Genomic DNA, 70,283 nt, shown 5'->3' on the forward strand with positions numbered 1-70,283 from the left:
CCACATTCATGCAGAGAGACACTGACAGCACATATGAATCCTCAGTCCAAAAAAGTGTAGGGCTTGTTCGGGTCGAGGACCCAGAAACAGGGCACTAATTATCTCAGTCAGTGCGTATCACTCTGTGTCGTGCTGGGGTGCGTGAGGCCTGACAGCTGTGTTGTTGTTGTTGTTGTTGTTGTTGTTGTTGTTGTTGTATATTTCCTGTAGTGACATCTGCAGTTCTGTTCTTCTGGGAGCAGACTTCTTGGTTCTGGGTGAATGAGGATTGATCTGGCTATTCTGCAGCTCTGTGTGAAGGTGAAGATTTTGTCCTGAGTCATAAACACTCACAACAAAGTCTTACACAAAGAAACCAGACGGAGGTGTGTCAGAGGAACAGTGATCACATGCTTTACCACATACACACACCCTCTGTTTGGGTGGTGTTTGCTATTTGATGCTCAGGGCTACAGAGGGTTCTGTTCATTGCTTTTTTTTGTGGAATGAAAAACGAGCATTTCACTGTTCCTGGTATTTAAAATCACATCTCAGAGCAAGCACACTGCTTCTTAAAACATCAGATTTATCCTTTTACTAATGGTGTTGAACACCTCTTTGTCGCTTCTTTGGTGGGATGAAAAGCTACCATTCACACCTGATCCTGGTATTTTAAACAACACTTAAAACACATACACTGCGTCCTAAAACATAAGGAGTAATTAAGGCTGGTAATAATCGAGAACGCTGCATAGGCTCCTCTCTATAACTTTGTGGAGTGGAGTGAAAACCACCATCTACTGCATTTTAAATCTCATTATAAAGCCAATGAATGAATGAAGTACATTATGTCTCAAAACACAGAGAGTAATGAAGAATAGAGCGAGACACTCGAGACATACAGAATTAATTAACTGAGCAAACGACATCAAAAACAACTTAAAAATGAAAGTACAAAAATAAAAATAAATATAGAAGAACACAGGAAACATGCTAGGAAGACAATAAATACAGAACAGCAGAAAAAGGAAAGCAGCGACATAAGAGTACAATTACACAAAATTTACAAAAAATTGTAATTAAAAAATGATTACGAAAAACAAAAATTGAAAAAAAAACTAATTGAAAACAATGAATTATTCAGATCATTTTAAAAGTCTAAACTCCATCTGTTTTGTTTTGTTGTTTTTTTTTAATACCAATAAGCAGTGTATTCTAAGGATTAGGGTCTTGACAAACGAGGATCTGTTGCCTTTAATCTGCAGTCTGGAGGTTGGGGTAAAATTCTCTCTCTCTCTCTCTCTCTCTCCTTGTCTCTCTGCCAATCACCTTAAGACCCAACAGCTCTGAAACATCTTCTCAGACAAAGTCCAATCCAGGCTTTAAAAATTAAACATTAAAAACAGAATTTTAAAACGTACTCCAAAGAAAACAGGGAACCACTGGAGGGATGTAAATATAGGTGTATTAGGATCTTTTTTTCTTTTTTTTTTTTTACCTGACATAAGTAAGACTCCTGAAGTTGAGACTGGACAGGATGGCTAAAAGAGGCCAGTTTGGAGAGTTATAGTAATCTCAACAAGTGAAAAAGTTCAACTCGTAATTTATGAAACACCATTAGAGCTCACTGTCGCAATAAGTGACTTTAAGGTAATAATTAGTTTTGCCAAATGCATGATCAGAGATGAGGCTTCCACGGATAAAAGTTGCATTTCCTGACCACACTGTCTGTGCGTGTTTGTGTGCATGTGTTTCCATGGAGAGAGGCCCTCTGGGAACACAGGTGTAAAAACAAGCGCATTGACCTTTGGTGGAGTGCTGCTAGGTGACAGGGGTGTAGGGTGTTGGAGGACGTTGAGCAGTGATGGAGGCCCAGGCTGTGGATCTGAAGGACTCCACACACAGCTCAGTGTGGCATGTCAGTGACTCAGTGACTAGCATTAAGCACTAATGGTTCAGATTTGCTGATAAAACAAGGCTTCCTCCAGGGTGGTCTTTACCGACTTAAGAAATGCGTTCTTCTGTAGAAGCTTGGGCTTTGTATCCTCCTCTGCACTCTTTTACTCACTCTCTCTTTCTGACACACACACACACACAGCCTATGGCATTCTTAACCACTGAGACACTTAAAACAGGCCGTGTTGCGTCTTGAATTGTGCCAAAACCTTAAAGCTTTGATGGTTGTAACTCTGACATTCCCAGTTGAGCAAACAATAAACTGAACAAACACTTGCCAATCAGGTAAATAACGCTTGGCAATCAGGTAAATAATGCTTGAAGAATGACAGAAATGCTGATGCTACATCCCCCAAACTGTTCAAACACAGACTAGTAGTTTCATGTTGTGTGTGAGGTGAAGTTTTGATTCAACATTAATAATAAAGTCATAGATTAATGTACAACAAACTCAGAACATGACTGCTTCGTAGCACATATTCATATTTGATGAGATACATGTCATTACCTCATTTCAAAATGACACAGAGACTGCCACAGCACTGTGTGTTGAGACATAGGGTTTTAAGGGTCTGCGTGTTGAGACATAGGGTTTAAGGGTCTGTGTGTTGAGAAATAGGGTTTTAGGGTTCTGTGTGTTGAGACATAGGGTTTAAGGTTCTGTGTGTTGAGACATAGGGTTATAAAAATGAGGAAAAATCACTATTGCATACTGTGTGGAATAATCCGGCATCTCAAATCCTCTCCTTCATATCCTTCCAGTGCTGGTTTACTCTGGGTCTGCAGTGTACCACTTTCAGGTTCTCCAGAGCCACCTCCAGATCCATCACTTAACTTCTCCCAGAAAAGTCTATTCACATAAAGGCCAACCGCCTAGCCAGGAATGTGTCGTCTAATTAAGCATAGAGAGTTTTTTCCGGGGAGAACAGGAAGTCTAGTGTTAGAATAACAATGTGACAGGACACGAAAAGAGCACCGTCTTATTAACAGGGCTGATTCTTGGGAAAAAGACAACACTGGAATGAGTGCCAGCAGCTTTTCATGGGCCTTCCACTCAGGAGAACCACACAGAACCAGAAGATACTCTGGTCTCTCAAGCCCTTATAGCCTTCAAACAAATCACTCTGTGAACAGTTTGGAGTCACAGACTTAAAGTTTTCACACGGTTGCGTTTCAAATTCAGATAACAATCAGCGTTCATTGATTGAATCTTGTGGTCTAAAAGAAGACACTGAAGAGGCCTCTGTTAATCCTAAAGCAGCCTGACATTTAAAATCACATTTCTCCATAGTTTAAATTTTTTGCTTTAATTTTAGCTGTGTTTGAGATAGGTTTAAAAGCATAAGCTGCGGCAGTCTTCACATCCTTAACACTAAAACTCTAAAAAAAATGCAGATGATTCCCACTCTCCAAAATTCAACTGTAACCTTATCAAGATAGATCTGCAGGTGTGTTGCATTGACGGGACTATGTGGGGAATTATGAGAGAGTTTTTTGGTCTGTCAGCCATTCATCAGTCAAATATGTCACAGTGTTCATGTGCCTGAGACAACACTTTTGTCTTTTAATTCTCCTCTTTTGTTGAGGCATCATTTTTCAGACAATAAATGTTTGAGAGCTTTAGTCTTTAACAGGTTATTCTGAGGCGAGTGTGTGTGACCAAACAAACTAACAAGTGTGACATGAATGCTGTTTTTAAAAAAACAGACTCAGGACTGACTAGGCTGCTGAATGTGTGTGTGTGTGTGCATGTGTGTGTGTGTGCGTGTGTGTGTGAAGGAAGAAGAGGGAAGGCCTCTGAGGCTGTGATTGGCCCACAGTGTGTTCTCAAATGTCGCTATAATTCAACGTTCAACATTCCTCTACGGTCAGAGACTTCTGGGATACGATTCTATTGTGCCACCATCTGGCTGACACACACACACACACACACACACACACACACACACACACACACACACACACACCCTAAATATAATAATCAAGAGAGTGAAAATCTTTTGATCCCAATCTAAATATTCTGGAAGACAACTCACCCCGTTGACATTTTTTCCTTCTTCCAAAATAAATTTGCCTGGCAATATTTACCTATGCTGGCATTTCTCTTGTTTGTCAATTTTCTTTATGAGGCTGCTGTGTCTCATGGAGGGATGTGCCTGTTCGCCGTGCATTTGCCAGGGTAAACGTCTGATATTTGCCTGAGAGAAAAAGTGCACACACAATGCAAACTCATACCTGTCACACCACAAGCAGAGGGGGGAAAATCATTATTCTTCATTAGAATCCCTCGCATTCCTTTGTTTTCCATCTCAGCATCTCACTGCTGTCAATCAATTCTCCAGCCAATAAGTGAAAAGGATACACTGAGTTCGGTAGAGACGGAAAGCTCCATTCATGAACATGCCGAAGCACATCCTGCTCCCAGTGTCACGTCAAAACAAGCTTTATAGTCTCTTTAATAACATGGACTACTGCACTGTGTATCCTGTATCTTATTTTATGTATAATAAAACACAAACCAATGGATACTTTTAATTTGTTTCACATACACATACAGCTCACATCATGTAGGTTTTCTGGGACATACATAACCGCTCCTGTAAAAATGTGACAGGCATATGTTTAAAGCTACTGTCTAAACTTCACTGCTTCTCATGAAACCCATACTTCCTCACTATCTGCTTTGTGTGTATACGCGTGGGTCTGGGTGTGTATAGGTATGTGTATTCATGAGTTTGTCTCTGAGAGATTGTGTGTGTGTGTGTGGGTCTGGGTGTGTATGGGTATGTGTATTCATGAGTTTGTCTCTGAGAGATTGTGTGTGTGTGTGGGGGGGGGGGGGGGGTCTGGGTGTGAAAGTATGTGTATTCATGAGTTTGTCTCTGAGAGATTGTGTGTGTGTGTGTGTGTGTGTGTGTGTCTGTCTGTGTGTGTGTCCGTGTGGGTACATATGAGACTGTGTCACATTATCTGAAAACCCCAGGGTTGAGACATAAGAGAGAGAGAGAGAGAGAGACAGAGGCTCACTGAATTTGTGAACTTGAGTGCAGGTTCATTTGCTACAGTGGGATGACTCTATAAGTCAAAGAGTCACAGGGTCAGTGGGATGACTCTATAAGTCAAAGAGTCATAGAGTCAATGGAATGACTTTACAAGTCAGAGTCACAGAGTCAATGGGATGACTCTCTGAGTCAAAGAGTCGTAGGGTCAATGGGATGACTCTATAAGTCAAAGTGCATTTACGAGTCCATACCACCTGTGCCTGTCATCTCCTCTCCTGTGATGTCTCTTTCACCAAACCTGCTCTCTCTTTCTCCCCTTCCTCCCTGGGCAAGGGAAGTCAAATCAGAGCTTTGGATATCTGATTGATTACACAAAAAAAGTTGGTGGGGAGATGTAAAAGGGAAAGTTTTTTTTTCCCCCCATTTTAAAAACAGATAGAAAAGAAGGCGGGGAACTGCCAAGAGCATTCATCTGATCTGTACGCAGCCTCAACAAAGCACATTCCTAGACAGCCATTTCGGTTCATCTCAGTATGCCGTTTCCCTGGACAACATTTTGTCTTCTCTCCTGACAGCTAAAACTGTTATTCCAGCCCTCCAGAGTCTCCCAGATTAAATCAATATATAATATTACTCAGGTCAACATATAGCCTTGTCTGGCTCCCCCTTAACTACGCCAGCCCCATTAGTCATGTTGTGGCAAAACATGCGCTCTATTATTCTAGAGATTTCTGCTGCCTGGGACACATTTAGACATTGTGTATTGTTGTGTCGTTGTGTTACTGCCAACATAATCCAGGGAACTGTGATCAAAATGTTTTATGACAGCAGATCCTAAAAAAAGCAGGGTGACAGACACTTTAGATATGGACAAGTACAGAATTTGCCTGCAAACAGATAGTAAAACTGATGTTAGCCACGGTAATCCAGGACAGTCTAGTGATACCCCATTCCCAAAGTCACAGACCTGGCACCACAAGTCCTGTATGTTAAAAAGACCATGTGAAATGGTTTCTGCTAATTGAAGAGTGGGCTCTCCATTTTTTTGTGAGGCAAGCCTGCCATCTAGAGGTGAAACCCAGAAGTGTGGTGCGGTGCAGTTAGAAAGGCACAACAGAGCTGATGCTGAGTCTTTTGAATTTTACTTGATTTGAAAAAGAAATTGAATTGAGTAATTGTAGTTCATATATTTGACAAACAGAAGAGAATGCTTGTAGATTACTTTGGCAAGTTTAAGACAAACCCTGGAGATTCATCCTCTCAGTTCAAATAAAACACTTTTACCATAATGTTCCCCTTACCAACAAATATAAATAAAAAAACAGCATGGCTTTTTCACAAGCAGGACAACAGTTTATACAGATTATCATAATCGCCACTATTAAAGACTGTACGTAATTAAAAGACCTCCTGATGTCCTCTTGGACAAGATGACAGATTTGAATCTTTGGCGGTAAAAGAGAGGACCCTGGGACAGAGCAACATCAGCATTACAACCCCACCAGTGATGAACAGACCACAACTCCATTCTGCCTTACATTCTGATTACTGTCCGGATACTGAAAGAAAAAAAAAAAGAGAGAGAGAGAGAGAGAGAGAGAGAGAGAGAGAGAATGATTGATTTCATTAAGTCGCCCTAGTCAACCAGCTACCAAGAGACTCTAGGTCTGACTCTGGACTGTTTCTTAGACAATGATTACATTTAATCCAGAGCCTCTCCCTCATTTACCTGCATCTAATTCACAACGGCATCCGTTTCCCTGACGACCACGGCCTTTATATTACTTTTATAACTCAATGTCTTTGCTCATAAACATGCATCTTATATTACTGTTATAATTCATTAATTTCTTTTTTCATAAACATGTGTCTTGTATTATTGTTAGAATTCATTCATGCCTTTTCTCATAAACATGCATCTTGCATTATTGTTGTAATTCACTGATGCCTTTTCTTCCCATGTATTAACATCTTTTTCTAAATACATGAACGTGAACTCAAACCTCTGCCCACTGGTCATCAGCTGAAAGGCCTCATTGACTTGTTCTAGTGTCAATGTGTGTGTTATTAGCTGATCAATGGGCAGCTTTCCACTCATGTATTTCTCCACAAGTCTGGGTACACTCTCCACGCTCTTCCAGCCTGCCAACGCAAAGCACCCACACACACAAAAAGACAGATGTCAAATGACCAGTACAAAGACTACACACACTGTAGAAACAGAGAAGCAGAAGTTTAAAAAGAATGATCAGTTCCAACTATTTACTTAATTAAATACTCAGTTACTTATAAATAGTGGTAACAACATGTGGAGGAGCCAGTTACTTCAAATACACTAAAAGGCAAAGACTGAATGTTACATTATGCCTTTTGAAATGTTTGTCCTTTTTACAATGTCTTTTGAATCATCCTTATGGTATTACATGCTTGAGGAGTCAAGACTAAATCTAGTCAATTTAAACCACTAAGTCTTTACAGCAAATGATGAACTTAATGCTATGCTCTGTTTATGATGTTTAATGGAGAACCAGCATTCTACCCCATGATTCATCCCTTTTCTCATTTCCAACATTAAGAGCTGTGTGGGGAACTGGGAGCAAACTGGGACAGTATTCTCCTTTAAACTGTGTTGTATTTCACAGCGTTTATCTCTCTCTCTCACCACCAAAGTAAGTTCCTTTCAAGGTCCGTCCCATGAGGATGTCATCAGGGGAGACACTCATGTCTGCCTTGTCTGTCCATCCCACAATCACACAGGTACCAAACGCAGGGCGACACGACTCCAGTGCCGCCCTCTGTAGGGGTGAGATGGATCATGTGACCACATCTGATTTTAGTGACTTCATCAACAGCAACAGTACAGCTGTAAACATTACGCTTGCTGGCTATGGGCAGTTACACAATTTTGGCTAAAAGCAGCAAGTCATTGGTAGGGTCTGTGTTTTTAGCTTATCAGGACTATGCAGTTGTAAGATGTAGACCACATTTAACAGGTTTATTTTTTTATCTGTATTCCTTTTACTATTTGGAAACAGGATCACTAATAATCACTAAGGAAGAAAAGGGAATGTTTTCTAGCCCTGTTTTTAATGTGAATAAAATTTATGCATCGAAAGATTTATAGAGCTATTAAGAGCAAGTTAGCAGTGTTTTTCAGCTAGTCAGTAGTATTTATTCATATTCAATGGATAATCAAAGATGGGTGTGTCACTCTTTTTGAATAACTGGCAGCATTAGCACAGGTTACTCCATCTCACTAACATTATTTTGTACCTACTCCTAGCATGACCTTCTGGAACTATAAACGGGATTGTTCTGCAGAAGAGGGAAATACAAACAGTTATTTGGAACACTTTCAGTTTAGCTCAACTTTAGCTCTCTCTGGCCCTGTTTACACCTTGCATTAAGATCCGATTTTGGTGATCTGATCACAAGTGGACGGCTCTAAAGTACATCCGTTTACACCTGGCTTTAATATCCGATTTCCCATGTGTCTCGAGTGACCACTTGCGATCAGACCTCACTTCCCCGCTCTATATGCAAATAAACACGCACATCATTTTTGTTTGCAGAGACCAAATGCTTTGTTGTTTTTGACCGGTTTCGTATGAAATATGTGACGGCACGAAATCTGGAACATTTTCAAAGGAAATACATCAAATTATGTCGACAGTTACTAATGTAAACTATCACGTTTGGAGCCACCAAACTGTGAAACGGCTGTTAAAGATACTACATACTTTTAAAAAGTAAGGTACGAAAGAATGCAAATCCTGTTTTGTGTTGTATCTAATCCCTTTACAATACATTTGGCGAACCCAGCCCGGTAATAGAGATAAGCGATTCCTTGCCCGTATACCTCGGCTCAACTGACTGTAGACGACACAAAAATACAACATGTAGCCTATATTAAATTTCTATACGAACATAATTATTGTTGTAAATTTGTTTTGTGGCATACTAGCGATTTGGTATCATGTGTTGTTCAGGGGTCAAATTCCATTTCAGAAGTGTTTTGTTAAACCCGTAGACTCGTAACGTGATTTATTTACCTCGACGATTGAGTAGGCAGTCGTTCAATGTGGTCGAGTTCGCATACACTGCTAAAAAATGTGGTCATATGCGGTCCAGACCACCTCCGAATGTGGTCTGAGCTGTCGGATCTCGATGCGACCTCCATGTGGATTTTGGGTACATTTACACCTGTACCTAGAGCTGTCCACTTGTGATCTGATCACCAAAATCGGAGTTTAATGCAAGGTGTAAACAGGACCTCTCTTTCTGTCATGCTTCGAAAGAATTCAGCCTACAGACCAGTCCTGGCAGCCAATAAACTTGTGCCTATTTAACAGGACACAGGCTCTGTAATATGTTCTTTCATAACTCTATAGTGAGATACAGTCCATCTGACCATGTTCTGATTGCTCTACTGTGTTTCAGTTGTGTACTTTAATGTGTTTCATGAGCTATTAAACTGCTTCCTAAAAGGAAAATGAGGCTGCATGCAAATGTAACCATGAACAACTGCAGAGAACATTTTGGTCCTGACCCTACCATGACGTCCACGTTTCCCACACATTCAAAGGAGTAGTCCACTCCTCCACCTGTAAGTTCCACCAGGACCTCCTGAATGGGTTTACTGTAGTCTATGGGGTTCACATACTCAGTGGCCCCTGAGCTCTTAGCGATCTCAGACTTGTCCTGGTTGATATCGACTGCAATGATCCTTTTGGCGCCAGCGGTCTTGCAACCGAAGACAGTAGCAAGGCCCACTGCTCCCAAACCGAAAACGGCACATGTAGAACCAGGTTCCACCTATGAGAATAAAGATAGTAAAAGAAAAGAACAAAATGGTATAAAAGAGGTTTAAATATGTTTTATCTATTACCATTCCAAAACATAAAATGGGTCTGTACGTGGGTCATTTGATTCACCATGACAAAACTTGCATTTAGAAGATTCGTCAGGAAGTTTTTCTTTTTTGATATTGTTGACTCAGTAATACCTCACTCTGACCATTTTAGTTTCCTACTGACACAGTGCATCTTGACACAGTATTAGAGGTGTTCTAATACCAACAGTGTACCACTCGACACGAATAATAAATAACACGAGTGTTATGTTTTTTAAGAAATGTGAAGATACTAACACCAGTAACCATGGTCTAATGTATACCGGGAGCCAAAGTGGTCAACATCAAAGTAAACATAAAAGCCCTGGCTGAGGGTAATCCTAAATTCACAAAAATTCTCATAAATTCTCTCTTACCTCCATCGGCACTAATAATGTATAGCTATGCCAATCAAAGATCCCCAAAAGAAACACTGGGGAGGTGTGTAAGCTGGTTAAAAAAAAGATGTCTGGATCCATAATATGTCCTGGCTCCAATCCTAGTCAGCACAGTTACAACATGTATAGCAGATTAATGTCACTAAACTAATGATGCTCACATTATGTTCACATAAGACTCCAAATTACTAAGTACCAAGTGTGAAAGCAGCCTTAAACCAACTTTTACTACACTGTGATTAATAAACCCACTGTTGATCCAAGTGATTTGTCCAACTACAGGCATATTTGAAGTGTTGCTTTTATGTGTATGGTGTCCCTCAAGGCTTGGGTCACTGCTCTTCCCATTGTATGAACTGACTCTTTGTGGTATTATCTGTAGACAGAGTATCAGTTTCCACTGTTATGCTGATGACACAAAGCTGTATGTATCAGTTGAAGATGAAGATTCTCAGTTCAAGATAGAAGATTGTTTGCATGACATCAGAGACTGGATGACTTGCAACTTCTTCCTACTAAACCGTAGGAAGACAAGGGTACCATTACTTTGTTCTAAGACTGATAAAAGTAAGATAACTGACGATACACTGAACCTTGAAGGTTCCTCTGTTTAAACTTGCATAAAAGTCAAAGACTGGCGTTCTACTGTTTATTCTGATACTTCACTTGATGGCACAAGCCTTCTTCCACTTAAGGAGCATTGGCAAGTTTTAGGAAACTGCTCTCCCTTAAGTAAGCAGAAAAGCTAGTTTCCTGAATGTTCCGTAGTCTAGTTTCCTGGCTGTTGCTCATTGTCCTTAAACATACTTTTGTTTGTTCAGTTAATATAGCTGCCAGAGTTCTCACAAGAACAAGAAAACCTGAGCACATTACCCCTTTACTGTCCACTCTACATTGACTTCCTCTTAAGTTCCACATTCAGCATAAAACATCGCTGCTCATTTAAAGATCCAAATGGTCTTGCTCCCCAGTGCTTGAGTGATCTAATAGTTGCTTATAATCTTCCCGTCATACATCACTCACACAATGGTGGTTATCGGAATGTTTGTAGGATTTCAGAAGCTACAGAAGACAGTTGAACATTCTCTGATAGTGCTTCCCAGCCCTGGAATAGCCTTCTAACCAAATGCCTGCACGGAAATGTGCCACAAGTGCACACCTTCACTTGAATGATCAATAGCTTGAAATCCTTCACTAGCTGTTCCAGTTTAGTTTCAGAAAGTCAGATTAACTGACCAGTTAACGGTCTGTGTGGTCACTGTCTTTGGGTGTACTGAGAGTCAGTATACCATCACAGTGAGTCCCACACACTGATTAATGGTTGGGTAAAACTCTGATTAATGGTTAGGTAAATTTCTGATTAATTGTTGGGTGAATCTCTGCACTTCACTCCAAGCGTGGCATGCTTGATAGAAACTGTTACATAAGTTCTTTTGAACACATATTTAAGCATCCGTTGCAGTATCAAAAGCCAGAAATAAGTGTGACGGAGCCGTCTTAGGCAAGGAGGCAGCAGGTGTCAAGATTGTGATTTGTGACGAACACCCGGTGAATTTATTTTTGTGCCAATAATAAAAATGAAAAGAATGAAAAAAAACCAAACAAAACAAACAAACCAAAACGTATTTACACTATTTACACTATTCACAGTAGAAAACAAACAAGACATAAATTCTTCAATAATTTTCTTTCACTAAATACACTCCTATAAACTTCCACAATAACCAACCAACAACATCCCACCCCGTCTAAAACAAAATGGAGGGCTTTTATAGTTAAAAACAGGATGTGACGCCCGCGGACCTCCTACGGAGTTCGCGGGACTTTTGTTTTAAAATACCTGAGGCTGTGACGTGCCAGTTTCTTTGGCGTCACTGCCACAACCTCACCTCCAGGAAGCATCACCCAGGTAAAGCTCTTACAATTAACAAACAATAAACATTTATACATAGACAACATAACCTAACGTAGCACTTTTAACGGTAAACGGAGGATAATGGAATATGTGAATGGATTCGTTGGCCAACTTTATCGGAAATGTTATAGAATGTTATAGAACGCTAACATTAGTCTCTTTCTCTCTTATTTACAGATCAATCAACAAAGACATTGGACATCACACACACGACAAAATCACAATAACAACAATCAATAAATATTTAACTTTAACTCAGTCCATGTTGTGTGGTGAATGTGTATGTTTGTGCGGTGAATGTATATGAACAGTTCGTGCCTGCAAACAGTCCATACGTGACGGAGAGTTGATCCGTCACAATAAGGCAAAAGCTGATTTAAATGGCCTCAAGTCACATCAAGCTCCAGATGTTCCTTCAGATTGTGAGAACATGTTTTTTCAAAGCTTGGGCAGAGATGTGGTTTTATCATGCAGTAGTAATTTTACAGGCATTTAGAGAGCATTCAGTATCCTCTAATCCTGGTGAAATATCGGATGTTCTACCAACACTGGAACATCTGCCATGAGAAAGTAGTCTGGGAAATGTGTTTTTACTACTATATGTTTATTTTATATTTTTCTTTATCTATTGTTGGTTGCTTGCCCAGAATGTTCTTTCTTTTGCTGTTTCATCTGCATCTGCCAACAAAGCAAGCTAAGACCCCTGGAGTTTATTGCCTCTGTGTGTCAAAATAAATCCATTATACCCAGGCAATTATCATACATAACTAAGAGTACGCTGTAGAAATTACATAGTCTCTGAGGGAATGCCCTGAGAGAGGCATTGGTATGTCAATATAAACAAAAGTCTTCTTTAAACATTCTTTTAGTCCTAAACACTTGACCTTTGCATGAAAACCACTAGGTATACCAGTAACAGAAGGGCAACAATCAGTAGTTATAGGTTTTACAAGAAAGAAATTCTAGAAGCCAAAAGATTTCATCCTAGTGAATTCACAGTTCTGAATCATCTAATGAATTAAGTAACTTCTGCACCTTGCCAGTGTTAAGAGGAGCTCCATATCCCGTGGCAACGCCACAGCCCAACAGACAGACTCTGTCCAGTGGTGCCTCTGCACATATCTTGGTGACGTTGTCATCACCCACCACCGTATACTCAGAGAAAGTGCTCATGCCCATGAACTGATACATCTGCTGGCCCCTGCAAGATATCCTGCTTGTGCCATCAGCAAGAACTCCAAGCTCCAAGTTCTCCCTGACAGATACAGAAAAGAGGAATATTCCATCATTAGGACCCTGTGAATGAATAAATGAATGAATTTATTAACCAGTGCATGTAATTTGATGTCACTGACGTTGGTTCTAGCATCTTTTGGACAAAGTGATTGTAACCAGCCATTCATTTTAGAAATAACTGTGGAGATGCTGAAACAAAAGCAGCGTTTTTTAACCTAAGCAAGACCTTAGTCAATGTTGTAGCTTCAATGATCAAGCAAGTAGATCTATTGGCAGGTATGAGGATTGATGATAAAGTCAAGTACGGGATCTTGGTCCTCACCAGTTCTTTGTGCACAGGTTTGTCTTTGGGCTACGGCAGCACTCACATTCTCCACACTGTGGTAGGAAAAGAGGGATGACTTTGTCTCCTGCAGCGACACAGACACACACAGCAGGTATGTCCACACAGAGACGTTTGCTGGGCTTTGTTTTCCACTATCACACAGTAACATTTCAGGGCAGCCGTGGTCTAAAGGTTAGAAAACCGGGCTTGTGACCGGAGGGTTGCCGGTTCAATTCCCAGGCATCCACGGCTGTGTGCCCTTGAGCAAGGGCACTTAACCCTGATGCTCCCCGTGCGCAGAGGAATGCTGGATGGGTTAAATGCAGAGACAAATTCACTGCTCACTGTTCACTGTGTGTGCTCTCACAGAGACTTAAAAAACATAGAGTTTTTCATTCGCAGCTAGAGGGCAAAATGGACATTGCTGTACTGCAGGTTGTTTCAGCATGTGACCCAAAAAACTAATTGCAAAGCAGAAGTGAGAAAAAAAAAAGTAAGAGCAGAAAGCCTATATACACCTTTGAAATGTGAGCCCAGTTCCAACAACAGAAACTGGTGTCGGAATGAAATGGTGTGAACTGGCATTTTTTACCTGGGGAAACCTTGGTGACCCCTGGACCCACACTCTCCACCACTCCAGCCCCCTCATGTCCCAGTACCAGCGGCAAGGCCCGAGGCTTCTTCTTCTTACTGGTCTCACAGAGGTATGCCAAGTCTGTGTGGCACACCCCAGTGGCTACAATCTGCCGCAGGGCAAATGCCATGTGATGATGTCACTGACTGCGTCTACGTTCTCACTGCTATGAGTCCAAAGCTTACGGTGTAAAATTCACCTCTGTACAGTGTCTGTCAGCTTACTACCGCATAGACAGTTAGCATACACACTTGCTGCACTTAACTTACATTAACTTACAAATGTAAATGGAAAGTCATTCAACAGATATGATCAACATTAAATGAGGACTGAGTTTATCACCAAGTTGTGAACCCTCAAGCTCTTTCTAACTGCTGATTAATAAAGACCCATTAGGTATTTAAAGAAAAAAAACAGACTGTTACCTTAATGCGTATTTCATGAGCTTTAGGTGGAGCTACCTCCACCTCCTCAATGGACAGGGGCTTCCCAGCCACCCAGGCGACTGCTGCTTTGCACCTGATCACCTGGAGAAAGGTAAGTTTAACAGCTCCCAATTCACAGCGGTTCAGCATTTCAAGTTTCTTTTTAGTTACAACATGAGGACACTGCTATTGAAAGTAACACTAAGTGGGATCTCTTTGCAAACAGGCATGTGGGGAAAAGTTTTCATTAGTGTACCAATCATATGTTTGGTCAAGATTAAATAATTCTCAGCTTTTGCTTTGCAAAACAAACTCATCCACTGACTCATGTCTTCATGTCACATCAAACTGCACTGAGTAGGATTTCCACTAGCCAAACAACTTGAGCCAAAACTGAATATTGTGCAGGGGAATAGCTAAATAACAGCCACACTGTGCAGTCCAGGTTTTTGACTTAAATTGTGCAGGTGTATGAAAAATGCCGCTCTGTGTAACTCCCTTCTGATTCAACAATTAACAGCTTAGATGAGATGATCAGTGCACTACACCAAACAAGTAAGCTTGATCTTACATGTAACAAATCTCCAGGGAAAGCCAAAGGTTTGAAAAATACAGTTTGTCTGTAAAATATCTTTATGGTGTTTCAGTGCATGTAGCTTTGTTTAAAGGGATAATGACCAGAATGTACACACCATGCACATGTGTTCTTTTTTTCTCTCTCTCCCCCTTTCTCTCTCTCACACACACAAACACCTCACCTTGCCTTCAGTTCCCATCATCCACAGTGAAGGCTACAAGTTCCTTTGCTTGCCTATGAAAATAACATAACACCTCTATAAGTGTGTAAAGAAAATAATGTGGGACAGGCGATCAAAGAAGGACTGTACTCTTGAAAAATACCAGTTCTCTGTCCAGGCTACTGTAGAGTTGGGAGGACAGCTGACCTCACTAAACCTATAATACGCAGAAAGCAAAGTCCAACTGGTTGATACACCATATGTTTGGCTGTGGTACGTGTTTGTTTACCCTGTCCTTAGGGTCCACTTCATGGGCTGCGAAAAACTCATTGAGGAGCTTGTTTTACACTGTATGTTGATAGGATGGATCTGAATTACAGATTCCTCACAAGAATGTCCTCTGAACTGCTGCCACAGTAAAAAAAAAAAAAAAAAGGCGGGAAACTTCACATGTGAAATAAAACTGAACACATGTCAAATAAACTGAATGTAATACATTTAACATAAAGCTTCAGCTGCTGTTAAACTAATTTGAAGCCAAAAGGTTACATTTAAAGAATCGGTTATATTGAATGACAGAACAAGTTGTTTGTTTAATAATTATGCATTATTGAAAACCCTGCAACATAACTGCATTTGAAGTCACTCTTAGATTACTTTGTTACATTCCAGTTTGGAAACAAAATGGAATGTAAATAATTGCAAGTTCTACAAATTCTCTCTTTCTTTCCATTAAATTTAGTATAAATCGCGAGCTCTTTTACGAAATTAAGCTCACGACTTAATAAAATCGTGTGCACGATTTAAAAATAAAGTGTGACCAAATTAATAAATCGTGGGCACGTTTTAAAAGCAAACAAAAAAAACAAAAAGCACCACCTCCCGGGCGCCGCAAAATTTCAAAACACTCAGTTTTCCAAATTAATTTCACACCAATAATTGTCTATTCTGCGCAGACTGTCTCTATTAGAAAAAGTTACCTGTCGCTGTTACCTGAAGTTACGCTTCACTCCGCAGACGTTTACAAAACGTTTGTGCAATTGGGACCATACGCAGGTTTTACGACAATCGGGATCTTCCGACGGTACAATTTACGGCAGAAAGCCATGTGCCTCCAACGACAACATCGTGTGCGGGAATCACAGTCGATTGAACCGGTCATTTCTCTAGGATAACCCCGAGTTAGTCCAAGTTTAAGGTATTTCAGTGTTTGTTTTACCGGTTTGTTGCCTAAATATATATACAGTCTACTTCTCCTTAAGCCTTTAACCTGTGTGTCTTTCCAATAGTTTGGTTAGAAATGCAATGAAATAGCGTCATGTGGCTAGGTTCTAGCTACAATGTCTATAAGTGCGTTTTTCGTCGCCAGTGTTGGTTTTATGTGTGATTTTCCCGAGAAAGGGATGTGTAATCACGCGTAGCCAAAATATTTCATAATTCACGCGCAGCTGTCCCTTTTGCATACCATTTTTAATTCGTTAATCGGTCACTGTTAGTCTAATGCTGTAGCTGTGTTGGCTCGCTAATCAGTGGACTGCCTTGCAGTCTGGTTTCAGGCGTTTACGATATGCAGGGAGATTTTTGCATTTCGTGGCCTCAGCGGGGTTTCATATGTTCCTCTAAAAATCCAGATTAGGTGTCTGCAGATGGCGACTGCCTCAGATTATTTAGATTGATTTAAATGGAGTCCATCTTGGACCAGAAGTAAACCAAGTCATGAATTCCACGTAGCGTAGGTAATTGTCTCCTGGCTAAACTCTGGTTCGTGATCTTGACTCTTACTGGTCTCATCTCAGAGTTTCTTTTGGAAACTCAATTTAAAATGGCGTTGGGTTTATTCTAGGTCCAATTTAAGACGAGCAACATTGCTCTATGACTGGAAGGCAAAGATATGCACAAAGGTTTTACTATTTCATAATTGTTGTTTGTTTGTTTTTCAGGTCTTAACCCAAATATGTCCTTTCGTGGAGGCGGGGGTAGGGGAGGTCGCGGTGGTGGATCTTATCGAGGAGGTGGAGGCAGAGGAGGTGGAGGAAGAGGAGGTGGCCGAGGAGGCTTCCACAGACAGCAAGACTTTGGCCCTCCAGAGCATGTAGTCGGTACGGTCACAGCATTCATTGAATTTGACACTGTAATGCTGACCTGCACTTTAAGATATTATAGTAATGTAGTTTTAGTTTTTCATGAATTGGGGTTCAGGGTTCTGATTCTAGAAAGGGTAGTAGTGGGTAAGTTTTAGGCCTTGAGGTTGCAGCCGCTTTGAGCCGTTGAGTTAGAAACATAGTGTGGCATAGTTTGGTTGTTCAGTGAGCACAGCCAGCAGAGAACCTGAATATACCATCATAGTGTCTCTGAAACACACTGGATAATTTTTTATTCTCATTTCTCCACAGAACTGGGAGAGTTCATGCACCCTTGTGAGGATGACATTGTGTGTAAATGTGTAACTCAAGAGAACAAAGTGCCTTATTTCAACGCCCCAGTCTACCTGGAAAACAAGGAACAGATCGGGAAAGTAGACGAGATCTTTGGTCAGCTGCGTGACTTTGTATCCTTTCCTCCATGATCTGGACTGTAAGTGTGCCTGTTGAGTCTGAGGGAGATTTGTTACGGATGGTTAGATCTGTCAGAGCGTTACATCAGGCTCACCTCTGATGTCTGATTGGCCAATCTCACCTGTCTGTTGTTTGTCCTTAATAAAGATGACAGTATTTTTCAGTCAAACTTTCAGAAAACATGAAGGCGTCTTCATTTAAGAAACTGCAGAAGGTAAGTCTGCTGCTTCAGGTTCTGAAGTTGTCAGAGTGTTCTCTCTGTGACCGTGGTATTTTAGCAGATGTGACTATGAGGTTATTTGCTTAAAGTCCGTGCAGTGCAGTGATTTGTTCTGTGGTGTTAGATGTTTGCATGGGTAGAACTTTTGGAGCAGTAAATTGGACTGCTGTCGGTAGAGTGAAATTTTCAGAGTGGATTCGCCAGATCAGTGGGATATGTCAGTAAAAAGAATCCAGGATTTTAGCCTAAATTCAAATGCATTTCATGTGCCCATTGATTATATAAGCTAAACAACACTAACTAAACTACTTTTACAATACAGCCACTAACTAAACTAATTTTACATTTCTAAAGATAAGTCAAAGTACTGCTGTCTTATTGATGAGAATTATCATTGTTTCCTTAACTATGGTGACACATTTTGGTAAGGGTAGTGCTGTCATTTGGTTAAATGTGGCATTGTTGTTCAGGGTAAATGTGGTATTTTCATTTTGGTAAATGTGGCATTGTGATTTGGGTAAATACAGCATTGTCATGTGGGTAAGGTCAACGTTGTCATTTGGGTAACTGCTGTTGTGGATGCTCCAACAGTTTTACATCGATCCCATGAAGCTGTTGCCCCTCCAGAGGTTTCTGCCCAGACCGCCTGGAGAGAAGGGACCTCCACGGGGGGGCAGAGGAGGAGGAAGAGGTGGAGGTAGAGGAGGTGGCCGTGGAGGTAAGGACACCCATTTCGAAACAATGAGCAATGACATATTCAATGAAAGTAAAGGTGTAATTTTTAATGAGGATCCAGTTCTCATGCTTGAAAAACCCAGTGGTAAGCTGTGCGGGTGGGAGGAGCAGACATAGCTGTGAGACCTACTGACTGTAACGGTGGGTTTGCAGGTGGATTCCGTGGGGGCCGCGGGGGTGGTGGAGGTCGTGGGGGTGGTTTTGGAGGAGGTCGAGGAGGAGGAGGGTTCAGAGGAGGAAGGGGTGGAGGTGGAGGCCGTGGATTCAGAGGTGAGTCGGAACTTTTCAGAATTTCAGTTGAAATGCTTCTCATTTCCTTAGTTAAGACCTGGTTCTGTCCATTCACATAATGTCTAAATCCTCCAGGTTTACAATATAGTGCAACTAAGTGCAAATTTCTCAGTTAACTCTTCTGAATATGGGGGAATTATCATTTTTCTTGTTGTGTTCATTCCAGGTGGAAGATGAAGACGTTGGCACCGTATGGCATCTTCTCCTTTGTCTGCCTCAGCGTAAGCTTCTGGTGGGAAGTAACAGAGAGGCAGCTTTTGAGATGTGGATCAGTGGGACTTACATGTACCTGTTGGATGCCTTTTTTGTACGCTTATCTGATTTTATTATTATTTTGTAGTGAATATGAAGTTCTTTGAAATATTTTTACTTTATATGATGCTCATATCTGGTATCAAATGCCACTGATGTATTTCTGCAGTGAGGTTTCTGTTTTTTTTGGTTTGTTTTTCTTTTCTGAGTTCCTATTTGTTTGTTGATTTCTGTTCTGGAATTTGATTTTTCAGTCTCTGTCAGCAAGACTGCTGGCTAATGGTCTTTTTATATGACATGCAGAAACATGATTAAATGATCTGTGAAGAGCCCATTGATATTTATTGAGTACTTTGCTATAATAGAGAAGTTTTTTGGTCGCTGTGATTTGGACCATATGTGCGATAAAGTTAGGACTTCCAGTGACTTTCATGAAACAGGTCAAATCAGGATAAAGCATCAATTTACTACAAAGAGTTTTATTTGTACAAACTGTATTTGTATCCTTGGACAGCATCAGACTGACGATTTAAAAGAAAACGAATAAAAGACCACATTTCATCTTTATGCTTTTTTCCATTTGTTTGTAATGTCTACAATTGAGAACTACCCAGCTTTTTCTGCCCCGTAATAACAACTGCAGTCACAAACTTATCGACCACCGACTCCTAAGTCTGCTCCTGGAAGGCCAAAGTCCTGCTGGGTTTCATAGCAACCAACCATTCTGATGTCTTGATTGGTTGAGGAGTGATTGCACCTGTTTACCAGGTAAGACTTGACCCCTAATTTTTGGGGGAGCCTGTGAAAACAACAGGATCCCTGTCCTGTATAACAAGGATTTTTGGGACCTCGCCCTGAATACAGCTAAAACATGTTGAAAATTGTTGATGTGTTTCAATACAACGATCCCTCTGTGCAAGCCTGTTTGTCTTTAGAGGTGTGTCTCAAGGTTGTGCAACCAGAACAGATATGTCCCTCACACCTGGCGCCTTAAGAATACATTATTTACCTGTATAACCAAACTCTCAGTGAAGAGATCCACCCCTTCTCCTGATTGGCTAAAGTTTGTCATCTGTAAGCTCACTGGGTAGTTATGAACAACAGCCTTGCTAGCGTGATGAAAAAAACATCAAAAGTTTGCATTATAAGGGTGAAGTTTGATCCTAAGCGTCTACTTCCTGTGTCGGGCGGAGGATAGAACATGGACACCGCCGGGAAAGTAAGTAAAAATCAACTTGTGTTGTAAAAAGAGGAAAGGTTGCCACACTTTAATATCGTTAACCTTGTTCTCTTCACGTTCAGGGGAATGTGTCAGATATACTGGGCTGAGTGGAAATGTGTTTGACTACAAAAATTGATCACATTGTCAATTAAAAACATTAACAGCATTAACATTGTCCTTCAGTGTTTTGTAGAAACACCATACAGAACCATTGTAAGTCATGCATAAACCAAACTGTTATTTTACTTCTGTCAATAATCTTAATTACCTTAATAAGGAGTTCGTACAATGGACACTGGCTCATTCATGTTTTTTGATTTGTAGGAGTTTTAAATATTGTGAGGAACTGAGTCTCCTATTAAATACAAATATTCACACTCAATTGGCTTGATGTAATTATTGTACCAGTTTCATGATACTACATGAATAAGCTGCGTAGGAGACAAAGTCAGTCAGGAACAACCATCCGGATAACGCACAAAGACATATTCATTGTTACGGTTAACAGAATTACCTAGGACATGCAGATTATCAGAGAGTCCCATTCTAGTTTATTAGTAAAGACAGTGTATAGCAGTTACACTGTTCTGTTCCTGAGTTCTGTCCACACATGGACAGGGGCTATGGTCTGTATGTCATACATGGACAGGGGCTATGGTCTGTATCTCATGTCTATGGATGAAGGTTCAGAGACATCTACTACTATAATCTCCTGTTCTGCTGATCTGGCACAAGTCTTGAGGAAACAAATTCTACCATGCACAGCAGATCTAAGAATGACCATATTAATGCCAAATTCTTGCCAAATGAGTAATAGGTAGCTGTTTCTGCAGATCTGTTTTTAATGACATGACTGGAATGTGTACCTGGGCCTCAGACAGATAAAGCGCAAGAGAGTTATGATAGGACTCTGCAGTAAAGATTTCAGTCCTTGTCAAATCATTTCTTTGTTTGTTTGTTTTTTTGTTGTTTGTTTTTGTTTGGTTTTTAGCAATTACATAACAAAATTTGAACAAAACAAGCAAATACTTAAATGCACGGGTAGCACAATACTAATTGAAGCAAAGGCAAAATAAATAATACTACCAAGATGGAAATTTATACACATTTTTGTGTAATTCCTGGATTTATTATCTGTCTGTAGGCATTTGCAATAGGTGAATATAAGTTCAGTATTCTGTATTCATTCCATACTTTATGCTTTTACTAATGAGGAAATATAGCCCTGTCCAGTGTGTGATGTCAACAGGATAAAGGCTGTACACAGTCCATTTCACAGAGGTACGTGTTTGTACTCCATAAGCAGAGCAAAGCTGTAATCTGAGATAATAACAGGTTCCTGGCTGCCCTGGCTGGATTTCTCTCTCTCTGTTGGATATTAACCCATACAGACTGGCCTTAGAAAGTGTCTCTGCTACTCACAGTTACTGACAGAGAACTAAACCTTTGAACGACAGGTACAACAACAATACTGTGTGTCTTCTGCAGGTTATCAAGTGTAAGGCAGCAGTCGCCTGGGAGGCTGGGAAGCCTCTGTCCATTGAAGAGGTGGAGGTAGCTCCACCTAAAGCCCATGAAGTACGCATTAAGGTAACTATCTTCATGTTTGATGTGTAACAGGCAAACACAGCACAGTGATTCAGAGGATAAAGTCCAAAACTCTAAAAAGCTGCACATCATAGTTTTCCATGGGCAAGTTCTCTCCACAAATCTCTTTTGTCTGTGTAAACCCCAATGTTCACCTTACGTCAGCCTCATGACCTTTAAACTGTAAACTAAACACAGGAGCTCAAGTGTTCAGTGATGAAAAATGGAGGAGTCTGCGATCAGTCCCCAAAAACAATAAGCACCTTGTCTATTTGTCCCCCAGATCTTGATTCTAGAAAACTCAGCTAAAATAAAACACAATAATAATAATAATAATAATAATAATAATAATAATAATAATAATAATAGCTTTTTTACAATTCACAACATCAAAAAGTCTTTTGAGCGCATATCATACCCCTGTTCAAGCACCACAGAATTGTATGAAATTGTATTGAACTGTATGAAAATGGGAAACGGGGAACTCCAGTCCAGTGAAGATAGTGATAATGGCCTTTATGTGTTTTCTCTAGGTCCATGCTACAGGAGTGTGTCACACAGATTCATACACTCTGAGTGGGAAAGACCCTGAGGGAGTTTTCCCTGTCATCCTGGGACATGAAGGAGCTGGGACGGTTGAGAGTGTGGGAGAGGGGGTCACCAAGTTCAAACTAGGTTGGGCAAAAATTTGTTCTTCTAATTCTGTACTGCTGTCATAATCTTGTTATGATCATTTTGTTACATTAAGCATTGTAGTTAAATAAGTAGATAGGCTTGACATGTCTAAGAAACCTTAAATTCTGAGATGCTTTGATTTCCATTTCCAAGGTGACACGGTCATTCCACTCTATGTACCCCAGTGTGGAGAGTGCAAGTTCTGTAAAAACCCCAAAACCAACCTCTGTCAGAAGATCAGGTAACTACTGAGTGCTAATGTTTGTGTCAGTTAGTATTGGTTTGTTCTGAACATAAAAGTTCATCCTGAATCCATGTCAATGTGAAAATGTAAGTCGCTTTGGCTAAAAGTGTCTGCCAAATAACAAAATTGTAATTGTAAAATGTTTGATCAACTGGAAGAGGAATTGAAACTGAGGCATTGTCTGCTCTCAGTTAAACTGATCTGGACCTGTGGCATTTGGCTTTTCCTTCAGGGTGACCCAGGGCCAGGGACTGATGCCTGATAAAACATCCAGGTTCTCCTGTAAGGGAAAGCAGCTCTTCCACTTCATGGGGACCAGCACCTTCTCTGAGTACACGGTGGTGGCTGAAATCTCTCTGGCCAAGGTGGATGCGAAAGCACCCCTGGACAGAGTGTGTCTGCTGGGCTGTGGCATCTCCACTGGATATGGAGCTGCTCTCAACACAGCTGGGGTAAACTGTTCAAGCTTGGCCTTTGAAATTCTTAACAGGAACTTTTAAACAGGATACATCTGGTGACTCTGGTTTAAGGAGCTTTTCGTGGCTCTATCAAATATCCTATTTACCAGAATAGAAAATAGAAAATACAATTTCTTGAAGCTTATACCTGTTATATGCCACCAAGGGTAAACGTGTTCATAACAAAATGATAACTCAACAGATAAGGAAATTGTTCTTTGAACACTCTGGAATGGACAAAACTACATGTATGTTCATCCACATTCTCTAATTCATGTCCAAGGTGGAATCTGGTTCTACTTGTGCTGTTTTTGGATTGGGGGCAGTGGGCTTGGCTGTCATCATGGGTTGCAAAGTTGCTGGAGCAACCAGGATAATCGGTGTGGACCTTAACAATGACAAATTTGAGATTGCCAAAATATTTGGGGCCACTGAATTTGTGAACCCCAAAGATCACAAAAAACCCATTCAGGAGGTTCTTGTGGAACTGACAGATGGAGGGCTGGACTACTCCTTTGAGTGTGTTGGTAATGTTGGCATCATGGTGAGTTTTGGAGTCAGGTTGTAAAAGACATTGTTTTTTCTCTCATCTGAAGGTATGTGTTTAAAAACAGAGACATCCCAGAGGTCCTGTAAAATAAAACTTGTTATAACATTCCCAGAGAGCAGCTCTGGAGGCGTGTCACAAGGGCTGGGGCACCAGTGTCATTGTGGGCGTGGCTGCAGCCGGGGAGGAGATCTCCACACGCCCATTCCAACTAGTCACTGGGCGCACGTGGAAGGGCTCTGCATTTGGAGGTAAATTTCAGACATAATCTGCAAGACCAGTAGTTCTTCACCCATAATTCCTCAGGCACTGCACACATCTGATACAGCTGAATGCCAGCACACCTGAGTGAGAGAGCCAACTAACCATGTGAAATTCAATCAGGTATGCCTCAGGCCGATTTCAGAATTCTTATAGAATGAAGTCTTCATGGAATTGGAGGGTGGGAGTGGGTGGACTTACTGTCCTAGACCAGTGGTCCTCAATCCCACTCCTGGGGGACCCTTGCTCTGCATGTTTTCCATCTTCTCCTGCTCTACCTAGCTGACTGAACTCATCAGTGGTGCTTTTGATTGGCTGAGCAGACCTGATTTAATCAAGAGCATGTTAATCACACTAATCAAGTATGTTCTGAGCAAGGATAGATAGAGGATATGCAGAGCAGGGGTCCCCCAGGCGCAGGATTGAGAACCACTATCTTAGACAAAGCTGTGCCATCTTCAGTTCATCCTGTTTGTATGCATTCTGTGAAAACATGTGGTCTACACTCAGAGATCATGCTTTGTAATGCCTTCTTTCACAGGCTGGAAGAGTGTGGAGAGTGTTCCTAAGTTAGTGGGCGATTACATGGCCAAGAAGCTGTTGGTGGATGAGTTTGTGACCCATACACTGCCCTTCACCCAAATCAATGAGGCTTTTGACCTCATGCATTCTGGAAAATGGCAAGCAGTTTTATATCATGCTCCTAATAATGACAAGATTGATAAAATAACTACTTTGTTTAATAAATTCAATAATTAATAATACTTTCCTCTTTTTTTTTTTAACTCTCTCTTCTAGCATTCGTGCTGTTCTGCAGTTCTGAAGTACCGACCAGATTAAAAATTAAAATGCCACTCCGTGAACCTACATTTTGCAGCATAAGGATGCTTTGTTTGCTACCACGTTCCACACGTACCTCTTGGATTGGTGTACAGTGCTGACTACACTCTCTGTGGAATCACAAATAGAAATATTAAAGCTTTAAAAGAACAGAATGGTGTTTGTGCTGTTTTCTCGTTTGCACGAGCGTTGAAGTTTTTAGTGGTTTTCCCAGATGCTTTGGCAAGAGAGCGAGTTTTACGTAATTATTCAGGTGTTGCCTACCATGCCCACCTTTGCTCCTAGATCACATCGGTAACAAAACTTTGAATTCGCCTATGCGTTACTTTACATTTTCTTTCAAAGGTTTAACTCAATCACGTTCAGTGGAAAAGATTATGACACATTTTATGAAAATCATATTTCCCCTACTGCACCGGCGTCACTAAACAAACAAACAAGTTTCTCGTGCAACTTTTGTATGAAAGACACAATGTTAGCTGTTCGGCTATTTGAACACTCATTCATTAGTCAGTTGTTCTTTTTTAATTCGGTTAAAATCCGCTGTTCCTCTGTGATTCGTGTTCATTATCATTCGCATATTTTGTTCACAAATCACAGAACGCTGTTCCACAGCGTCGCTGAGAAAAACGACACTTGTCTTCCACATAAAGGGCTTGACTGGGCCTACTTCTCTGATTGGTGGAGAGTGTGATTCTTTAACTCTTCACGCCATATTCCTCCTTCCCTCCCTTCTGGTTAAAGACAGCATGGACACAGTCGGAAAAGTAAGTTATCTAACTTATTCTTACAAAAGGCTTTAAAAGACAACGTTTCATGTTCACAGTTTCGCATTAAAAATAGTTGATACGAGGGGGTGAGTTGCTATAATTCGCGGCAGACAAAACTGTACTTTCCACGGATTGCATTGCATGCAGAATCGCGTACTGTCGGACCTAACAAAGATACATTATGCCTTGTCGGGTGTCGAATTTTCGGTACTTAACCCGCTTGCTGGAGGACTGACCATGATGTAATGACACAGGAATTAAGCCCAAAAGAGCCGTGCTAAAAGCTAAAAGTAAACGCGGGGACGTAAACGTTCGCATTCGAGCTAGGATAAACAATAGTTCCGCCATGCACAAAGAATATCTTTTATACCTGAAATCGGAATAGAGAAACTGTTTAGTGTCAAAGCTATCCACCGTCTACTGCGTCCGAATAGAAGACCATAACTGGAGAGGCGAATGGCCGTGTAGTACTAATTTACTCTCGACCGCAGAGGTTGTCATCTGGTGTCAACATGTCCAGGTTCACAACTCCATCATAAGTGATAAATTTAACGCGAGATTTCAAACCATGCTTAATTTAAACCAGACTGTCGATCGTTTACGTAGCTTTGTGTGTACAAATAATACTAGTTAATAACACGAGCATATTGAAATATTCCGTTTTACGCAGGTTCTCAAGTGTAAGGCAGCGGTCGCCTGGGAGGCTGGGAAGCCTCTGTCCATCGAGGAGGTGGAGGTAGCTCCACCTAAAGCCCACGAAGTACGCATTAAGGTAAGTCTTTCAGTAGGCAGACATCTGCCAGTGAATTTGGTTACTCATTAGGTTTTGCGGAAAAACTGCATCCATGTGAGAGTGACTGCAAAGTTACCTGTATTGGATGGTGTGCTCGCCAACAATCTTTAGGAAAAACAAACAACAGAAAATGAAGCACTTGTTAATTCTGAGGTTTTTTAGTGAGTGTATTGCTGTTTAGTATGTTTTTCTGCATCATTGGAGTGCAATAAGAGTATATGCACATTTCTCAATTGTGTGTCTTTCATGTGTGTAGTCTCTCATACAGCTATTACTTTGAACACACATCCTAACAGGCTTGGTCTGTGGACGTGATCTGGGAACAGGACAGGACAGTTTCTCCCTACACTGGGATTTATACCAGATCAGCTGATTTATACCAGACCAGCTGCTAACACCCTTATCTGGAATCTTTCCAGCATATCTGTAGTAAAATGAAATTAAGGAAACCAGTTCTCACACCAGGGTTGAGGACTATGGTCTGGCATCAAATTTGAGTACAAGTGGGGAATGTATTAGCTCTTGTCCTCATTCAGTAGTCTCCCACGTTGAGACGAGTGAAGCTAAAGCAAACTCTTCCAGCTGTCCTAAGGTCTAGGAGCAGAGCACTGGTTCAACTCTTCTCTCACTCTGTCACACACCTGGTTGTTCGTTACTGCCACTGAGCAGTGTGGCACGGGCTGACATGCTCACCTGTTGGAACACTCCTGGTTGTTGCTGGCAAGGATGGCAATTGTACACAGCTGACATTTGATCTGTGGACTGCAGATGTGCCACTCTTCCTGACCCATGTTGTGTGGGCACATGCATGTACTTGTTATAGCACTCTAACCTGGTTCAGCTCTCAGGAGCCTCCTCAAATGGACCCTCAAATCAAACTTTGAATGTAGTTTATGTAATGTATGTATTAACAAACCACAAACCTAACACTGGTACAATTCTGAAAAAGAAACACAGGTTGTAAATTGCATGTTAACAGAGTGTGAAATTTGGTGAGCTGAAGTTGCAATAAGATGTTTAAAGTAATGTTTGGTATGCACATTGCTTTAGCTTGTTGAGCATGGACATGAATGCATTTGCAAAATGCTAGAGTATCGGACTGACATCCGACTCTCTGCATGAAAATGATCCAGTGTAAACTTGCTTGTTTTGCATTATGTTTAGCTCGAATGTCTTTAATCAGACCAATCTAATGCAGGTCAGAGTGTGTCTCTGATGAATCATTCGAAATAGTCCTCCTCATGTGTTGCAGACTGGCTAATGGGTTTATCTATGTATGACTGTGCATGGCTCAGCTTTGTGCTATGTGTTTTCTCCAGGTCCATGCTACAGGAGTATGTCACACAGATTCATACACTCTGAGTGGGAAAGACCCTGAGGGAGTTTTCCCTGTCATCCTGGGACATGAAGGAGCTGGGACGGTTGAGAGTGTGGGAGAGGGGGTCACCAAGTTCAAACCAGGTTGGGCAAAAATTTGGATAAGAAGATGACTGGATGTTCCTCAGACATATACATGGTTTATTATGTATGTGAATGTGTGTGCATATGTAATTTCTATTTTAATATCTGGAATAATGCATTTTTGCAAAAAGCCCCAAAAATTGAAACTGTAATGTAGGTTTCTAATTAACTTGAAACAGTATCTTCTCCTGCATGCCAAAGATATGAGCTTAATTTTCTCTGCAGCCTGTTAATTATAGTGAATATGTCTCTCTCCTCCCTCCCAAGGTGACACGGCCATTCCACTGTATGTACCCCAGTGTGGGGAGTGCAAGTTCTGTAAAAACCCCAAAACTAACCTCTGTCAGAAGATCAGGTAACCACAAAATCTCTATTCCTCATTTTGTCTTGTCCTCTGTAAACCACAGATGGATTCTCTGTTGGTAGAGTGAACCCCTAGTTCCCTGTTATCTGTTTGAAATGTGGTCGGGGTTGGTCAGTATAAAAACAGCAGCAGTGTAACATCACCAAATGTACTCAGCAGTTTTCTCTTGGAAAAAACAAACAAACCAAAAAAACCAAAAAACGGTCTTATCTCTGCTTCAGTTGCTTACTTTCCTGAGTGCAACTGAAATCTGATATTTTTTTTTCCCTTTCAGTTTATAGATAAATCGGGCCATTTATGAATACAGTGTTAAAAAGCAGAGAAGACAAAAGTGTTACTGTCGGCCACTTTGCATGTTAGAAAAGTGAAATAAGGACATTGTGTTCACAGTGAACATGGATCAGGATGCAGTTTTAAACCGCATTCCAATTCACAGGCATTGACTGAATGTGTTTAGCTGGCTGGATGCAGAGTTCAGCGATGAATTAGGGATGTCAGTATTACCAGAGACACATGGTGAGAGACTCTATAACCAGAGAGACACACGGTGCGCTCTGTCACAGGAGGTCCTGGATATTTTGGCATATGCTAATATGGATGTAACTGGGGTTTTCCCGTCCCTGGCCTTGGAACCCACTAGACTGGATTATTTTGGTGGAAGCCAACGTTAACTGAATGTGTTCAGATAATCACAGGGCTTGGCCAGTGAGTGGGTTAAATTACCTCTGTGTGTGTGTGTGTGTATGTGTGTGTGCGCGCGCGCGTGAGTGTGCTCAGCTGTGTGAAGGTCTAGAGTTATGGAACACCTCACTAGATCAGTCTGTAATATGTAGTCTGGAGATTTCTGGGTTATCGTTCATATCCCTAATTTATAATCTCCCTATGTCTGTGAATTTTCTTATTTTATGTTTATGTCCTGTCCCTGTCCTGTCTCTGTGTCACTCCCTGACCTTTGGCACACCTTATTCACTGTATTTTCCAGTTATTACAACCTACATGAATAAAACTGATGGTTTTACACCCTACATGAATAACACTGATGGTAATAGCTTGATGTAGAAAACCTGTTTTAGAAAACTGATGAAGTAATGAAACTCTGTTGAAAGATGAGTCATAAAGGGAGAAATGAGTCTCCATTAAGGTCAAAGGACATTGACATCCACTGGTATTAATGCCTGTGTTTACATACACCTTAACATTAACTGGTCTGCTGTTTGGGAAGAAGTCATATGTAAATACCAAAATCACAGTTAATAATCACAGTAAACACAGTTATAGTAAAGCATATGGAGTACTCCGGTCTTACATTGAAAATATACGCTTACAATCACTTACATTTTACATAAAAATCAATTACATTTCTTTGTTTTCGGGTTACCTACAGAATGATCCCACATTCTTTGATTTGTGCTGAGTAATCAGTTATTATTCTGGAATTTCCATGTTAACAGGGAAGTTGTAACAAGCTTAATGGACTGTAGTTGTAATCTCCGTATTGACTTTGATTGCCTTCAGGGAATGTAAAAGTCGTTAGTGAAGGTTTTAGCTCCCATCTGGAGAAGACTCTTTCTTAAGAATCTTTGAGTGTGCTTTGCTGTGTTGTGTTCATAGGCATTAACCAGTTTGGTCATGATGTTTCAGTGCTACGTCCTCTCTCTCCCTCAGGGTGACCCAGGGCCAGGGACTGATGCCTGATAAAACATCCAGGTTCTCCTGTAAGGGAAAGCAGCTCTTCCACTTCATGGGGACCAGCACCTTCTCTGAGTACACGGTGGTGGCTGAAATCTCTCTGGCCAAGGTGGATGCGAAAGCACCCCTGGACAGAGTGTGTCTGCTGGGCTGTGGCATCTCCACTGGATATGGAGCTGCTCTCAACACTGCTAAGGTCAGAGAAGATTTCAAAACGGCTGTAGTAGGGCTGCAACAATGACTGCATCACTGCCATATCGTGGTACATGTCACCGCCATTACCATCATAGCAGCAAACCCCCCCCCCCCCCCCCCCCCACCTGAGAGTGCTGCCATCCTCATGTAGCTTTTGGCTTGGTCTGTGGCCTTGTATACACGTATCCGGATATTTTCAAAAACTCGCTTGTTTCTAACAGTTTTCACATCCACAGTACACACGTTTTTTTTTTTTTTCCTTAATCTCTCTTCATGAGAATGAGAAAACGATTATAAAATGCCCAGACCTCTGCACTGAGCATATGTATATATAATATTTAGCAAGCGCATCACGTCATTGTAACCTTATGGTCGACTGACCAATCAAATCATTCGAGAGGACTGACACTGAGGAGAAGCGGTTTGCGAGTTTGGTGTTGAAAACTAGTGGGCAGTTGCCACTGTCAACAAATAACATTATGGAGGAAAACACTCAGTGAATGATTACCTCTGTCTATACCCATGTTTATTAATTACATGTAAATATTGCATTCAAATGAATGACATGTAACATGTAACTATAATTGGCCATGTCGCTAGTGATTGCAACGAATCCCCAGGACTGCACATCATGGCAACATTAGCAGAGAAGATAGACAGGCCATGCAGAAATAGTCTTTTTAATTATGTTTATTTTTAACTCTTCAGCTCATCAATTTCAGTATATTTGGGTTCCACACAGCGAAACACCTCACAAATTTCGCCCTACAACTTGGGGGCAGCCATGGTCTAGAGAACCGGGCTTGTGACTGGAGGGTTGCCGGTTCAATTCCTAGGCCCAACATCCATGGCTGTGTGCCCTTGAGCAAGGCACTTAACCCTGATGCTCCCCGGGCGCAGAGGAATGCTGCCCACTGCTCCTGCGTCTGTTGTGTGTACCGGTGTGTTGGATTGGTTAAATGCAGAGGACAAATTCACTACTCACTGTTCACAGTGTGTGTGCAATCACTGGAACTTAAACTTAAACTCTGGCTCTGAGAGCGTGGTCGCAAAAACAGTGAGCAAGTCACCTAGCTCAAAAGTTCGAGTGCTTAAATGAAGGTCTACAGTGGTCTATTTGCCCCGACCAGTATGAGGCGCCATTGTGGACACAACTCGTGCGAAAAATGCGAGAGAGAGCGAACCCTTTTTGCTTGGGAGAGATCGAGTTACCAGGCGAGAGAGGGCCAGGTAGCCCGCAAGAGCAATTGAAACCCTGCAAGAGGGGTTGAAGCCCTGTAGTGGCAGGTCCAGTGGTCAGCGCGTGTGAATGAAAGTTGCTTGCGATAGAGATCCAATGAGCAATCTGTTGTTGCTGTTGTCCATAGACCCAATCCCACAATGCCCCACCCAAGCTGTTAACCCGGCTTCATTGAAAAGGAATGAGAAAGTTTCGCTTTGCTCAATTCGCTTCGTGCCAGTGGACACGCACCGTAACGCGGGACAAGTCAAATGAATGAGTAATTAAACACAGGGAGGTTTGTTTGCGGTATTATGGCAAACCGCAAAGGTGGCATTCTTTGAATACTGCGGTAAGGAAATTTCCATACCGCAACAGCCCTAGCCTGTACTGAAGTTTATTGACACAAACACAGATTATGGATGTTAAACTTCATCAAGACAAATGTAAATGTTTTTACAGGAGTATCTTTAATATAACTGTACTGCAATGCTTTTTGCAGTTTGTATAGCCAGCCATGCATGTCCAGGACTTCATTCACTTTAATCAGAAATATTAGTTTCTTTCTTATAATTGAACTCTCTGTTAATATCCAGCCATTGTCTTGATTTGCACTTGGGGGTGGTGTAAAACCCCAAATGACTTTATGCATTCTCTTGGATGCTCTTAAGTCACACATTGCAAAAATGTATATTCTCTTCACACTCTGCCACCTGTCAGGTGGAGCCTGGTTCTACATGTGCCGTGTTTGGTTTGGGAGCTGTTGGACTTGCCGTCATCATGGGCTGCAAGGCTGCTGGTGCCACAAGGATCATCGGCATTGATGTCAATCAGGACAAGTTTGAGATTGCCAAGAAGTTTGGGGCCACCGAGTTTGTGAACCCCAACGACCATAAGAAACCCATTCAGGAGGTCCTGGTTGAGCTGACGGATGGTGGGGTGGACTACTCCTTTGAGTGCATTGGCAATGTTGGCATCATGGTGAGTCATGTGGAAAAACCCTCCCTGGCTGATGGTAGTGGGTAAAGATGTTTATCAGAATGGATCATGAATATTTTAACGGGAAACACCTCTCTTTTTTCCAACTGAAATGAATAACTTCATTTTTGAGATGTTATTCTGGAATCTGTATCTTGGAATCTATATTATGGAAACTATGCCTTAATGGAAGGAATCACTCTGATATGATGGTTTGGGAAGGTTTATACATTACTTTACAGCGCAGCATTGCCTTAATGTGCCTAAGAACAAAACTTTTGTAATGGCTGTTGTTGTTGTTTTCCCCAGAGAGCGGCACTGGAAGCGTGTCACAAAGGCTGGGGCACCAGCGTCATCATAGGGGTGGCAGGAGCCGGCCAGGAGATCTCCACACGCCCGTTCCAACTGGTCACTGGACGCACCTGGAAGGGCACTGCTTTTGGGGGTGAGGTTAAGGAGTGATGTAACGGGGCAAGGATGTGCGACTGTTCTTTTGATGAATGTCTTTTGGTTTATGAGGTAGTACAACACCCTAGCTATTCACCGAAAGCTGTGGGCAAGGAGAGAGTAACTTTTAAGTTAAATTGTACTAGACTGGGATATTACAGAGGAAGACTACAGTTAGAGTTCAGGGTGTTTCATCACCATTCAGTGAATGTAAGCTGTGTAAAAATGAAATTGTTGTGTTATAAATGTTGAAGTGTCAATCTGTTTCCCTTTGCCTTCTTTCCCAGGTTGGAAGAGTGTGGAGAGTGTGCCTAAATTAGTGGAAGATTACATGGCCAAGAAGTTAATGGTGGATGAGTTTGTGACCCATAACCTACCCTTCGCTCAAATCAACGAGGCCTTTGACCTGATGCACTCTGGGAAATGGTATAGAGATTCTTTTTAATGTGTTCTTCATGGACTATGTGTCTTTTAATTGCATTAATGACCACGTCCTATTTTGTGTAATGCTGAATTGCTCTCATATTTGTTTCATTTTTTGTGAAGCAGAACTTGAGATTATTATGGGCAGTCGTTAGCTGCTCTGCCATAAATTTAGTGGTGGACTAAGATTAATCCTGGCCCACAAGACATAGCCTTTGTGCATTCAGTCAAGCTTTTTTATGAAAGCTTCTCTAAATTAACCACAGTTAAAAAATACACGTTACAATGTTAAAAAGGTCATGGATGACAACGTCATCCAGCTAATTCTGCTCTCCTGCTTTATGAAACGTTTGCTTTTCTCCTCTGTTCTATCAGAATAAGCCTGTCATCTATGTGTCCTGTTTTTCTTCTCTATTTCTCCCCCTCAGCATCCGTGCCGTCCTTCAGCTCTGAAGAACAAGTTGGTGAATCAGAGCCATTCGCCTTTACTTCCCCTCCTTCTGCCACACACCAATCAGAGACAATTTAGTACTTAATCTCTGTGCACTTAGTGTCATATGACTCAGTGGTTAGTCTTTACTCTTGTGTTAATTTTCACTTAGAGAGCACATATTTTGAATGGTAATCAACTGAATAAAACTTGACTAAAAAACTACTTCAAATGATGAAGTTTCCTTATATACACTAGCCCTTCCAGTCTTGGATGGTTTTGTTTTTACTCAGCACTGATACTCATGATTCATCTCATTAACTGTTTATGAAGCTCTAGACTGCCTTAATGAAGAGATACAGAAAAACAAGCGTAACTGGGGCCCTGGGGGGGGCTAACGATGAGATGTTACAGCACAGTAATGGGGCTAAATATTTAGAGCAAGTATGTTAAGGCTGGCATTAGCAGATAGTGAAGCTGCCAATGTGAAGTTATGATTTGTTTGTAGATACAAGAAACTGCCAAAGAAAAGGAGATACTGGAATGAAAATGTGGAGTGTACTGTAAGCAGGTTTGTCTGCACAACTGTGTGTGGTCCGACCAAAAGATAATCAAGCAATTAACATCCCGTCCTATACAGCCACGTTTATAAAACGGGTGGTTGTTAAACCACAGTTAGTGGGTAGCTTTGGTGAATACTGTTAAACTACACTGCCTGGCCAAAAACAAAGTCGCACACTAATATTTAATTGGACTACCTTTAGCTTTGATTACGGCACGCATTGTTTCGACGGCCTTATGCAACATCATTTATTTCCCATCCAGAGTTGCATTAATTTTTGGTCGAGATCTTGTTGACGACAGGAAAGTCTAATCTCTCTGTGAAGTCTTCTCCAGCACATCCAAAGACATGGGGTTAAGGTCAGGACTCCGTGGTGGTCAATTCATGTGTGAGAATGATTCCTCATGCTCCCTGAACCACAATTTGAGCTCGATGAATCCTGGCATTGTCGTCCTGGAATATGCCCGTGCTATCAGGGAAGAAAAAAATCCACTGATGGGATAACCTGCTCATTCAGTACATTCAGGTACTCAGCTGACTTCATTTTATTGTCACCTAACATTGCTGAGCCTATACTTCATCAATTGAAGCAACCCCAGATCATCACTGCCTCCAGGCGTTCCAAATCCAAATGCCGAGTTTTTTTGGCCAGGCAGTGTATCTTAGACATGACAAAGAGTGGATAAAGTGACGTTGACATGGAGATTTAAATAAAACGTTATGAACCTGACCGTACGTGCATCATACATATAAAAACATAATCACAGCCTGATTTACTCTTGACCTGTAACGTTCGTGCATTGCCGTGATCTATTGGAGAGTGCAAATTAGAGCGGCAACTAACTAGGTGACTGATGGTGCTTTTTAGAAGAGCTAACATCAGGGTTCGCTTCGACACGTTTACTTCCGGTAAATTTTGATACAAATTACCCCCACGACATGAGAACTCACGTTTGGGCTGCTTCCTGATTTGGCATATGTTGGTCGCGAAAAAAGGGCGGCACGGTGGTTAGCAAGAAGGTCCTGGGTTCGATTCCCGGCCCGGGTTTCTACAGGGAGCTCCGGTTCCCTCCCTCCCACAGTCCAAAAGACATGTAAGTCAGGTGAATTGGAGATACTTAATTGCCCTGCGATGGACTGGCGTCGTGTCCAGAGTGTTTCCCCCGCCAATGAGCTCTGGGCCCCAGCCCCTAATTAGAATTAGGGTAAGTGGTTTGGAAAATGAGTGAATGGACACGTGAGTACGAGTCGACATGTGCCTTTGAATGACAGCGTGTACCGAAAACACCAATAACAAAAATAGCACAGAGTTGAAAACAAACGTTGCGTATTTATTCTTTGTTCGTCTCTGAGGTGTCCAAACAACTTCTTCAAAGATCCTTCTTCAATGAATACAGACAGATGAGATGAGTGGGTGGGTGGGTAAGTTGTGGTAGCCATTGATAAGACATGTGTATTTTAGGCATGCGCAGAAAGAATTTCTGAAGTTGGAAGTTGTCACATTGAGAGGCGCAGCCCAATCAGATTGTATTTTCACTCCTCAGGCTTGGCTTTCAGATTGTCAGAAGATGGCGACCGCAGAACCGGTGAGTGAATCGCAGCGCTGAAACATTTGTGATTTTCCCCATGTGTCGTAGTATTTTAACCACATTTGAAAGCACACTTCAGCATGACAGCCGATACACTGAAAAAGGCGCCAAGGGCGTCGTTGTGGAGTAGGGTCTGTGCAACCTGTCGTCAAATGAATGGAGTAAGGGTTGTGTTTTCGAAGGCTTCTTTTGCCTTGGGTGCTAATCGGTAGTAAATGTAGGTGGAGATACGGCAGCAGTTAATAACACGGCGTCTTTACAATCAAACCTCCTCTACGGTTTTTCGTTAAGCTAACTAGATGTTTAGCTTCATTAGCTCGTAAATGTTCGTCTCAGCTGCGTCTCGTTTTGCTCGTTAATCGCTTGGCTTGGATGTGTAGCTAGCAAACGTAACAGCACACTGTGTCCTGTCATCGTAATGTTTGGCCATGTGTCAGGAACGTGTTGTCAGTTGAGTCTTTCAGAAGTGTATTGTTAGTTTTGTTATCGTGCTTTGTGGTTTTTGGTCATCAGAGTAAAGTGTGCTTATACCTTTCCTTTTTTTTTTTTATCTCGATGTCCTGTAGACTTCTACTTTAAGGTCGCGTTCTTCAAAAGTGGCTGACAGCAAACTGGATAATGAAATAACCGAAAAACAAAACTTTTAACGAAGTTAGCAAATGTGAACACACCAACAGTAAGCAGATAAGTGCGACTGCAACAATCATTTGAATTGTAAAGACTGTTTAGAGATGTCACTAAATCGATTAAGATCGTGTCCATATGGCTCTTTCACATTAGAGCGACTCCAGCCAAGCACTGTAGCTAATGATTCGTGGAAATCCGAAGTAGGCGGTCAGTCAATTGAGGACCACGTTGTCAGATGCATATTCTGATTTGCTACGTGTTTTTAAGTCCAAATGGTTTAAGATGACACATTCTGCTGTTTTAGGAAACCGCATCAAATCCAAGTAATTCTGAAGAAGAGAGAACTGAAGCATCAGGACAGGAAATTGTGAGTCCTGAAGATTACATTAAGCATCCGTTACAGAACAGGTAAACCATCACCACAAAAATACGCACTCGAGTATCAAGATAGCGGCACGTACCTGTCCATACACTTAAAATGATTGTGGTTCTTTTGTTTAATAACTCTCAACACTACTTTAGATTCAGATCTTTTTTGTGTGTCTTGTGGTTTCATTTGATTGGTTTAACCTTTTTTCTGCGCCAAGAGCATAGAACAATACAAATGCATGAGTATTGTGAAAATGTCAGTAAATAGTTTGCGTTTCAGGGTGTGAGTTGTGTTGCACTGAAACATGCAGCAGAGGCTTTTGTATCAGGGGTACATTCTGAGCTGTGCGCATTTTGCAGCCTGTGTTTCTCTCCTGTGATGTTTGTTCCCATGGAAACCTTGGTGGCTGTGTGTTTGTGTGTTTACAGATGGGCTCTTTGGTTCTTTAAAAATGACAAAAGCAAGACCTGGCAGGCTAACCTGCGCCTAATCTCCAAGTTTGACACCGTTGAAGACTTCTGGGCGTAAGGATTTAAAAAAAATGGCACATTGATTATGTTCTTAAATGGTTTAAAATGTTTTTATTTATTCCAGTCCTGCACACAGCAAGATGTTAGTCTATATTCTGGGTTTTTTTTCAGCATTGCTACCACTGTAGACAAAGTTTGCTTTTGTGTCAGGAACACCTGCCAAACAAAACAGTAAAAAAGAACTTTGTCTGCTGATCTTCCCTCAGGCTCTACAACCACATCCAGTTGTCCAGCAACTTAATGTCAGGGTGCGATTACTCACTGTTCAAGGTAAGAGAAAATGTTCTTTTTAATTAGTCAGAAATCCTGAACCAATAAGCCAGAATTGTGCAGTCTCGCCTATTAGAGGGTTTAGTCCAAAGCAATGCTTCTCCGTCTCCTGACAGTTAAGAGGAGAGGACGTATGAATGAGACAAATAAAAACCTGTTCATTCAATAAAAACCCATTCATTTAGTAAAAACCCGTTCATTCAGATCAGCTGTGGCCTTTGGCTCACAGTGTGGTTCTTAATGTGAACCAGCATCACTGACAATACATGTCCATTAGTCTGGTTACAGAGTGGAAGGACCTTTGTATGATCTCTCTCTTTGTCTCTCTCTCTCTCACACACACACACACACACACACACACACACTCATGCTCACAGACTAAATTGTGTCGAGGTGGAATAAAAAGTGTTCAGCACACATAGCTGTATACCACTGGGATTAACAGAACTGAATTCTGTTACGTTTGTTGAGAATTACATGAGCACCTGTCACAGGGTTAAATGGCTTTTTTTGCGGCATGTGCAACGTCTGTGGTTAACGGAGAGACTGGCGGCTTGGAGAGCTCTGTGTTTCACATTCACAAGGCAGTGTAGCAAAATGAATCATTTAACCACTCAGATGAATAGACAATGGTTTGTAATTGTGCTTAATCAAACAGTGGTTAATCACTGCCACCCAAACCTGAGTGTGTTTAAAAATGAGAGAAAGAGGATTTGTCTGCCATAATTAGGGTGGAGTTATCTTTTTTCCAAATTCAGAGGTGCAGTCTGTAACCCTCCTTAAAGGTTGTCACATCAATCAGGGCATCAAACTTTATAACTCAAAACCATTTTCATTTACACTCGATGCCTGTCTGTCTGCCTCATGGTCATTCATAATACTGTTCTCAATCAGTGCCTGTCTGTCTGCCTCACGGTCATTCCTAATGTGTATTCGCAAAATAAGACACCAGCCAGTGGGCACCTGCTAAACCACAGAGAGAAAATGAAATGAAGCTTTTTGTATTTCATTGATCGACATTCTGTCTCAGGAAGTTTGTAAGATTAGCTTTAGATGAGGTGTGTGTGCCTGTGTGTGTGTGAGTGCGTACATGCTTGTGCAGGGTAGAAGACCCAGGTCTTTAACCTTTGACCTTGGCGTTGACCTCAGTGCTTTTTGGGGGCGGGGCAGGATGGGATTGAGCCCATGTGGGAGGACGAGAGGAACAAACGCGGCGGTCGCTGGCTCATCACACTCTCCAAACAGCAGCGGAGAGCTGACCTAGACCGCTTCTGGCTGGAGACGGTGAGGCACACACACACACACACACACACACACATACACATACGCACACACACACAGACCCTGCAGCTCCTGGATATGTCTGTATCTGATCTGAACGTTTGTGCTGCGTATGTTGTAGCTCCTGTGCCTGGTAGGTGAGGCTTTTGATGACCACAGTGATGACGTGTGCGGGGCAGTCGTCAATGTGCGAACAAAAGGAGACAAAATCGCCATATGGACAACAGACTACGAAAACAAAGAGGCTGTTACTCACATAGGGTAAGACAGAATTACTCTTTATGATCTGAGCTATACTGTACTGTCAAAGAACTGTTCACTGCCAAATTTCAGCGTGGTAAGCAAATCCGTTAAATAGGTAAGCGATTCAAAGCTATACCACTCACCTATTGTAAACAAAAAAAGATCTTTAACAAAAAATGTCTTTATTTTACAAAATCTGCATATGATTAACACAATATCAGTGTAGCCTAGTACTACACTGGTACAAGTGTAAATTTATGGGGTGGAGCTGGTCCCATCTTGTCCTGCCATATTGGGATAAGGGAATCTGTATGTTCAGCAGGAGTGAATGGGGCTGATGGAGGTGATTCCTGGGTGAGCTTGGCATGTGTTGTGTTGTGTGTGTTATTTTGTCCCCAGGCGTGTGTATAAAGAGAGGTTAGGTGTGCCACCTAAAGTCATCATTGGGTATCAGTCACACGCCGACACAGCCACGAAGAGCGGCTCCACCACCAAGAACAAGTTTGTCGTCTGAGAAACCTCTCCACACACACAGTGAGTCTGTCTCCTATACCTCTTCACACACACGCACACACACAGTGAGTCTGTCTCCTTTACCTCTATATACACACACACACACACACACATACATACATACACATACTTGTACTTCTGTCTTTGTGAGGACACTTGTTGACAGTGTATTCCCTAGCCCCTTATCCTAACCTTAACCGTCACAACTAAATGCCTAATCCCAATCTTTACCCTAACACTAAACCAAATTCCAACCTGAACCCTAAAACCAAGTCTTAACCCGCAAAGAATGCGGACAAATGTCCTCAACCAAAATGTTCTCACTTTCCCAAATGTCCTCACTCCCAAGGTCTAAAACTCAAACTGATCCTCACAAGGATAGCTGTACACGTGCACACACACACAAACGCAAGGTGTCTGTCTCCTTTCCCTCTCCACACTCACTTACACTCATATACACACACACACACACACACACACACACAGACATAAGCCCCTTTCATACATGCACTGTAACCCCTAAATTAATCTAGACTCTAACCGGAGGGGCTGTATGTGTGATCGCAAATGTCCGAATCAGTCGCATCGGATCCTAAACAGACTTTATTCTTCCAGCCCCTAGTACAAAGTCCGTTGTATGTTCGATTGAGTCCATGTGCGAATAGAGCGGATTCTAGTCTGGAGAATGCACAGCAAGCAATTGGGCGTGTTGATGCCGTTTCTAACATGTGACTGGCGTGAAATCGGAACAATAGAAACATCCGAGGGTGAAGAAGACGGGTCATTTACACGAAGACACCAAAACAAAAGTCGGTAGCCTTGTTCGCCATTTTCGATGGATTGTAAACAAAACACTGCGATTTTGGCAGTGCACTTTTTGCATCATGTCCTGCCTCCTGCACGCTCTACCCATGTGCCACCCCCCGCCTAAACAAAACGTAGTATTTTGAGTAGGTGAGAACGCGTCTGATGCTCGCACTCCTGTTGTCTGCTACATGTGTGAACCGGCAGCAACTTCGGACAAAATGCGAACCTGATTCTGTGGACATGGTCTGTAGTGCATATGTGAAAATGGCTATGCACACAAACGCATGCATACAGACACACACACACACAGATGCATGCACAGAAACACACATGCACAGACACACGCACACACACAGACATGCACAGACACACGCATGCATACGCACACCTGCGCGCATACAGACACCTGCGCGCTCACGCACTCAGAAGCACGCACACATACGCGCAGACATGCACACACGCACACACGCACTCAGATGCGTGCACATACGCACAGACATACACACATGCATACCCACCCGTGCACACACATGCATACCCACACACACAGTTAACTCAGCATTGTTCTCTTCACTGGGTTTCTGTTATCTGTTACTATGGTAGGTTTGTGTGATATGACCTTTAAACAATATCAGGATGTTTTGTGATAACTTTCATACTGTCGTCTATACTGTTTTAATTCAACCTTAATTTTTATTTTCATTTATCATTTGCAGCCAGAAATAAATATTAACATATTTTTCAAATTTTTACAAAATGAGAAAAAAATCAAACACACAGTGTCAGATCTTTCAGTGTACAATGTAAACATAAACGGTAACAAAGTAATTTGATCCTCAAATGAGGTAAACTGTACTCTTTCCGACAAGCCTCTGATTCTAAATTCAGCACGAAAACTGAATGTAATCCTTTTTGGTCACTGATTGTTCATGTAAACATAACAAAAACAGACATTTCTATGTCTGATCAAATAAGGCTTTATGGATCCAACTGGCATCCATGACAGTTTCAGAGTCTTTGACCAGAAAACAAGCAGATCCACTGATTCTGGTTTACATGCTGACCTGTAACAGGTTATGATTATAATGACTCCAGTGCTGAAGACCCTCTCAGATACTCTCTCAGTCCACTGCGGGACCAGGGAGGAACAGATCTATTTATACGATGTGTGGCTATTAAATAATGAAACTAATGCTGCAGTTCAGTTGTACTCACTCACTCACTTGTTATCTAAGCCGCTTATCCTAAGTAGGGTCACAGGGCGTCCTGGAGCCTATCCCAGCATTCACTGGGCGAAAGGCAGGGAAACACCCTGGACAGGTGCCAGTCCTTCGAAGGGCAGACACATGGACAAAAACATTCACATGTAGGGGCAATTTAGTATCTCCAACTCGCCTGACTTGCATGTCTTTGGACTGTAGCAGGAAACTGGAGCTCCCACACCAACACGGAGAACATGTAAACGGTCACTTTTCCGTCTTTTGAAATCACAATGTTTTTGCAGTGTCTTTTTTAAAAGAATGATTGTGGTTTCTTTTGAGGTGCACCTTCTGTAGCCAGGTCACCTCTACAGGACTTAAGTGGGAATGTGTTTAGGACTGAATTCTCCTCAGCCTCAGTGGTGCTTGGTGTATTCTCGGCCCAGGTTCTTTCTCTGTGCTGTTATTGTTTTTTTTGTCATGATTATGCATCATCATGTCCCAACACAACTCCAAACCACAGTATGCACAAGTGAGTTTTTGTGCTGTACGGTCAGGAGGTGATGCTGATGCTCCGAAATGAATAGCATCCGGATCTCAAGCTGGCTGTCGTGGCAACACTTTGGTTTATTTCTGTTTTCCTGTGGTTCTCATTCAGGAGCTGAGACAGCGGAAGGCAATCCTTGTCCGGACACAAACCAAAGCTCCGTCACAAGAGGGATGGATTCATCAAACACACAGAGGAAAACAAATCAAAGAGGGGAAAAACATGCAAATTCGTAATGTTCATATAAGCTACTTAATGCAGAGAAGTTTCCTCATGTAAAAGATAGGAGAAAAAAAAGTGAATAGGAACTGACAAGTGTATATAACTGTACATTATAAACCCGAGAACCATGTTTATCCATGTTTTTATATATATATATATATATATATATATATATATATATATATATATATACACACACACACACACACACATACACAAACAGTGAAGTTTATATATAAACTTCATTGTACTAATGAAATTACCGATTGGTTGCTGGTAGGTGGGGTGGGGGGCTCTTCACTGTAGGGTTTCTGAATGTGTTCAGTTTCGTTTGTTTGTTTGTTTGTTTTATATGTTTAGCGGCTTTGCTGTGGCAACAGCAAAGTTCAGGCTAATTTATTTTATTTTGTGTACTCTAACAGCGTGTGGCTTTGCTTTTCTTTTTGAATTTTAGTACTTTATTTTTAATGGGCTTGGATGTAAAGGCCACAACTGACATTGAGCTTTTCTCATCATAACCGAATGTTCACCTCTTCATAATTATGTAATTAGACTCTCTTGTTTTGCTGTTCACAGCAGTTTTTCTAAGTCCACCTCTGTTCAAAAGGCTATTGTATATTTGCGTATGGATTATTTGCATTTGTTTTATTGTTTTGGACATTCCCAGCAGTCAGTGCATGGAGATGCGTCGTTGGAAAAGAAGTGTTTTGGAGCTTGGCTTGCGGAGATGAGCTGAAGGCGATGTGACAACAGATCTTTCCCCTCTTGTGAAAATGGTGTACAGAGGACGACTGTAAATAAACGTGTACAGTGCTTTTGTCTTTATACCCTGTGATCCATTTCTCTATCAGTCTATTTTAAATAAATGACTGTCAAAAAAACCTGTCTATTTTAAATAAAGTACTGTCTCTTGAAAAGAACCTCAACAAAGTCCTCAGAAGTATGGTTAAAAAAAAAAGTGTGATATTTAGGATTTCCCCACATACATGCTACATGTCTGTGTGTGTGTCCAGTGTTCATGTGGCCTGCCGTTCACACTCACAGCTCACTGAGTGGACACTGGAGAAACATAGCAACAGAACTTTGTGTTTTTAGAACAGGACTGGGTTACTGGGTTTATGGCTTTGTCCACTGTCCCATGGTGTTGAGAGAAATCAGTATTATGAAGCAGTGTGTGCTGGATGTGCTACAGTCAATGGGGCCAGAGAGGTCCAGCATAAAGAATTATTCCCTGATTACCCATGTGTCACAAATCCTCATGGAGTTGTTATGTAAGCAGCGAATAATGTGAATAAGATAGAGAGAGGGTGATGAACTCTGGTTGTGTTTTTTTTTTTATTTTGTTTAAGCATGAGGACCACAACAAGCTCAGACAGCATGGGGTGAAGAGTCGGGTAGATGAAATGTTGCCTCAGGGGGATAAAAGTCTTCCTGTAGAGCAGTGAGCAGGTGACAGAACTAAGTGAACAGTGACTGGCCACTTCGTTAAAAAGTATGGGACATAAATAAATAAGTAATGCTTTTTCTTGTTTTGTTTTTTTGTTTTTTAATGCATTGGGTTTAACCTGACGGAACAGACTGTGTGATCAAACAGTCCACTGTAATGATTACAGACAAGAAGATATCAGAAAGACAAGAGGGCATAAGAACTACCATTACAGCTTTTTTCACTTACATGCTAAAACTGTTTCCTTGAACCTTAATTCTAAAACCATTACATCAGCTTACAAAGGATAACAGACACCAGATCTCTAAACACTATGTGTCACCTGTTTTCAGACAAGTGGCTGAACCCTCAGGCCTTTTGAAGTTTCAAGTTTATTTAGAGCCCAATATCACTGTTTACAGTCTCAAAGGGCAAAATCAAAACAGGATGGCACCCCCTGACTTAATCCTCATGGCGGGCAAGAAAAAACTCCCCTAAAACCTAAAAGGGAAATGGGAAAATGGGAGAAATCTTGAGAAGGACCACAGAGAGAGGAGACCCCTCCTTGGCCAGACACGTGTGCAATTGGTGCCGACCCACTGGGCAGTTACAATTGCAAGTAAATTGGAGCATGAACAAAGGAGATGGCGATGCTGACAAGAGGCTGACGGGGATAAAAGATGATAACACCAGGATGGATCAGTCCAGAGGGCGGCAGGAGTCAGGATCACTGGTATCTCAGGAGTAGCACATGTGGCGAGTAGCATGTGTGGCTCGAGAGAAAGAAAGAGAGAGAGAGACATTATTAGATGTTAATTTCCACATAATGGTTAAGGGAAAATATACATTGTGTGCCGAGTGCAGACAGAGACTCCAGCAAGACTAGCTATTACAGCATAGTTAAAAGGGAGAGCTAGAAGGTAATACAGACATGATGGCACTCCACCCACTCCACCGTCAGCAAACCTGAGTGAACATGTCAGAGTGGGGGGGCGACAGTATCCAAACATCCCAGTTCACCAAACATTCTATGCCCGAGAACCCTCCAGATCTGCTCCTTTGCCTAGTAAAGAGCTGTTAGCAAAAGACTTGGCTAAACAGGTAAGTTTTCAACCTTGACTTAAACATAGAGACTGTGTCTGAGTCTCGAACATTAATTGGGAGGCTGTTCCATAACTGGGGGTCTCTGTAAGAGAAGGCTCTTCCCCCTGTTGTAGCCATCACAACTCGAGGTACCAACAAATAGCCTGCACCTTTTGATCTAAGTAGGCGTGGTGGATCATAAAAGACCAGGAGTTTGCGCAGGTACTGTGGTGCAAGACCATTTAGTGCTCTATAGGTTAACAGTAAGATTTTATAATCAATGCGAGATTTGACTGGGAGCCAGTGCAGAGTGGATAGGATAGGAGTGATGTGATCATATCTTTTGGTTCTAGTAAGAACTCTGGCTGCTGCATTCTGAACTAACTGTAGCTTATATATACACCTATTAGCACATCCAGACAGTAAGGCATTATAATAGTCTAACCTAGAGGTAATGAAAGCATGAACCAATTTTTCAGCATCTTGAAATGACGATGCATTTCTTATCCTGTTAATATTTCTAAGATGAAAGAAGGCTATCCTGGTAATATTATCTACATGAGCTTCAAAGAGTGGGGTCAATAATTACCCCAAGGTCTTTTACTACTGCACATGATGAAAGAGAAAGGCCATCCAGAGTTACTATGTGATCGGAAAGCTTACTCCTAGCTGAATATAATCCTAGTACAAGTACTTCTGTCTTTTCAGAGTTAAGTGAGAGGAAGTTAGTAAGCATCCAGTGCCTAATATCCTTTAGACATTCCTCAATTTTGTTAAGCTGGTGTCTCTCGTCTGGCTTCGCTGAGACATACAACTGTGTGTCATCAGCATAGCAGTGGAATCTAATACCGTGTTTACAAATATTACCTAGAGGTATTTTATATATATAAAGAAAAAAGCAGTGGGTCTAAAACACAACCTTGTGGGACTCCAAACTTTACCTCAGTATGTGCAGAGAAGTCACCATTTACATTAAGAAACTGATAACGATCAGTCAAGTAGGACCTAAGCCGTAAGAGGGCCGTTCCCTTAACTCCAACAACTTTTTCTAGTCTATCAAGGAGAATAGTATGATCAATGGTGTCAAAGGCTGCACTGAGGTCAAGCAACACAAGCAAGGAGACACAACCCTGATCAGAGGCCAGTAATAGGTCATTTGCAACTTTAACCAGTGCTGTCTCTGTGCTGTGATGAGGCCTAAATCCTGACTGATACATTTCATGAATGTTATTCCTATGTAGGTATGAGCATAACTGCTGTGCTACAGCCTTTTCTAGGATCTTGGAGATAAAGGGGAGGTTAGATATTGGCCTGTAGTTGGACAACGAACAGGGGTCAAGGTCAGGTTTTTTAATTGGGGGTTTGATAACTGCTAGTTTAAAAGATTTAGGTAAGATTTAGGCCAGTGCTAAGGGAGAAACTGATTATTTTTAGGAGAGGTTCAATGACTACTGGTAGTATCTGCTTAAGGAAACGTGTAGGTAAGGGATCTAATACACAAGTTGGTGATTTTGATGAAGAAATTAGTGAGGTTAATTCGGTCGCTTGACGGGGAGTAAAACATTCTAATCGCTGATCTGATATAGTTATATTGTTATCTACAGTGTTAGTGATCAAATTATCTGGTTTTAAATTTATAGTCTGAATTGTTTGCCTGATATTTTCAATTTTGCTATTGAAAAAAAAAAAAACATGAAGGCGTTGCCACTGTATATTGATGGTGTGCCTGTTTCCGAAGGTGCTCTTATTCCCAGTTAGTTTTGATACAATATTAAATAAAAATCTGGGATTATTTTTGTTGTCTTCTATTAGGGTGGAAAGATACATTGATCTAGCGGCACTAAGAGCTTTTCTATAGCTCAGGAGGCTCTCCTTCCATGCTAACTGGAATACTACCAATTTAGTTTGGTGCCATTTACGTTCTAATTTTCGAGTGGTAAATTTTAAGGTGCGTGTGTGCTCATTATACCAGGGAGCTAGTTTTTTCTCTCTGATTATTTTCCTTTTAAGTGGGGCCACATTATCTAAGGTGTTGCGGAATGTTGACTCTAAAGATTCAGTTGCCTGATCAAGTTCTGTGGGGTGTGACTGTGATCCAATCAAGGTTGATAACTCTGGGAGATTATTGATAAAGTTCTGCGTAGTAGCTAGCGTAAACGTACGTTTATTATGATAGCGTGGCGAGGTGCATATATTATTACTAAGAAACATTTTGAATGAGATAAGATAATGATCTGAGATAGCTTCAGATTGTGGAAATGTGACTATATTTCCTACATTTAATCCGAGTGTTAGTATAAGATCGAGGGTGTGGCCACCATTATGAGTGGGCCCTATGACCATCTGATTAATTCCTACCGAATCTAGAATGGTCACGAACGCTGTTCTCAGAGGATCCTGTGGGTTATCAAAATGAATGTTAAAGTCTCCGACAATTAGAGCTTTGTCTAAAGAAATAACGAGGTTTGAGATGAAATCTGGAAATTCACAGAGGAATTCAGAGTACGGCCCAGGGGGTCTATAAATAATAATTAGTGTGATATTTTTTGTGGCTACATATGTTATGTTTGTATAAAGAACTTCAAACGCATTGCATTTATGTAAAGGTTTTTGTATGATGCCTAGATTATCATTATGAATAACTGCAACGCGAGGCTGGTGTATATAACTGTATCCGAGAGGACTAGCTTCACTTAATGCGACATACTCATTTGGTTTGATCCACGTTTCTGTTAAACACAGTACATTAAACTCCTGATCAGTAATAATTTCATTGACAATAAGCGCTTTAGGTGTGAGAGATCTAATATTTAACAGTCCTAGCTTTAGATCAAAGGTGCTGGCGGTACATTCAGTATGATTTAAATCTATGTTAAATAGGTTACTAGGACAAATTCTCTGAGTGTTTCTACATTTTCGTATAGGTCGGGGAGCAGACACAGTCTCAATATAGTTTAACCTGGGTGACGACTCTGTGCAGCTAGCAGACGGTCGGTTTAGCCTGCTTGTCTGCTCCCTGGTCTTGGCTCTGGATTGTCACAGACTAACTGTTCTGAGACTATGCGCTATGTTACAAGAAATGAGAGCAGCACCTTCCTGAGTGGGATGGACACCGTCCCGCCCTAAAAGGCCAGCCTTGCCCTCAAAACTATTCCAATTGTCTATAAAGCCCACATTGTTGTCAGAACACCACCTGGACATCCAGCAGTTCAGCGACCATAACCTGCTGTAAGCTACATCGTCCTCGCCGAATTGGGATGGGGCCAGAGCATATTACTGCATCAGACATCGCCTTCGCTAATTTACAGACCTCCACGATATTACTTTTAGTAATCTCTGATTGACGAAGGCGTATATCGTTAGCTCCTACATGAAAAACTATTTTTGAAAACCTATGCTTACTTAACACTTTAAGATTACAAGCTATGTCCGGCGCCCTGGCTCCCGGTATACAGCTAACTAAGGCTGCTGGTGCCCCTAAAGGTCTAGCTAATTTCACGTGCCGTAGAATGGAATCTCCTATAACCAGAGCTCTTTCAGGTTTCTCAGCAGGTGTTTCACTGAGGAGGGCAAACCTGTTTGACACGTGAAGCGGGGAGTGGTGTGTCTCTCGTGGGCTAGCCTTAGCGTTAGCTTTGGCTTTGCACTTATGCCGCCGAGTCGTCACCCATTCGTCCCGCTGTGAGGGCTCTAGTGCCGGAGTCGGGGAGCTGCTAACTCTTCCTGAGCCATCCAGATTTTCCTTTACAGGAGCTAGGCTATTCTCACTCTCACTAAGCCTCTCTAGCATCTGGATGCACATCTCTAATGCTACAATCTTCTCCGTCAGGGAGCTAAATAATGTACATTTAGCACAAACAGAACTGTTATTAATGACGGAGGAGGAATGGCTAAACATCCTGCACTCGACATACTGAACAAGCTGAGTATTTGCCATAGTGAGTGTTTCACATACCTTAGACGGAGATTTGATTGGTATTACATTAGGCATTGGTATTTAAATTAGGCAGTTCACTCGTAGAGCAGCTGTAGAGTCGATTCTTTGTAAAATCCTAAACACAATTCTCCTGATTTACCACAGGTAGCAGGAGTTGGTATTATGACTGCACCAGCTCCACACAGTGCAGATGTTTGGTATTATGACTGCACCCGCTCCACACAGTGCAGATGGAGTTGGTGGTATGGCTTCACCTGCTCCACACAGTGCAGATGTTTGGATGATGTCTGAGAGGGAGCAGTCCAGATCCAGGGCGCTGTGGTTCTAGTGTATGTGCGCGTGTGTGTGTGTGTTTGTGTGTGAGACAGAGAAGAGGTGAGGGGCTGAGCTTGTACTGTTGGCATGGGAACACGAAGCTGATTACCTTTGTGACCCATAGTGATTGACATGTAGTCATTAGGCTTGTGTTGTTGACGTGAGATCACGGAGCTGATGGTCTCTGTGACCTGACTGAACACAACGTAGATTTCAGCCAATGAAAGGGTTGCATCTGTGGCAGGGCTGAAGGACCTCAGGGTTACAGGAGTCAGGGATGGAAATGGAAGACAGGAGAAAGAAGATAAATCAACACCAGGACCTGACCTGGACTCACAGTGAGGAGGAGACGGCTTGTGCTTCCAGTCATGCAGTGCTTCGTGTAGGAGGCAAAAGAGAGGCAGTTTTTGTAGGGAGTGGATGTGCAGGCAAAAGAGGAGGCACTGGCGGGAGCAGGAGCTTTGGGCATGGCAGCATGTCCAGTAGCATCAGATTTTACCAGGCAGTGGTAGAGGGAAGGCAAGGCAGCTTGTCTTTAAAGGGCAGTTTTGCAGTAGGTAACAAAGCAGATGTACAGGCTACATTGAAGAGATGACTGGGCCAGGGGATGAGTGTGGAGGACTGTGTAGGGGCTGAGTGTGGAGGACTGTGGGGTTGAATGTGGAGGACTGTGGGCTGAGTGTGGAGGATTGTGTAGGGGCTGAGTGTGGAGGACTGTGGGGTTGAATGTGGAGGACTGTGGGCTGAGTGTGGAGGACTGTAGGGGCTGAGTGTGGAGGACTGTGTAGGGGCTGAGTGTGGAGGACTGTGGGGTTGAATGTGGAGGACTGTGTTGGAGCTGAGTGTGGAGGACTGTGGGCTGAGTGTGGAGGATTGTGTAGGGGCTGAGTGTGGAGGACTGTGGGCTGAGTGTGGAGGACTGTGTAGGGGTTGGATGTGGAGGACTGTGGGGTTGGATGTGGAGGACTGTGGGGCTGAGTGTGGAGGACTGTGGGCTGAGTGTGGAGGATTGTGTAGGGGCTGAGTGTGGAGGACTGTGGGCTGAGTGTGGAGGACTGTGTAGGGGTTGGATGTGGAGGACTGTGGGGTTGGATGTGGAGGACTGTAGGGGCTGAGTGTGGAGGACTGTGTAGGGGCTGAGTGTGGAGGACTGTGGGGTTGAATGTGGAGGACTGTGTTGGAGCTGAGTGTGGAGGACTGTGGGCTGAGTGTGGAGGATTGTGTAGGGGCTGAGTGTGGAGGACTGTGGGCTGAGTGTGGAGGACTGTGTAGGGGTTGGATGTGGAGGACTGTGGGGTTGGATGTGGAGGACTGTGGGGCTGAGTGTGGAGGGCTGAGTGTGAAGGACTGTGTAGGGGTTGGAGGTGGAGGACTGTGGGGTTGGATGTGGAGGACTGTGGGGTTGGATGTGGAGGACTGTGGGGCTGAGTGTGGAGGGCTGAGTGTGAAGGACTGTGTAGGGGTTGGAGGTGGAGGACTGTGGGGTTGGATGTGGAGGACTGTGGGGCTGAGTGTGGAGGGCTGAGAGTGAAGGACTGTGTAGGGGCTGAGTGTGGAAGACTGGAGGGCTCAGGGCTCTCACTGGTACAGCCAATCACAAAAGGAGGGTGCTGCTGGCAGCTGATTCAGAGCCAGAAAAAAACAGAAAATGAGTGATGAGAAGTCGGGAAGAGGGGTGTGTGTACAGTAATAGGAGTAGAAGGCAAAGAAACTATGTGAGGATAAGGCAATTTGGGCCCAGCAAACGACCACTGTCCAGGTGCCACTGTGGGAGAGACTCCCAGGTCTGGGCCAGATACGACCGAGTCCCTTTCCACACTAAATGCTGTACTTCTTATGCTGAGTTTAAAATGAATTCCAAGTTTTCAAAAAGCAGTCAAAGTCTTCAGGAGTCCAATGCTGTGTAAGTTTATTGCATTCAGCAGTGAACAAAATACAACAAACTGAGTCAGGTCCCAGGGAGTGACTGAATATAATACAGAAAATCATGCCCTTATATCTAAAATTTTACCTGCATGCTAAACCTATGTATCCAATAAGCGCATAACACGGTTGTATGGTAACACCCCTTACATCATCTGTGTTTTGCGTGGTCCAACCCATTCGCTTCCAGAAATTTCCCCAAGTTTTCCCAGAATTCATGATTCCATACACCACTATTTCCGAAGTGTCCTTTTTTGGTTAAAATAAAAAAATAATATTCAACCGTGTCCTCATCTTACTTCGGATACTCAACCATGTCCTCAATCTCACCTCCGATACTTTACCCTTAATGCAGGTGTTAACTATCAAGCGTTGGGCTAGTCCATGCAAGGCGGATGCTGAAGCAACTACATCCTGACCATTACTTATGCTTCCCTGTCACTATAACCTAGATTTTACCCTTTTCATGTTGCCTTCATGTTTTGCTGACCTTGCATTTTCCCTTTTTGGTATACCGAGGGCCTCTTCCGTTGACTTCAACATTCAGAGGCCTTCTTCCATTTTAGAGGCCTTCTTCCATTTCTCCAACACCACAAAGAAACAAGGGAGCCAGACTGGGGAGGAAAGCACAGACTGGTACAGAAGCAGAATGGAGGTTAACGCAGGAAGAGTTCCCAACAGTGGGTCAGGCCCTGCAGGTAGGTACATGGCAGTATCTACAACAGCAGAAACAGTGAGCACCATAGAGATGGAGACTATAGAGATGAGGTGGAGAGCAGACATCTGGTAAGACAGAGCACTATGAGGTTCTGTGCACCACCACAGTAAAATGTTTTTTCCAGCTCCCATGGGAAAGAAGTTGCTCTTTCTGTACGGGCATGTCATAGTTGTATGACTGTCCACCACAAGGCTGGGGGAGCAACGCTGGTAGCAGCAATGAAGGCCAGACCGGAAGTATGGAGGGGTGTGGACGAGTAGATCAAGGCCCAAACGAGTGTTGGCAAAACTGGGCCCTGAGGATGGCATCTGGAGCTATAAGAGGACGATGGAAGCACTTAGGAACAGCCCTGAGTGGATGGAGTAGCAGCTATAGGTTTGGGCTGAGTTTGAGAGAGGAGCCATGGAATGAGAGATACATAAAGGAATGAGAGGTACATGGACAGGAGAGGTTTGAGAACTGAAGCTTGTGCTGACTTCAGTGGAAGTCTTTGCTGAAGTGGATTGATGGGAACAGAGGCGTCTTTCTGGAGGATACTGATTGGCAAGATCTTTGAGGAGAAGTCTGGAAAATGCCCTGGAGGATATTGATTGACAGGATCTTTGAGGAAAAGTCTGGAAAATGCCCTGAATTCCTGAATAATTCCAAATGAAGTCTAACAGTAATTCCCCCACAGAACGACTGACAGAAACTGCTTAAAAAAGCTGAAGGGATTTTCAAAGCCACTCTCACCTTGCATATTCAACATCCATTGCTTATAAACTCAAAAGGAGTTGAACATAAAGGCAGTTTGATGGTGTGACAGCATGTTAGCCACTGTAAAGTGTTCTAAAGAGGAGCAATACAAATGTCCTTAGATCCATCAAAGGGAAAACAAAGTTCTAGATAATATCCTGCACAGCTGATCATAATAATTACAAACCCCATAATCAAACATACATTTCTCATATATATATATGCATGATAAAAACTCAGACAGTTTGCAGGCTCAATGAAAACATTTTAGATAAAGCTAAGGTGCTGTAACTTCTGTTTTGTAAGAAATAATCTGGAGAATAATTACTGCAGCTGAAAACATATCTTAGTCCTCTAGATGTTAGAATGTATAGAAGGTAAAACATTCCAGTGTCAGGGGAAAAAAAAAAAAAATTCAAATCTGGGGTGGCAAGTTTCTGACTGTTTGTGCTCTAAGTGTATAAAATCATCTCTGCCTTGTCAAATTCCACAGCTATTTTAAGAGTAGCACTGTCACACACTGTAAATACTCATAGTCCTCTGGCAAAAACATGAGGTGATATTTTTTTTTCCAACTCCAAAGGTTCAACAGCCAAATGCTGCATTTGTGAGTGTGTGTGTGTGTGTGCGTGTGTGTGTATGTGTGTGTGTGTGTGAGAGAGAAGGAGAGAAAGAGAGAGAGAAAATGTGGGCGAGAGACAGAAAGACAGAGGGAGGGACAGAGTGAGGGGGAGAGGGAGAGAAGGTGTCTGTGCATGCACGTGGTAATGAACTTTATGAATGATCATGTATAGTGTTGTGTTATGTTTAAAGATGTCAAAGTTTCTGCTGAGAAGACACTCAAACTCGTCTGTAGATTCCCCCGTGGAGAGGAGACAATTTTTGTTTTATAACTGTGCGTGTTCATTAATCAGTCAAGTACATATTTTTGAATTCATTGCTTAACTGCTGATCAGGACTGTATAGCCTTCAGGGGTTGCCATGTGTGCTCCATTCCTTTCGCTCATTACGATGAATCCAGACACTAATGTGAAGCAGATGCCAACAGCGAGACCCCCCCCCCCCCCCATCTCTCTCTCTTTCTCTCTCTCTCTCTCTCTCTTTCTCTTTCTCTTTCATTTAAAAAAAACACAAACAGTTGGCATCAATTAAATGTTAAATCTGAGTTAACGGTGCGTGTGTGCGTGTGTGTGTGTGTGTGTGTGCGTGTGAACCGACTGACTGTGAGAGAGTGGTCATTGTGCCAGCATTTGGTCTTGTTCACTAAATCTCTCCTGACAATTAAGAAGCCTAGCTGTTAAATTGTTCCAGTGACTATAACGTTGCTTCTCAGTGGACTCCTGTGGAGCTGAACATTTGGTTCTTCGTCGTCTAATGCAAGCCTAAAAAAAGACTCACTAGAATACGATTAATCGATCTGCTAGGCCTCATTAAACTGGAAACAATTACAAATGAAAATGTTTCAACCTCTGATTTTACCCAGAAAAGGTTATTTGATCATGTTTGTCAATTTAGAATAGTCAGCATTTATCATTTATTTTAGTTTGTGTAGTTAATTCTAATCATTACATTTCTATATGCATTGTTTGACATAGTCTCTACATGCTGAAAGAACCCAAGTGACAGTGATTACTGTCTCTGGCTGTGGATCCAGAGTCACGCTTGAGAATGTTTCACCTGAATCCGACATTGATAGGCCATTTGCCTCAGAAGCCATGAAATCAACATGAATAAAGATCTAGTTTTTCTTCATGGTGTCCAATAAGACATAGATTAGGAAAGATGATTAATTTCTCCTTAATGGGACAACATCAGACAGCTCATATACTCATGCCTCGAGCTGTGGATGAAGACTGCCAGGGCATGAAATGTTTAGAGAAGTGAAAATCAGTTCGTGGGATATTCATAAAGTACACTCTACAAGTTTTAGTAGAGGAAGAATTGATCAAACTGATTTCTGAACTGTGAAAATAGCATGGTGCGTTTTTCCCCCCCTTTTCTACTCTGTTTCCCTGTTCCACCCCTCAGGTACACTCTGACGTGCTCCTTAAAATCAGTCTGATTAAATTGGTCATGTTGGTACATGAAGGACTGAGAAGGATTGGGAAACATAAGTGTGTCATAGAAAATGCACAGTGCTTTGCCCAGCAGGGGGAAGCAGAGGTTCACTGCTGAAACACGTGCTCTCAGAGGCTGCGTTAAATTCTCTCAGTGGGAGACAGTGGCAAGGTATTACAAAACAATAATAGATTAACTCTTATTTTGTAAGCATTCAAAGATATGAACCTAGTAGGAGGTAATGGATTATATCCCTTTTCTCATGATGGGACTTTGTGGTTTTTGCCAATACCACTCATATCACAGAAAATCTCTCTCTCTCTCTCTCTTTCTTTCTCTCTCTATCTCTCTCTCTCTCTCTCACACACACACACACACACACACACACATACTGACAGACTCTGAGTGGTGAGGTGGGATGGGAGACCTGGATACAGTTTTTGTTAATGTGATTTTTGTTCACTGTAACATTGGCTGCAGAGGTTCCAATACGAAAGGCTCTATTGGCGCTCATACCCGTGGATACGTGGAGACCAGAGTGTGTCACTGTACCGTAGAGTGAAGTATTTAAGTCCACTCTGCTTTTGTATTTACATATCCACAGTCATATCACCTCCTCTGAATCAAAATGATTCAAAAATCTTTTTGATATGTGAAAATGCAGTGGCACAGTCCATACACACACCCACACACAATGGTTACATCTCTGTCAGTCTCTCTCTCTCTCTCTCTCTCTCTCTCTCTCTCTCTCTCTCTGTCTCTCTGAGTGTGTTCAGTGCAGTACATCCTAAGACATTGTGCTAAGTCTATGTGTGTTGAAATTTGCAAGTTTCTTGAATTGTTATTAAAACTAAAACTGTAAAAATATAATACTTCTGTATGAAATGCCGCTGAAATATAATAGCTCATTTGGACAGCCGTCATTGTGTTACTTTGCTCTTGATGTTAATACAATAATGATGTTGAGTGAGGTACCGTTTCAGAGAAACGTGGCTAGGCTAACAGAGCACTCTGATTCACGTCAGCCACTGCAGAGTTCCACGGGGTCCACACGGGGCGGGGGCAGGAGGATGAAAATAGCAGCAGGGTTCTTTTTTCTTCTTTTTTTTCCTCCCTCCTCTCTTCAATATTTTTTTCTTTTTTTTCGTTTCAATTTTCCTCTAATGCCTCAGGCAGCTGTCAGCATCGTGCTCTGGAACTCGAGTATGGTGCAGTGCACACAAAAGGGACAGAGAGAGAGAGAGAGAGAGAGAGAGAGAGAGAGAGATAGCAAGCCATGGGGCATCCTACACTTTGACTCATTCCTTTTGTTATCCTATGTGTAGTATGTTGCACTGTGGATACCCTTACAGCCACCCCCCCCCCAAAAAAACCTTTAGAAAAATGAACTCAGAACTACAAACTGCTCACAGTTAAACACTTCATTTTGACCTGCCTGAACAAGATAAAACCTGCCTCTACTTGTCCTGGGTCAGATATAACCTGCCTCTACTTGTCCTGGGTCAGATATAACCTGCCTCTACTTGTCCTGGGTCAGATATAACCTCCTTCTGCATGTCTTGAGTAAGGCTCCTAAGCAAACACAGCCAGGGTCTTTAAAGTATGTCATAAGGCTGTAGATGAGGAGCAGGATGAAGCCTCAGAAAAATATTAAACAGGTGAAATAAAGGGCAGTAAAATGCGTTAGAAGAGCGAAGATGAATTAAAAAATGTATTTGATGTTGGCCTGATGTGCATGGTTATTTGGATCCCTCTCTATAGTGTATCACAATCTTTTTGTCTGAGAGAGACAGAGAGAGCGAGAGAGAGAGAAACTTGCACAGTGCAGCATACAATGTAGATAACTATTTATTTATTTATTTATTTATTTTGACGTCATGTTGTCTGTGTGGGAGAAACTGAGGTAGTGTTACTGTACAGTTGAACAGGGAGTGATTTCTTCTCCAGTCTGCACTCTGCTAAGGGACCATATATTCACTCAGTAAATGACTTGAGCTTTGACCTTGACTGGTTTCTCAGTGCATTCAGTTCTGTTCTGTATGATTCAACATACAAGGCCTTGGCCAAGTAATTCACTAGATTCATTTATATATTTCATCTTTTAGTTTTTATCATTATCAAAAGACACCACTTGGGTTGAGGCAGTTTCATCTTGCAGTCTTTTAGCTTTGGTCTGGTATTCAGTTGGAGTGTGTGTGTGTGTATTAGTGTTCAATGTTCCAGTAACTTACGTGTGATACTTTTTTCTTGTCTCCCAGAGCAGAGCTATTTTACTGAGCCTCAGAGAACCAGCGCTTATCGAAAGAAGCTAATTGGCTGAAGTAAATATATCAAACATGCCATTCAACTAATCAAGGGGCATCTTTGAGGCATCTTGTCAGATAAATAGCACCAGTTGATTCTTCTCTGAAAAGAGCCAAAGGGAAATGGTTTTATACGTGTTTGTGTGGACTGCCGTTCAAGAGGAGGTCAAGTCCCGCCTTTGGGGAGGACTGAGTTCCTAGCATTTACCCATTAGTGTTGTGAAGCGTGTGATTTTATTGCACTAACACTGAGTCGCTCACTCTCTGTGGCCAAACCTCTAATCCCTGATTGTTATAATGGCTAATCGGATATGGGAGGGGCCAGGGGTTGGGGCGAGACTGGGCAGTGTGTGGCATTTAAGCCTGGTAATGACATGGGGGTGGGGGGGCACAGAGCCTGTTAATTGCCCCTGACTGCTGAAAGTAAATTAATTATTGATCGTTCTCTACACTCTTTCTCTGTACTTCCACAGCCTTTACAAATCCTTTTATCTCTCCATTCATGTAAGTACATTTCCTCTTTGGCATAATTATGTGTTGGGGGAGGTGGCAGACCCACAGACCACTAAACACCTCATTAGAAACACTAGAAACACTTTCTTTTCTCTGGGTTTTTGTGTGCACGAGTCGTGTGGCAAAGAAAGAGAAACTACTATTTATTGTTTTCTGTCTCTCTTTCACTTATCTCTGTGTCAGTGTCTTTCTCTCCACCTCCCTGATTCTTCTTCATTTTCTTCTTCTTCTTTGTTGCTCTCTCGCTCTCTCTCTCTCGCTCTCTCCTTCTCTTTCACTTTCTTTTTCTTCTCCTTTCCCTGTGCTGGGTACAGTAAGTCCCATTACCTTCTTCTTGCCAGCTGATTTGTAAATAAATAAATGAATAAGTAAAGTGTAGTGTAGGGGTTAGCAGATGAATGAACTAAGTGATGAGGTCAGCTGCGGGCTCAGTAAAAGATAATGTTGAATGTGGAAAGGGTTGGAGCTCTGGACCATGTTTCACTCTGCATCAGGATTCTGTGCTTTGATTTTCTCCTAAAGCTCTGAAGAAAACAGCCAATGTGTTTGAAATGACCAGAAAACAAATACTACAGAATACAGCAGCTTATTTATTTTAGCCTCACCAGACAGAGAGAGAGAGATGGATATATGTGTGTATGTTTGTTATTTTTCATCAAGCAAGACTGAGTGTAGCCTTGCTTGTTTGTTTGTTTGTTTGGTTGAAAACTGTATCCGCGGAGCGGCTGTAGCAAGCCCCTCTGCCATCTCCCTGTTCTAAAAATGTGTTTAATATGAAGTTCTCTGATAGAGAACATATCAGATATTAAACTTATAATCAAACCAATAAACTGAGGGGAGGGGTGTCTTTTCAATGGTCCCATTTCCTGGCACCCTTGCAGCTCCTATCAAAATGTTTTCAGCACCTGAAATTCCAATTGTTCCTGAACAGACTCCTCTTCCTTCCTTTCTTCCTGATTCCTCCAAGGTTGCTGTGTTGGCTCCTGAATCAGTTCCTGCAGCTCCAGCCCCAGCTGTACCCAAGAGGCCCAGGTTTGAATCCTTACTCAACTTTGCTGAAGTTGGTGCTCCTGATCCTGTTGTCACTGTGGCTCCAATTCCAGGACCTGATCCTTTCACCGCTGGGGCTCAACTCTTGTTGCATCTGAAGCTCCAGTCATTGACTGGAGTTCCTCCTAGGCCACTAGACTTGCCCTCAGATTCTCCCTGTCCTCCACTTGTGCTTGGTCCTCCAGCTCTGATAGTTCCTTATTATTCCAATCCTCCTGAGTCTCAGCGTCACACCCCCTTCTCTACCTTCCTTTCTCCTGGCCAGTCAGAGCTCATTTTACCTAATAATGTGTTTAATCACCTTGTGACCTAACTATTGTTTGCTCCTGTCCTCAGTATATGTATGTATACTGAGTATGTATGTATATTTACCCCAGTGTTTTCCTGTGTGCTTTGTGTCTTTAACTTGTTGACTGTACCAAGACCAAGCTGCACCTAGTCCTTGTTCTTGTTTAATTAGTCTTGTTCCCTGTTAGAACCCTTGCTCCTTGTTAGCCTCTGTATTCCTGTGTATTGACCACAGCCTGTTGCCTGACCTCTGATTTTGCCTAGCCCCCCATAGCCTATTTTTGCGTGCTGCATCCTGCTTGTTTTTTGACTTGTATTTGGATGGTGTTCTGGATAAAACTTTGTCTGCACTTCCATCCATCCAGCCTCTCTCTCAATTTGTGACGATATGCTCTGCAATTATAGTTCTGTGTGTAGAGTGGTGATGTTCTGTAATTGTAGTTATGTGTGTAGAGTGGTGATGTTCTGTAATTATAGTTCTGCGTGGAGTGGTGATGTTCTGTACTCATAGTTCTGTGTGTGGAGTAGTGGTGTTCTGTGATTATAGATCTGTGTGTGGAGTAGTGGTGTTCTGTGATTATAGTTCTGTGTGTGGAGTAGTGATGTTCTGTGATTATACTTCTGTGTGTGGAGTAGTGGTGTTCTGTGATTATAGTTCTGTGTGTGGAGTAGTGATGTTCTGTGATTATACTTCTGTGTGTGGAGTAGTGGTGTTCTGTAATTATAGTTCTGCGTGGAGTGGTGGTGTTCTGTAATCATAGTTCTGTGTGTGGAGTAGTGGTGTTCTGTGATTTTAGTTCTGTGTGTGGAGTAGTGGTGTTCTGTGATTATAGTTCTGTGTGTGGAGTTGTGATGTTCTGTGATTATAGTTCTGTGTGTAGAGCAGGGCTGTAGTACTCAAGTCCGGTCTCGGGTAAGACCCCCCATGAGATTTCAAATTGTTTCAGATATGTTTTTTGGGGTAACCCCAATCAACAGGACGCTGCCTGTTGATTGGGGGGATGTGCTGCTGCCAAAAAGGGGAGGGAGCTAGTTGCTTTTCCATATCATTACAACTGGCAACCTGACGAAGCAGCACGGTGTTTTGTGAGCTTTCTTTAAACACTATATTTCCCCACTCTTCAGGAGTGTAACATTTTGGAGGTTCCACCGAGATGAATGCGCGAGGTTCTACTCCCTGAGAGAGTACCCCATCCTGCATTCAGCTTTACCATTACACCTGGGAGGCCAGTGGTGTGCAGCAGTCTAGTGACAGTGCAGGGAGGACAGTGAGCCATCTGAGGTTACTCATCGCTAACTAGGAGAGAGCTAGTTGGTTCCACCCAGTCAAGTACACATTCTGCTTCACCGTGACACTGATCACCCTTCTCAGCAAATATGGACACTTTAGAGGATTTAAGACTTGAAGTAGTTGGAACACTTTACACACTTAGTAGCGAACAGCTTATAGCAATATGTGATTTTCTGGTTATTGCTGGCCATAGACAAGAGAATGTTCTAGGTAAAGGTCGTGCATTCCTGATTACACATATTATAGAACACATAGACAAAGACGAGGTAGGGGAACTGGAGGACAAGGGGATGTCTCTCTTTCTGAGTCTTAAAGACAAAATAGCTGAAACTCAGATCCCACCTGAGGCTCCTACAGCATTAGCTGCAGGTGCATTAGTTGTCAACCCAACACAGTCAAGACAAACAGACAGTCAGGCAGACCAGGCTCTAGAACAGGAAAGACTTCAAAAGCAGATTGAGGCCCTACAGTTAGCTTTACAGTTGTCATTACAGTCTCAGCCAATTGGAGTTAGGGAGCAAACGCAGGCACAGAGTCAGAACATGCCTTGTCGTCTTGCCCCCAATCAGGACTCTACACAGTTATCAGCTGTGAACACGTGGCACAGGGAATTCAAAATATCAGGCCAGATTGGAGAGCCAGGACAAAAGGATAAACTTACCTTTTCCAGTTTAGCCCACCAAATTGAAGCTTGCCTGAACAAAAGGGTCCCTGAATATGAGATAGTCCATGCGGTTATAAAGGCCATTGCACCAGGAATGCAATTACGTCGCTATTTGGAGGGGAAAGCAGACTTAACTCTCTCAGTGTTAAGGAAAATCCTTCGATCCCATTATCAAGAAAAAGGTGCAACCGAACTGTACAATCAGCTTATGTCAAAGGCTCAACACAGTAAAGAGACTCCTCAGAACTTTCTTTTCCGCGCCCTTGATCTAAGGCAAAAGATTCTTTTCGCTTCCCAAGAGGCTGAATCCAGTCTTAGGTATGACCCTGTGCTTGTGCAGAACATGTTCTTGCATTCTGTTCTTACTGGTCTTCAAAATGACAACATAAGGAATGATCTCAAACCGTATTTGCAGCAACCAGACATACATGATGAAGTGTTGTTGGAGAAACTGAACATTGCATGTACGATTGAGGCAGAGAGACAAAACCAAAAGAAAGAAATGCCTCCTCAGTGGTCCGTAGTGGTTCACTCCGTTCAGTCCACAGATGCCCCAGTTTCAGCTGAAAGGAAAGGGAAAGCACCAAATCAGGAAAGTAAGACTAAGCCTGATCTGCTGACTGAACTTAAAGAAATCAAAACAGACATTGCAGTATTGAAGAATCTTAGTACTGGAGTGTGTCAGATTCGAGAATCAATCCAGCAGCCCCAAATGGCCTTAGCACAAAACCTGTCCACACCCGGCATGCATAACAACCTTCCTCCCAGCCAGTTTGAATATATGCCCACTGGCCGCTGGCGAGATTATGGCCGAGGACAAAAAGGGGGGACTCCAACAAGGTTATGCACCATAGCGATACCCTTTCCTTGCGAACAGAGGCCGCATAAGGAGGTGCCCCAGTTGCCAGCAGAGCGACACTGACAACTTCTGCACACATTGCTATGCATGTGGAAGCAGCGAACACTTCTTTGCAGGCTGCAAGAACAGGGGAATGAACTCAAGAGGCATTCCATTAAACGAGAGAGGGTTGCCCCCATGGGACAGGGAGTAACCTGCAGCACATTAGTGTCCCACCATAAGTGTATGAAGTGTGGTATGAGTGGGGATGGGAATAGACTAAGAGTGTGTTCTCCATGCCAGAATGTTTTTTACTGCTCTAAGACTTGTCAGACCAGTCATTGGGCAGTGCACAAGAAAAAATGCATACAGACAAAATGTAGGAAAGTGAAGGAAAATATGACAGTGAAGAAAAGTTCAAGTGTTGCGGCCTTAGTAGGGAAACAGTGCCTTGTTGACTGTTATTTGAATGGTGTTAAAACAACAGCACTATGGGATACAGGATCCCAAGTTTGCATCATTGATGAAAGTTGGAAAAATGAAGCACTCCCAAATGTGAAGCTGAGACCTGTCTCGGAGATTATTGATGCTCCTGACACTCTCCAAATAGTGGCCGCAAATGGGGAGAGTATACCCTTCCTTGGATGGATTGAGGTCGCATTTGGACTGTCAGCTGAGAGGAGCGATGTCAATGACCTTATCATCCCCATCCTGGTGATGAAAGGGGGTCGTTTGTCCCATCCCATAATTGGCTATAATGCGATTTAGCACATTGTAAAAGGCAGTGAAAGTGGGCTGTCAAATAATGCAAGCAATGAACAGTTGAGAGAGACTTCCCTGGACTTGACACGTCAAAAATTCAAGCTTTCATAGACCTTGTGCGAGTGGAACAAGCACATGAATATATAGTGAAGACCACCCGAGAAAGGGTTCTTATCCCCAAACTCACGTCCATCCAAGTAGAGTGCAGAGTTTCGACAAGCCCACTGACAGAAGACACCATTTTAGTGTTTGAACCTGATATTGACCCTAACTGGCCGGAAGGGTTGGAGTTCAAACAGACGTTAGTGCAACTGAAAAAAGGTACTCCTCCCTACATCGTAGTGAACGCACAGAATCCTGCAAACCATGACATATTATTACCAGGAAGAACAGTCATTGGCATGGCCCATGGGGTGCAATCTGTGTATCCAGCCCTCAATGTAGACCAGTTGTGTCACTCTGCACCTGTGTCAGTGAACCATATCCAGTCAAAGAGCGGCCAAACCATTGATGATGAATGGGACCCCCCAGTAGATTTAACCCATCTCGATGAGCCTAAGAGACAAATTGTCCATAAGATGTTAAGGGATGAATGTGCCTCATTTTCCCGGTCAGAAGATGACATTGGGTGCATTGAGAGTCTCAGAATGGAAATCTCTCTCATGGATACTGTTCCCATTGTGTGGTCGTACCTGTCCGTGCCAAAACCATTGTATAAGGAAATGAAAGACTATCTGCATGACCTTATTGCCCAGGGATGGATAGAGAAATCAGCATCTTCTTATGTGTCACCTGTTGTTTGAGTGAGAAAAAAAGATGGCAGTTTACGTCTTTGCATAGACTACAGAGAATTAAATAAGAAGACCCATCCTGATCGGCAGCCCATTCCTAGGGTTCAAGATATCCTTGATGGTTTAGGCGGTAACTCGTGGTTTTCGCTATTAGACCAAGGTAAAGCCTACCATCAAGGCTTCATGGCAAAAGAAAGTAGACCTTTAACTGCATTTGTGACACCATGGGGCCTATATGAGTGGATAAGGATTCCTTTTGGGTTAATGAATGCCCCGACAGCTTTCCAGAGATGCGTGGAGGAGTGCTTGGAGGGGTTACGTGATGAGATCTGTGTGCCCTATCTGGATGACACCTTGGTCTATAGTAAGTCCTTTGAGAACCATATCGACCATGTCAGAAAGGTGCTGCGGCAGTTAAGGCAACATGGGATCAAGCTAAAGCCCAGCAAATGTGAGGTCTTTAAGCGTGAAATCCGTTACCTGGGAAGAATTGTGTCGGCTGAGGGAAGTAAGATGGACCCAGCTGACACCATTGCTGTGAGGGCCCTAAAGGACAAAAGACCATCCACTGTTGGGCAGCTGCATACCATTCTGGGACTTCTCAGTTATTATCGGCAATATATAAAGGATTTCTCCAGGATTGCAGGGCCACTTTACAATTTGTTGAAGGGGGCAGCACCAAGAGAGGAACGAGGGTACACACAACAACAGTCCAAACAAAATTATAGTAAAAACAGAGGAGTTCCTTCAAGTAAGCCCATAATGTGGGAGGAAAAGCATCAGAAGGTCTTAGAGAAGCTGATTGATTGTCTGGTTGAGCCACCTATCCTTGGATTCCCAGATTTTTCACAGCCCTTTATTCTTCAAGGTCTGGGTGCAGTGTTGTACCAGAAACAAGAGGGAAAACTTCGTGTCATAGCCTATGGATCGCGCATGCTGACTGCCTCGGAGAAAAATTACCATCTTCACTCTGGGAAGTTGGAGTTTCTTGCCCTGAAGTGGTCAGTGACAGAAAAATTTCGTGACTATTTGTACTATGCTCCCTCATTTACTGTGTTCAGTGATAATAACCCTCTCACATATGCAATGTCTAGCGCAAAGCTCAATGCAACTGGTTGCAGGTGGGTAGCTGAACTGGCTGACTTCCATTTTACAATCAAGTACAGACCAGGCAGAGAGAACATAGATGCAGATAGCCTTTCCAGAATACCGGTAGAGATTGAGGACATGATGGAACAGTGCACAGAAGAATTGTCATTTGACTGCGTAGCTGCTATGATTCAGGCTGTGGAAATGCAAGAAAATACTCCACCATGGACAGTAACTGCCCTCACTCAACATCCAGTAGACAGCGACAGATATGACCCTCTTGCTGCCACAGAAATTAGACAGAGTCAGCTAGAAGACACGCACATTGGGCCAGTGATAAGACGCAAGATGACTAATACAAGGCTTCCGGGCCATCTGACCATGTCTCTCAGTGCTCAGAGTAAGCGTCTACTCCGAGAATGGGAGAAGTTGCATATTGACGAGAATGGTGTCCTAAGGAGGAAGACAGTAACCAGAACCCAACTGGTTTTACCAGACAAATACAAGACCTGTGTGATGAAAGAATTGCATGATAACATGGGCCATCAAGGAGTAGATCGCACCACATCACTTATCAGAGACCGTTTCTTTTGGTCCCACATGCGCAGAGAGGTTGAGCATTATGTTACAAGGACCTGTATGTGCTTGAAGCAGAAGAAGCCTAGCAAAGAGACGAGGGCCCCTCTTACTAATATTGTCACAACCCAGCCATTTGAGCTTGTCTCAGTTGATTTCTTACATGTGGATAAATGTAAAGGGGGATATGAATATATATTAGTGATAATTGATCATTTCACACGCTTTGTACAAGCCTATGCTACTACATCAAAAACAGCCAAAACTGTTGCAGACCGGCTGTTTAATGACTATGCCCTTAGATTTGGATTTCCCAGGCGAATACACCATGATCAAGGGGGTGAATTTGATAACCAGCTTATAGCCCAGCTGAAGAAGAACTGTGGCATCATGAGCTCACGAACAAGCCCCTACCACCCGCAAGGGAATGGTCAGGTCGAACGATTCAACAGAACACTACTTCAGATGCTCAAGACACTAACTGATAAAGAAAAGACAAATTGAAAGGAATCGTGGAACAAGCTGATATTCGCATATAACAGCACAAGGTGTGAGGTCACTGGCTTTTCTCCCTTCTACCTTCTTTATGGGCGGAACCCGAGATTACCTGTTGACCTACTTTTTGGACTGACTGAGCCCACAGGTACTGCTAGTCACCAGGAGTACATGCAAAGATGGAAAGATCAGATGCAAGAAGCATATGAGATTGCTAGGGAAGGGGTAAAGAAGGCAGCAGGACAGAGCAAAAAGAATTATGACAAGAGGTTGAGAAGCACAGTCTTGCATCCTGGTGACTGTGTTCTTGTTAGGAACTTGACGCCAAGAGGAGGGACAGGAAAGTTACGTAATCACTGGGAAGAGACTATCCACACTGTTGTGAGACAAGTCAAGGAAGGACTCCCAATCTATGAAGTGCAACCAGAGCAAGGAAGGGGTCCTGCACCGCAACCTATTGCTGCCTTGTTATCAGTTACCTATGGAAGTCCTGTTGAAGACCAAAGACAGATCAAAGAAAATAGGGGAGACACAAAGAGACAGTAACATAAACAAACCAATTCTGATGATGAGGATGATGATGATTTCTGCTGTTATTACTCACCTGTCACGCAGCCTCAGATGGAAACAAGCAATGCAGATACTGAAAGTACAGAGGGTGATGAACTGGAATTAGAGGCAACCGAACCCAAAAGCCAAGGTGAAGACATGACTGAGTCCTTGGAGAAAGTGTTGACAGAGGACAAACGCTCGGATGATGATTTAAGTGATGAGGAGACTTCGGTGCTAGACCATAGGGATAGGGATGGAGGTAATGAGGTGGAAGGAGGATATCAAAGGCCACAGAGAGAAAGACGAGCCCCTAAGCTCTTCATCTATGATCACTTTGGGACTCCCACTTGTTGCAACACTAGCTGTGCCCATAAGTTTAGGCAGTATGAGCCAAGACCCCATATTAGGTCACAATTACACACCACATGGCCAAAGTCAATACAGTCTTATCAACCGTATTTTGTTTATACATGTTAAATGATTCACTTATTAAGGTTAGACAATTAGACAATTATACTCCCTATGTAAGCTGAATAGCACTGCCATGATAGAGTTTTGAGGGGCATTCAGGTTGAATCAGCCCTATTCGTCCTAACGGAGCAGGAGCCCCTAAAGTTACTGATGTCGGGACAACATCTGTTTTAGAGGGGGAGTATGTGGTATATGGTGACTATGAGCCTCAGGGTATACCCAGTTAGCCTGGGGGGGAGGACAATACACCTATGGGTAAGACCCCCATGAGATTTCAAATTGTTTCAGATATGTTTTTTGGGGTAACTAGTAGAGGGCGCTGCCTGTTGATTGGGGGGATGTGCTGCTGCCAAAAAGGGGAGGGAGCTAGTTGCTTTTCCATATCATTACAACTGGCAACCTGATGAAGCAGCACGGTGTTTTGTGAGCTTTCTTTAAACACTATATTTCCCCACTCTTCAGGTATGCATTTTGTCTTAATTAATTGGTCACTAGATTGTAATTGCAACAAGAGAGACTTCGTTGTTATTATTGTGTTTTCTGAGGGTTAGGTAGTTTTCCGTAGAAAAGTATTGCTAGTCACGTTTACTAATCGTATACGAACACTGAGAGAAACTTGGTTCGTTGTTAATCTGAATTAGGCATTGTGTGAAGTAACAACTTTAATAGTTGACTATTCTTGGTCTAATTTCTTTAATTTTGACCGAATGTACTGTGTAGTTATAAGATGTGCTGGTTGAATGTCAAATGTAACGAAACCTGTTTAATGTATTCTGCTAACAAATTAGTATAACTGAGTTACCTAGCGCTGTTTAGATTCGAGTGTCGCTTGTATTGAATTGTTGCGATGTTCTAGCCTGTCACAGTCAGTCTGCTAGTGAGGTACAACAACGGTATAGTTAATGAGTATAACGGTATATGATAATGAGTAACAACATGACTTTTGACACGTTTGACAGATTTTGTTTGCAGTGATGTACCTCTTAATTTATAGAATGTATTCACCTGTGTGATGTTCCCTTTTTGCGTTTGGTAACTTACATGCCCCATAACAATGGACTGTTAGAGGAAAAGAGAAGAGTATTGTAATTTTTTGTTTTATTTAAAAAAAATGAGTGCCTATGTTTGTGTTTTATTTTGTATATAGTTCCTTTCCATATCATTACAACTGGCAACCTGACGAAGCAGCACGGTGTTTTGTGAGCTTTCTTTAAACACTATATTTCCCCACTCTTCAGGAGTGTAACACGAGCTTGTTCAGAAAACGGGCATTGGTTAGCCTAATTCAAAATCCGTCTAGAATGGGTATGCTGCCCCTTTAAGAGAGTTGATAGACTTTTTACTGTGCGATGCTGTTTATCCCTGCAGACTTGCCATAGTTTAATGGGCACTGAGAGAGTTTGGCTAGCACAGCTGTTGTTTTCTCCCCTCTGTTTGTTTTTTTCTCTGTCTGAGCCATTGGGAGTATATGTCTGCAAGTAATCAATATTTTTTTTTATTTAAATACTTACCTTCATTTGACGCTCTCCTGTAGTGGTTATATGGAAAGTTGTTAGTTCGTTTGCTAAACTTGGAGATGATAGCGATGCTAATCGCATTGTCTTGTCTGTGGTGTTTCCTTTGTTAAGTTAGCATTCGTGCTAATCGTTAGTCAACTTGTAATTGCTAAGTAGTAGAAAGCCAAGCGCATGTTGATATGTTGTCCGTAGCAATTTGTGATTCAGTGTTTGGTAATGTAAAAACAAGAGTAACACATTACAATTTGTGAATTGTTATTTTTTACCTCTGTATTTCATTTTCAACCTTTTCATAGAAGATAAACTGTGTCTTTATCATCACACGAAAATTTTAAACAGGTAAGTAAGAGGTCTCGAAGTGGATACTATTTTTTTCTGTCTCAATCTTGACTCTGTCCGGTGGCATAGCCAGAAATGTATTTTCAGACAGGCCTCGGCAAAAGTGAGTGGGCATGACTTTCACTTAGCCTACAGTCCATCACTGGCCTACACATTCTTTATAACCTACTGCTGAATGACAGGTCAGACACCCAGTATCGCAACTGTAGCGTACTCAATAACCAGGCCCGTCCAATCTTCCGTTCATTGTTTGCATTGAAACGGACTGTGTAATAAACCACAAAATACTGCTGCATTTTTAGTCATCAAGCACACTTTATCCAGAAGTAGCGTAAAATGCATGCCTTGTCATGAGAAACGCACACTATAATGCTGTCATAACACTAGCTGGGTTTCAGTCCAGCTATTTAATGCAAATTAATGCTTAAACTTTGCCTCAAATCTTTTAAGTTGCATAAGAAATTTATTCGATGAATGTCTTTATGAAATTTACAGACAGTGTGAATCTACAGCTAGAATGAGCTAGAATTGGAAAATAGACATTGATTTAGAGTTTCCAAATAACTGACCTAGCACAAACAAAACAAAACAAAGTAAAAACAAATCTGTCCATTGGTGATAGGCTAGTAATCCATTTAAATCAATGAGGCCAAATGCATTTCATTACAGACAATGGTGATTAATTAAATGGAAACCACTTTCATACAGCTGTTTTCATTTATCTACACACTAAATGTATTAAATGTGTATTCAGATTTTGTGATTTTTGTTTGCTTACCTGTTTGTTCCTTCATTAAAGGTTTAAAGGTTTGGTGTATAACAAAACTTTATATTAGACCAGAGGAATATAAACGTTCTCTCTCTCTCTCTCTCTCTCTCTCTAACTCACACACACACACACACACACACACACAAACGGCCTACATGAGTGTGGGAATACATAAGATATTTCTTGAATGAAATGTCTCCAGAGTTACACAAATAACCTTACAGTTTCAGGAAGCTCCTGTCATCTTACATTAGCTCTGTATAGTCCCACAGCATCAGTGCTATGACCGTTCACATGCTGTGAGATAAAACAATCTGATATTTTACACTTACACTGATAGGTAAGGATGTGCTGAGCAAGAATAGTGAAATCAAAGAGCACATTTCTACTTTGACTTCTGCCAGGAAAATCCCTTCAAACCATCTGATTTGGGTTTTGTTTTTTTTTCTGTGTTAAATCCCATAAAGAAGAAAATGAGATATGTTTTAAAGTGTCCAAAATATATGTGGAATATATTGTAATGCACTGCAACATATTTGCATTGTTGTTCACATATTTTTGTAACTTTGAAATATATTTTGAAGCAACAAAATTTATGATGTTAAATGTGAAATATATTCAAATATATTCAACTTTATGACATGAAATGCAAAATATATGACAAAATATATGTGGTCATGACATTTTAGCTGACTGTAACTGACGAAAGTCCTTCTTCAGCTGTACATGTTTCAGCCTCAAAAATACCTCGCTTATACAGCTAAAGAAGGACTGAAATCTGTTCTGAAGTCTATTCTGTTTTTTGAGCAGTTAAGAACTTACTTCTACCTCCTCTTTCCCTACACAACAAAAACAGATTTTGCTAC

The 70,283-nt window shown here is 42.1% G+C and overlaps 5 protein-coding genes and 1 pseudogene across 10 annotated transcripts; 4 read left to right on the forward strand and 2 right to left on the reverse strand.

Moving 5' to 3' along the window:
• Positions 1-6,087: 6,087 nt before the first annotated feature.
• On the reverse strand, positions 6,088-16,522 carry LOC115827345 (alcohol dehydrogenase class-3). Of its 6 annotated transcripts, XM_030791343.1 has the most exons (11): positions 16,479-16,522; positions 15,788-15,906; positions 15,520-15,572; positions 14,762-14,863; positions 14,295-14,445; positions 13,700-13,787; positions 13,177-13,396; positions 9,492-9,752; positions 7,600-7,732; positions 6,941-7,079; positions 6,088-6,496 (listed from the first exon to the last, which is right to left on the reverse strand). In XM_030791343.1, the coding sequence occupies exons 3-11, from the start codon at positions 15,538-15,540 to the stop codon at positions 6,472-6,474; spliced, it is 1,140 nt and encodes a 379-aa protein (XP_030647203.1). In that variant the 5' UTR covers positions 15,541-15,572; positions 15,788-15,906; positions 16,479-16,522; the 3' UTR covers positions 6,088-6,471. The 6 variants fall into 6 exon arrangements, with proteins under 6 accessions (XP_030647203.1, XP_030647123.1, XP_030647351.1 ...); XM_030791263.1 differs by having other exon boundaries at positions 15,520-15,906; XM_030791491.1 differs by lacking the exon at positions 15,788-15,906 and having other exon boundaries at positions 16,479-16,514.
• Positions 16,523-16,616: 94 nt separating this feature from the next.
• gar1 (GAR1 homolog, ribonucleoprotein) lies at positions 16,617-20,077 on the forward strand. Its single transcript, XM_030782339.1, has 7 exons — positions 16,617-16,696; positions 17,439-17,597; positions 17,892-18,046; positions 18,208-18,267; positions 18,865-18,991; positions 19,162-19,278; positions 19,466-20,077. Exons 2-7 carry the CDS (start codon positions 17,453-17,455, stop codon positions 19,474-19,476), a joined length of 615 nt encoding a protein of 204 aa, XP_030638199.1. The 5' UTR covers positions 16,617-16,696; positions 17,439-17,452; the 3' UTR covers positions 19,477-20,077.
• Positions 20,078-20,677: 600 nt separating this feature from the next.
• LOC115822928 (alcohol dehydrogenase class-3) lies at positions 20,678-25,537 on the forward strand. Its single transcript, XM_030786893.1, has 9 exons — positions 20,678-20,770; positions 22,262-22,363; positions 22,894-23,035; positions 23,189-23,276; positions 23,512-23,731; positions 24,021-24,281; positions 24,400-24,535; positions 25,087-25,225; positions 25,344-25,537. The coding sequence occupies exons 1-9, from the start codon at positions 20,753-20,755 to the stop codon at positions 25,366-25,368; spliced, it is 1,131 nt and encodes a 376-aa protein (XP_030642753.1). The 5' UTR covers positions 20,678-20,752; the 3' UTR covers positions 25,369-25,537.
• A 548-nt stretch (positions 25,538-26,085) lies between these two features.
• Positions 26,086-34,379, forward strand: LOC115822938 (alcohol dehydrogenase class-3). Its single transcript, XM_030786905.1, has 9 exons — positions 26,086-26,152; positions 26,826-26,927; positions 28,268-28,409; positions 28,677-28,764; positions 30,439-30,658; positions 32,597-32,857; positions 33,164-33,299; positions 33,589-33,727; positions 34,153-34,379. Exons 1-9 carry the CDS (start codon positions 26,135-26,137, stop codon positions 34,175-34,177), a joined length of 1,131 nt encoding a protein of 376 aa, XP_030642765.1. The 5' UTR covers positions 26,086-26,134; the 3' UTR covers positions 34,178-34,379.
• A 1,890-nt stretch (positions 34,380-36,269) lies between these two features.
• Positions 36,270-43,053, forward strand: eif4ea (eukaryotic translation initiation factor 4ea). Its single transcript, XM_030771999.1, has 8 exons — positions 36,270-36,302; positions 37,237-37,340; positions 37,731-37,826; positions 38,039-38,102; positions 39,273-39,386; positions 39,505-39,644; positions 40,026-40,160; positions 42,804-43,053. The coding sequence occupies exons 1-7, from the start codon at positions 36,285-36,287 to the stop codon at positions 40,138-40,140; spliced, it is 651 nt and encodes a 216-aa protein (XP_030627859.1). The 5' UTR covers positions 36,270-36,284; the 3' UTR covers positions 40,141-40,160; positions 42,804-43,053.
• A 15,568-nt stretch (positions 43,054-58,621) lies between these two features.
• On the reverse strand, positions 58,622-58,765 carry LOC115827051 (uncharacterized; annotated as a pseudogene).
• Positions 58,766-70,283: the final 11,518 nt, after the last annotated feature.

Source organism: Chanos chanos, chromosome 1 (assembly GCF_902362185.1).
Source record: "Chanos chanos chromosome 1, fChaCha1.1, whole genome shotgun sequence".
Lineage (NCBI taxonomy): Eukaryota > Metazoa > Chordata > Actinopteri > Gonorynchiformes > Chanidae > Chanos > Chanos chanos.

What these genes read in the sequence shown, in the direction of transcription:
- LOC115822938 (XM_030786905.1), top strand. An exon ending in GGTCACCAAGTTCAAACCAG is followed by an intron (nt 28,410 to 28,676) that starts GTTGGGCAAAAA and finishes CTCCCTCCCAAG; the next exon opens with GTGACACGGCCATTCCACTG. An exon ending in TTGGCAATGTTGGCATCATG is followed by an intron (nt 32,858 to 33,163) that starts GTGAGTCATGTG and finishes TGTTTTCCCCAG; the next exon opens with AGAGCGGCACTGGAAGCGTG.
- eif4ea (XM_030771999.1), top strand. An exon ending in AAGCATCCGTTACAGAACAG is followed by an intron (nt 37,341 to 37,730) that starts GTAAACCATCAC and finishes GTGTGTTTACAG; the next exon opens with ATGGGCTCTTTGGTTCTTTA. An exon ending in GAGGCTGTTACTCACATAGG is followed by an intron (nt 39,645 to 40,025) that starts GTAAGACAGAAT and finishes TTTTGTCCCCAG; the next exon opens with GCGTGTGTATAAAGAGAGGT.
- LOC115827345 (XM_030791186.1), bottom strand. Translation starts at nt 14,911, where the DNA reads ATGCTGAACCGCTGTGAATTGGGAGCTGTTAAACTTACCTTTCTCCAG. An exon ending in AACCTGTGCACAAAGAACTG is followed by an intron (nt 13,397 to 13,699) that starts GTGAGGACCAAG and finishes TGTATCTGTCAG; the next exon opens with GGAGAACTTGGAGCTTGGAG. An exon ending in CTCCTCTTAACACTGGCAAG is followed by an intron (nt 9,753 to 13,176) that starts GTGCAGAAGTTA and finishes TTATTCTCATAG; the next exon opens with GTGGAACCTGGTTCTACATG.
- LOC115822928 (XM_030786893.1), top strand. An exon ending in CCCATGAAGTACGCATTAAG is followed by an intron (nt 22,364 to 22,893) that starts GTAACTATCTTC and finishes TGTTTTCTCTAG; the next exon opens with GTCCATGCTACAGGAGTGTG. An exon ending in TTGGTAATGTTGGCATCATG is followed by an intron (nt 24,282 to 24,399) that starts GTGAGTTTTGGA and finishes TAACATTCCCAG; the next exon opens with AGAGCAGCTCTGGAGGCGTG.
- gar1 (XM_030782339.1), top strand. Translation starts at nt 17,453, where the DNA reads ATGTCCTTTCGTGGAGGCGGGGGTAGGGGAGGTCGCGGTGGTGGATCT. An exon ending in TTGGTCAGCTGCGTGACTTT is followed by an intron (nt 18,047 to 18,207) that starts GTATCCTTTCCT and finishes TAAAGATGACAG; the next exon opens with TATTTTTCAGTCAAACTTTC. An exon ending in CATTTAAGAAACTGCAGAAG is followed by an intron (nt 18,268 to 18,864) that starts GTAAGTCTGCTG and finishes ATGCTCCAACAG; the next exon opens with TTTTACATCGATCCCATGAA.